The sequence below is a fragment of the Neolamprologus multifasciatus genome, chromosome 15 (genome assembly GCF_963576455.1).
Source record: "Neolamprologus multifasciatus chromosome 15, fNeoMul1.2, whole genome shotgun sequence".
Lineage (NCBI taxonomy): Eukaryota > Metazoa > Chordata > Actinopteri > Cichliformes > Cichlidae > Neolamprologus > Neolamprologus multifasciatus.
Genome location: NC_140453.1, coordinates 36,199,682 through 36,271,770, shown reverse-complemented (window position 1 = coordinate 36,271,770; position 72,089 = coordinate 36,199,682). Strand labels below are relative to the sequence as shown.

The following is a 72,089-nucleotide window of genomic DNA, read 5'->3' as shown; positions in this document are numbered from 1 at the left end:
GTTGAAAGACATCTTTTATTCTGCCACATTCAGCTCCAAACTCCTTTTTTTGTGTGAGTACCATTGTTTCCAAGCTATACATAATAGCAGATGTCTACTGCTGAAATCTAGTAAACCATCTCTTTCGTTCTTGTTGCTACACACACAAATCACTTCTGACACTTGTCTCTATTCGCTCCACGGTGCCTGCACTTTCTTCTTCACCTACTCTCAACTGTATGTTGTTTTCAATGTTGTAACACAAAATGAACCAACGAGTACAACCAAATTTGTGATTAGTAGCGTTATTTTCTGATTCTGCTTTATTCTGTTTTACTAGCATTTAGCAAAAAGTATAGATGAGTTTGTCCTGAAAAAGGCTCTTGCACTTCTCAAATGGTTGAAGTCATGACAGAGAGCATCTTAAGCATGGCCATCAACAGCTGGGAACATCACCTCAAAAATAAGAGCAAGCCTCCAGAGCATGTCTTCTGCAATCGTAAATTCAAGAACTGAATTGTCTGTAACTTTTGGAAACTTGTTATTTTGAAGTGGAAAATAAAACCTTTTTTTTTTTTTTTTTTTTTTTTTTTAAATTTGACACTTTATTTGAACATATATCTATTTGCACTTTAAAAAAAAAAAAAAAAAAAAAACTTAAATACTACTAGCACTTTAATTTGTGTTATCCAATATTTTGTGTGTTGTTGCTGGACAGGTGGTGGACATGCTTCTTTTATGGTCACTCCTGGCTTTTTTTATTCCCCTTTTCAGAACAGCTCAAGCAGCGCTGTACAGAGATCTGCAGCCTGACCTGAAGGCAGCATTGCAGGCTCTGAGAAGTGTGCCTGGTTGGTCATCCAGTCACAATATAGACCTTGATATATAGCCCAGTGCTGATCCTGCAAATGTTTCTAGGTGCTGGTGTTCAGGACAGAGAGGTGGTCAGACTGGCTGAGGGAGGGGTATGGCTCTATATGCATGTTTAATGTTGGAGTAATTATGATCTAAAGTGTTCTCTCCCCTGGTGGGACATTTGACATGCTGATAGAACTTTGGGAATAGAGTCTTTATGTCGGCATTGTTAAAGTCACCTACAACTATGTGAACACCGTGAGGGTGGACTTGCTGCTGTTTCTTAATTGCGTTCAGCAGGATGGAGAGCGTTATGTTTACATTGAAATCAGGTGGAATGTACACAACTGTGATGATCACTACTGTTAGCTCTGAGCCATGAGCAGCTGCAGCAGTTATGTTAGATAGAAAAAAGTGCTGGTGTGAATAAGGAAAAGTGTGTTAAACTGCTTTTGAGTGCTCAGACAGAGTAGAAAATGGTATATAAGAACCAGTCCATTTACCATTAAAAGTCAGTGTTCAGTGTCTTTTGACCTGGCCACATCATGGTAGCTTATGCTGTGTTTTTGAAAAAAAATAATTAACTGAACTTGTAAACTAAACCTGCTAGATAATGGATTCACCTAAAGATTTATCAGTTGCATTTGTAGGCTCTTTAGTGCCAGTAGTTTTCAATCCCAATTAATTTCACTTTGATCTGATGACAAACTACAGCTTTTTGATATTATGGAAGAGTGTCACAAATAAACACTCAGAATCTATCAATTATCAAGCTTAAAATTACAGTTTCTGATGCATAACTAGCACTTCAGAAATAAACTGCATCTAAGAGTGCATCTCATGGTACAATAAATCCATCCATCCATTTTCTACTGCTTATCACAAAGGCATCCTGAGAAATCTAAACCTCACTCTGGTCACACAATTAATTCAGTTTATCCACTGCAACATTCCCAAGTAAACGATAAGATGTAATCACTCCTGGGTCTACCTTAGGTCCTCCTCTCAGTAGGGCAAGCCTGGGACACCTTGCCCAGGAAGCTTAAACCACCTCAGCTGGCTTATTTCACAACCAGATTCCTTTGGTTATTATCATAAGGTTGTAAACATAGGTGAGGATGGGTGTAGCTCAGGAGGTAAATCAGGTCATCTAGTAATTGAAAGGTTCGTGGTCTAATCCCTGGCTTCTCCATTCTGCATGCCAAACATCCTTGGGTAAGATAGTAACTCCAAGTTGCTCTCTGATGCATCCATCAGTGTGACCATGTGTCAGTGTTGGACAAAAAGCACAGAATTAGCCACTGCCTTTAGTTTTCATTATATTTTAGTTTTGTTAAATGGAAGTTCAGTATACAAGGGTAGAAAATAGGAAAAGAGAGAGTTTTCCACATTCTTATATTCTTTGTTCATTCTTTATCTGGTTCAATATCATTAGTAAAACACACTAGAAACTATGAAATTAAAACAATAAAGTTAGATATGAAAAAGTAGAGAGAAGTGAAATACACTATAAGGGTGAGAACTTTGGCAATATAATATGAAGTATTTGCTATATGAGAGGTTGAGCAAGCTTTTCTCTTTTGTTAAACACAGAGAATGGATCCTAAATTTAGAAGGTGAGGGGATGTCCATGCCAGTCTCTTTGACACAGAAGAGACTAAGAAAGTCAAGGTGGAAAAAGGGCCATGGGTCTGAACTTTCTCACTTGAGAAGATAAAAGAGTCAGCGAGGATGGCTTTTCTGAGTCATAGTGGGGACGCTGATAATAAACAACATCTTCTTGGGCAACATCAGCCGCAGACTGGAATCTTCAAGAGCCAGACTTTTCAGTTGTTTGCTGAAAATGCATAGGGTTATGGTGCATATGTGGTTGTATCCATGTCAGATAAGTCTGGAGCCTCTGATTATTGTATTAACATGTGAATAAAAGAGCCTTACAGAAGTACATGTCAGACTATCCTGAGGGTGGCTATACTATTCAGTTCAAGATAGAGGCAAGAGCTTCAAAAAGCCAGAGACAAAGCTGCTTCATTTCAAGCTGCCATTTCCTCACAGCCCTCCACTTCCTAGCAACAACCTTTACTATCTGTGTCTGCATTGTTTGCTAATTAATTAATATTTAATCATCAGCTCTGTCTGCTGAATCCAACTTAGATCTACTTAAACTAGAACTGCTGGCACTGACAGTGGGGTTTTAATTGCTGTACAACAAATCAGGCCGTATGTATTTATATGAAATATTTTTTCTCTTTCACACTCTCTCCTTCTCTCAAAAAACAAAAGTGAAAAAATAGTTGTCCTTTAATTCTCTTTTATCTCTTTAATAGACAGGAAAATTTGCCTTCCTGCTGCCTTTCCTGCATTCACAGACGCCGGCCTGACGCTGAAACACAAGTTTGGAAATGTCCAAAATCTTTATTTTTATATTTTACTGTCTGAGTTTCTTCTTCCTCCAGGGATGGATTTCCAAAGTTTTGTTCCAGTGGTCACTCTTTAAATAACCAGAGCTGGACCACACAAAGGTAGTCAGACTGTGGTGGTATCCGTCATGCCCTTCACTGGCTTCAAGTGCCCTGCCTGCATTGGAGTAGTACTTTGGCCGCCCTCTGTTCCTGTGGGTGCCTAGGAAGCTTTGGCATGTGAGGCTGCACTGTCCAAATCAAGACTGTGAGAAGTCAGATCTTATATCTGACGGACAACACTAGGAGATCAAGAACATAGCTGATGTCAGCAACTCTTATTTTTTAGCTTCAGAATATCTTGCCTGTCGGAGCTGTAAACTAAATATGATCAGCTGGAGCCACACCATCATTTCCCATCTAGATACTGGCCATTGCATCCAGGTCCCGTGCCGCCTGGCATACAAGCTGGGATGTGACATGCAGGATATGTGCCTCATGCATCAGCATGGATTGGGAACGCAGCAGCCAGCTTCATAAGCAACTGGAGGAACGGCATACTGAAAGCTGTCTTGAGAAGCAGATTCTGTAACTTACTGATTACGAAGGAGTTGCTCATGCAAACTCGTCTGGGATCATTTCACTAGTGCCTTTGGAAGACTGCTAAGCTATCCCTGCACTGCCTAATCATCACTGGCTAATGCAGGTATATGTCCAAGATGTCCTCTGCAAACTGAATGAAGTGAACACATCTGTGTTTGGACAGTTTATCAAAATGGACTCCACCAAGAAAACTGTGAGGAAGCTGGCAGGTCAGGTCCAGGTCTACAGCTGCTTGGGCAACAAACTTGAGCATGGCATGTTACCCAAGTCACCCGCTTCATCTTTTTGTGGGATGAGCGTGACCTGCAATGACTCAGGGCAGCCAAGTGTGCATGCATCCTACTGAAGCAGATGTAACACGTCACATCACCAAAGCAGAGCTGATGCTTCACTGTAGAGGGACCGTCCAGGACAGTGAGGAGATGGAAGTCATGTTCAAGCAGTTGATCAAGGCATAAGATAGAAAGAGGGGCTGCAACAAGTTTGGTGTCCATCTGATCCACTCTGGAAGGATGCCAGAATTTTGGAAAGCCCTGTCTTCAGGATCCTCCAGCCTTCCAGCTATGTACACAGACCAGGAGACCTATGAGTGGTCACATGCTCTACTAAAATTCTAAAATTTTAAGTTGCACTTGAACAGATTTATCCCAGGTAAGGATTGGACACTGTGACTTTTCCATATAATTTGTAAGTGAAGAATGTGCATCACATTTTCTAAATATTGTCATGCAAGAAATTACAGTCTACACATTTGCTGCACAGAAACCCTGGCAAGTGACTCCTTTCTTTATCTGGTTGATGGTATTGCAAGGTGCAGTGAGGACAGGAAAGCAGAAAGGAGAGAAGGGACACACTCATATAGTGGCTTTCTTGGGCATGCTGTGAAATAGTGGAATACACAGTGCCATGGAAATACAACAGTATGCATGTTGCTTAGGAGGAGCTTTGTTTGGAGCCACTTCATGTGGAGAATCCAGCTGTTCAGTTTAATGCAGTTCAGTTTTATTTATGCAGTGCCAAATCACAACAACAGTCACCTCAAGGAAATTTATATTGTAAGGTAGACCCTACAATAACACATGCAGAGAAAAACCCAGCAATCATATGACCCCTTATAAGCAAGCACCTTGGCCACACTGGGAAGGAAAAGGGGGAAGGAACTCCGTTTTAACAGAAAGAAACCTCCGGCAAAACTAGGCTCAGGGAGGGGTGGCCATCTGCTGTGAGTGAGAGAAGGAAGACAGGATGTCATGGTCTGAGTGAGCAGCTGGAAATTTCACTCAGTGCCTAAGCATCCTCGGATCCGCCCGTGGGCAGGGCTACCTCAGCTTCACGCATCTGGAGCTAATTGGGGCAATCAGGCCAAAGGGGATTTAAGCTCTGCGCTGTCATCTCCTCCCGGCCAGTTCATCAGCTACCTGATGTTGGTAACTGGCTCTCACACACGCACTTTCATGGTTCTGTTCTCAAGTAGATTGACTCACATTGTTTCTTGTGCTTCAAGACTTTTCTCCAGTGTCGACTGCTGCTCACCACTTGGATATTAGTTTGTTTCCACACACTGGGAAATATCTCCAAACCTCACCTGCCTGCCCTCCTGCTCACTCACCACTTTGGATCCAACGATTCCCAGGTCAGCCGTTTCACATTTTCCAAACTCTGAGGAATTACATCACCTCCCCCTCAATACCACACCTCCACCTCCTGCAAGTAAGCTGGAAAGACTGTTATACTCACCCTCTCTGGTAATCCACTTTAACCCAGCTCTAACTCTGCTCTCCTCTCTCCCAAGTGTGACCATTACTTACCTGCCCAGATCCAGGTGTCCTTACGTTCATGCCACTCTAATAGTTTCACAGCTACGCTTCCAAGCCACAGTTTGCCACGTCCCTGTGTTTTCACCTGTATTGTACATTCACCAATAAATTGTGTTAAAACGCGCCCTTGCCTCTGCTCTGGGTGTCTGCGCTCGGGTTCTGTTCAAGTTGCTGGCCTCCGTCCAGTGTGACACAGGATAAAAGACATGCTGTGGAAGAGAGCCAGAGATTAATAACAAGTATGATTCAGTGCAGAGAGGTCTATTAACCCAAAGTGAGGGAGAAAGGTGACTGAAGAAGAAATACTCAATGCATCATGGGAATCCCCATTTAAGGTCATTACGATAAGATGGGGCCTGATTATTTAAGACCTTGTACGTGAGGAGCAGGATTTTTTATGCAATTCTGGATTTAACAGGGAGCCAATGAAGGGAAGGCAATGCAGGAGAAATCTGCTCTCTCTCTCTCTTTCTAGTCCCTGTCAGTACTCTCACTGCCACATTTTGGATTAACTGAAGGCTACAGGGAGTTTTTGGACATCCTGATAATATTGAATTACAGTAGTCCAGCCTAGAAGTAATAAATGCATCAACTCGCTTTTCAGTGTCACTCTGAGATAGGATATTTCTTATTTTAGAGATATTGTGCAAATGAAAGAAAGCAGTCCTACATATATCTTAAATATGCGCATTGAAGGACATATCCTGGTCGAAAATCACTCCAAAGTGCCTCACAGTGTTACTGGAGGCCAAGGTAATGCCATCCAGAGTAAGAATCTGGTTAGAAACTATATTTCTAAGATTTTCAGGGCCGAGTACAATAACCTCAGTTTTATCTGAATTAAGAAGCAGAAAATTAGCGGCCATCCAGGTCTTTAAGACATTCCTGCAGTTTAACTAATTGATGTGTGTTATCTGGCTTCATGGATAGATACAGCTGTGTGTCATCTGCGTAGCAGTGAACATGTATGCCATGTCTTCTGATGATGCCTAAGGGAAGCATGTATAATGTAAACAGAATTGATCCTAGCACTGAATCCTGTGAACCTCCATAATTAACCTCAGTGTGTGAAGAGGACTCTCCATTTACATGAACAAATTGGAGTCTACTAGATAGATATGATACAAACCACTGCAGCGCAGTACCTGTAATACCTACAGCATGCTCTAATCGCTCTAAGAAAATATTATGGTCAGCAGTATCAAACGCTGCACTGAGTGTACCAGGACAAGCACAGAGATGAGTCCACTGTCAGAGGCCATAAGAAGATCATTTGTAACCTTCACTAAAGCTATTTCTGTGCCGTGATGAGCTCTGAAACCTGACTGAAACTCTTCAAATAAGCCATTCCTCTGCAGATGATCTGTTAGCTGTTTGACAACTACTCTTTCAAGAATTTTTGATATGAAAGGAAGGTTAGAGATTGGCCTATAATTAGCTAAGACGGCTGGGTCTAGAGATGCTTTCTAAGTAACTCTTTAACTACTGCCAGCTTGAAGGCCTGTGGTACATAGCCAATTATTAGAGATAGGTTGATCATATTTAAGACTGAAGCATTAATTAATGGCAGGACATCTTTGAGCAGAATCCACTATGTAATTGTGTGACTTTATTAGCAGCATCCTGCTAATAATCATAATAATTGAGAGTAACATATGTTACTATTCTATTGTTTTTCTTTTGCTGCTCTTAACTTTGTACTGTGCACTTTATACCACAACCAAACAAATTTCACACTTGTGGGACTAATAAAAGTTTATCTTATTTCATCCTATCCTATCTTATCATAATAATAATAATAACCAATCTTTTTTGTTTGTTTGTTTTGCAGTGGTGCAGTGTTAGTAATGATTGTTTCATATGTTACATAGTTTTTTTCTTGTTCTTTGCAAATGAGGGCCCCAGAGTATTTTGTTTTTGTGAGAAGATTATTATAGCCCTCTAATGTCTTTGACTAAAGTAAGCAGTGCTTAACACAGCAATTGGTGGAATGAGAAACAGAGCTAAAAATGAACAGATGGAATTAAAACAAGGTAGAGTAGAGCTTCTAAAAGGGAACTCCATTGCTAAAATAGCTTCAAATGGTCTGGCTCAGTTTTTACTCCAAAGCACAAAACACACACACATACATGCACACACACAGTCAGCAGTGGAGGAATGAGAGCAGTAGCACCAAGCTAAGAGAGAGGGCAAAAACAGAACTATACTTGTAACACAAGTTTTGTGTTAAATCACTCATTCTGTACAAAGACCCGTTTAATGATGAGCCATTAGAATTTTACGTAAGTAAGAAAATGACAGATGGAGGCAAGAGTATTTCCTTTTGTAATCCATTGAAAAGAAAAAGAGTCACTTATTTGAAATTGTTCTGTATGAGTTAGTTGATTCTGTATGAGAGAAACTTTCACTGAACATCCTTTAACTAAATTTGTGCCTGTTTCCATTTTCTGCTCCTTTACAACAGTGGTCTTGTGTTTGGACTTAAATGTCATGTGGTTCCTCCTAATGCACTTAAAGCCCTTTTCAGTGCTTTGACACAGATGGATTGTTTGTTGTTACTGTCACTCTACGGGTGACAGTGACAATTTTCTGTCGCCCATCAATCATCTACCAGTTAGTTCAGGAGGTAGAGACAGGTCATCTGCGAATCGGAAGGTTGGTCGTTCAATGCCTGGCAGCTCTAGTCTGCAAGCCAAGTATTCTTCTTCAAGATGTTAACACCGTGTTACAGCCTTTAGAGCACAGGTGTCGGACTCCAGGCCTTGAGGACCAGTGTCCTGCAGGTTTTAGATGTGTCCTTGATTTAACACAGCTGATTCAAATGGCTAAATTACCTCCTCAACATGTCCTGAAGTTCTCCAGAGACCTGGTAATGAACTAATCATTTGATTCAGGTGTGTTGACCCAGGGTGAGATCTAAAACCTGCAGGACACTGGCCCTCGAGGCCTGGAGTTTGACACCCCTGCTTTAGACTGTGAATGTTAGAAAGTAATCAGAAAACAAGGGTTTGTATGCATTTATGCAAATGAGTGAATGAGGTGTCTTTAAAGTGCTTTTTTGAGTCCTCAGAGTAGACAAGTGCTAAGTTTGCAGCACTTCGTTGCCCCAAACCTTAGCACCTGGGTTTGTTGCCAAGATTCCAGCTCAATTTACCATTATCCAGTTTTGATCCTCTTCCATAACCATAAAAACATGGTCAGTTCAAAGTGAAATTATTTGTGATCAAATATAATTGGCAATAAAGAGCCTACAAACTGATAAATATATTTAATCTGTAATCTACAGTAAAAGGATTAGGGAATCCATGATCTAGGACCAAGCAAAAAAGTGATACATCTCAACAGGTTGCATACATAATGTATTGCTTTTGTAGAAGACCTTTTGCAATTTATATACTATAAGTATATAAAGAATCGCCGGGGATTCCCATGATGCATTGAGTTTTTCCTTTCCAGTCACCTTTCTCACTCACTATGTATTAATAGACCTCTCTGCATTGAATCATATCTGTTATTAATCTCTGTCTCTATTCCACAGCATGTCTTTATCCTGTCTTCCTTCTCTCACCCCAACCGGTCACAGCAGATGGCCGCCCCTCCCTGAGCCTGGTTCTGCCGGAGGTTTCTTCCTGTTAAAAGGGAGTTTTTCCTTCCCACTGTCGCCAAAGTGCTTGCTCATAGGGGGTCATATGATTGTTGGGTTTTTCTCTGTATCTATGAAGCGCCTTGAGGCAACTTTTGTTGTGATTTGGCGCTATATAAATACAATTAAATTGAATTGAAGTAGAGTAAAAGAACTGTTAAAAATGCAGTGCTTGAAAAGGATTTTTAACTGAAAATCAAGATTATGTTCACTGACCATTGAGCACATAACACAATTGTGACCACAATTTCCTGACCATGTAACATAATTATGTTAAGTGCTTAGCATAAGTTACCATGATGATATTTCCCTCTTTTCTCCTCCTGTCTACTAGCAGATCAGGTTTTTCTTGCTTAACTGTCCGGATGTAGTCTGTGTTCTGCGGGCTTCAGTTGTCACACTTGTCTCCAACTCCAATCATCAACCTTTCAGTATTTAACTACCTACAGATGGTCTTCTTTGCTTGCAGATTCTTGTCACCTTTAAGGTGGTTTTAGAGTCCATGGCAACTAAGACTAATTTTTATAATCTTTGCAAAAAACAAGCCTTGTCCATTTCTCTGCACCACCCTTGCAATTGTGAAATCAGTGATTCTCCGGCCAGCTAAAGTCTACAACCTCCCACATCCCAATAGAGAAGGAATGGAAAAGTATATCAAAGAGTCACTGGCAGCAAGAATAATCCAATTATCTCCTTAAATAACTGGATTAAGAATGTGCTGTTTTTTTCACTGTTAAAGTGTGCTGGGATTTTTTTCTTTGTGAAGAATTAAGAATAAGCCACTCAGGCCATGTGCAGACTACTGAAAACTGAATCATATCACTGTTAAAAACAAATACCCATTTCTTCAGCTTTTTGAAGAAGATGTGTAATGCATATCACCTAGTGTGGATAAGGGCAGACTGCTTTCATGACCCCTCTTGGACACTCTGAATATTTATCAATGCCCTTTGGCCTCACCATTGCTCCTGCAGTCTTCCAAGACCTTGTGAATGCCATTTTGATAGATTTTCTTAAAGTTGTACTAAAACAACTTTACTGAAGATTTTTCTGAGTGCCTTTCCTGCTGGGCAAAAAATAATCGGTTATGGCCTTTAAGGACTGCAGCAGAGACACAAGCCACACCCTACCACAAGTAGATTTAGACAACAAGATAATCCAAAACCTGACTGACATGAATTATTTAAAGTTTGAAAATTCTCCATTTTGCTTATTATGAAAGAGTTGCAAAGTCTGCTATATTACAGAAGTGGACTGTTTTCTGGAATAGGAACCTGGATGTGTTGACCCTGTCTACTGATGATGATCAGTGTTGTCATAATGGTAGTAAGCAATAGTTAACAGAGGAGCTAGAGTTGCTATTGGCTCTTGTACACTAGGAGATCCTAGAAGGAGGATCAGGAGGACCAGAAACCCCTCCCAAGAGAAATGTAATCAGATCTATTAAAGATCAGGCACCACAGCACCCAAGGAATTGTAGTTCCGTTCCACATTTCAACACGAGTTTTTTAACAAGGAATTATTTGACACAATTGTAAACAAAACTACTGACCTAAGGATAGTCACTCCCTTTAGAGGGAAATTTTGATGCTTTTGGTCATATGGTTGGTCTTGTCAACAGCCTTAATAATGACATGTCACTATAAATGCCATCTGGTTAGGCTTAACCCAGGGGACAGCTAGAACTGTATGAATTATTATTATGGCTTGAATATTTTATACACCACTTAATTTAAACTATGAGGGCCTGAAGGCCTGCCTTCCCATGAGGAAATTATATCTCAGTGGGGGTAGCTTGTTGGTGGTGTACTGCCTTTCTACCTGCCCATCTGTTTTTAGATGGAAGTAGTGTCAAATTTTTGCAAATTTGCCCTCTGTGAATCACTACCTTATTGTGGTGGAGGGGTTTGTGAGTCCCAGGGATCCCAGGGGCTATGTTGTCTGGGGGCTTTTGCCTCCTGGTAAGGTCTCCCATGGCAAATTGGTCCTGGGTGAGGGACCAGACAAAGAGCAATTCAGAAGACCCCTATGAAAAGACCATCAAGGGAACAGTCCACCCTGCCGGGGGTTACCGGGGCCCCGCCCTGGAGCCAGGCCTGGGGAGGGTGCCGGAGGGTGAGCGTCTGGTGGCCGGGCCTTAGTCCATGGGGACCGGCCGGGCACAGCCCGAAAAATGGACATGGGCCCATCTTCCTGCAGGCCCGCCACCCACAGGAGACACCGTAGGGGTGGATGCAATGTGAGTTGGGCGGCAGCCAGGAGCGGAGGCCCTGTCGGACCAATTCCCAGCTACCAAGACTGGCAATTGGGACATGGAATGTCACCTCTCTGGTGGGGAAGGAGCCTGAGCTAGTGCGTGAAGTTGAGAGGTACCGGCTAGATATAGTCGGGCTCACCTCAACGCATGGCCTGGGCTCTGGAACCAGTCTCTTGGAGAGGGGCTGGACTCTGTCTCAGTCTGGAGTTGCCCCTGGTGAGAGGCGTCAGGCTGGGGTGGGTATCTTGTTATCCCCTCGGCTTGCTGCTGGTATGTTGGGGTTTCTCCCAGTGGAGAGGGTTTGTTCCCTTCGCCTTCGGGTCAGGGAACGGGTCCTGACTGTCCGAGCGGCAGTTCAGAGTACCCAGCCTTCTTGGAGTCCCTGAGTGGGGCACTGGAGGGACATGCTATGGGAGTATGGTGTGTCTGGTCTGTTGCTACAGGCCATTCGATCCTTATACAACCATCGCAAGAGCTTAGTCCACATAGCCAGCAATAAATCAGACACATTCCCGATGGACATTGGACTGCCCTTTCTCACTGATTCTGTTCATAATTTTTATGGACAGAGTTTCTAGGTGTAGCCAAGTGGCAGAATGCCTATACTTGGGTGGTCTCAGAATCTTGTCTCTGCTTTTCATGGATAATGTGGTTCTGTTGTTTCCATCAGGGAGTGGCTTCCAGCTTGCACTGGAGTGGTTTGCGACCAAGTGTGAAGCGGTGAGAATGAGAATCAGCACCTCCAAGTCTGACGCAGTAGTTCTCAGCCGGTGCCCACTCCAGCACAGGGGTGAGTAACTGCCCACATGGAGGGCAAAATCTCTGGGTCTTGTTCAGGACTGAGGCTAGAGGGGAGAAGACAATCTACAGATGCATTATTGCAGCTGCAGTAATGCGTTCCATGTACCAGTCCATTGTGGTGCAGAGAGAGCTGAGCTTAGAAGCCAAGCTATCGATTTACCAGCCAGTCTATGTCCCCTACCCTTACCTATGGTCACAAGCTTTGGGTTGTGATCAAAAGATTGCTGATACAAGTGGCGGAAATGAGCTTTCTCCAAAGGGTGGCTGGCCTCTTCCTTAGAGACAGAGCGAAGAGTTCAGCCATCCTCGAGGGACTCAGAGCAGAGCTGCTACTCCTCCACACGGGGTGGCTGTAGCTCAGGTGGCAGAGCAGGTCAGCCACTAACCAGAAGGTCGGTGGTTCGATCCCAGGCTGCTCCAGTCTGCATGCCAAATATCCTTGGGCAAGATACTAACCCCGCGTTGCTCTCCGATGCATCCATCGGAGTGTGAATGTGTATGAATGGTAGATTACTTAGCACTTAGGTCAGATAAAAAGTGCTTGTGTGAATGGGTGTGATTGGGTGAATGAATTAGTTGTATAAAGCGCTTTGAGTGCTCAGACAGAGTAGAAAAGCGCTATATAAGAACAAGTCCATTTACCATTTACCATTTACCACATTAAAATGAGCCAGTTGTGGTAGTTTGTGCATCTGTCAAGGATGCCTCCTGGGCACCTCCTGGGTGAAGTGTTCGAGGACTTCCTATTCTACAGGAGCATGTCCCACTGAGAGGAGATCCTGGGGCAGACCAAGGACACGCTGGAGAGATTTTATTTCTCTGCTGACATAGGAATGCCTTGGTGTCCCCCTAGACCAGCTTGAGGTGTCAGGGGAAAGCAAGGCTGGGTTTCTCTACTTAGGTTGCTGTCCCTGCAACCCAGCCCCCAGATAAGTCAAAGAAGATGGATGACAAATACCTATGGATTTCCATAGGTATTTGTTTACTGACAGCTGGGGTTGTCTATAGGCCAATACAAGGCAATTTTATCATTTTATCCATCTAGGCACTTCAGAGCAGATTCACTTCTATCTCCACCTCTACCTATAGTTTAGCAGTTACTTCCCTGAGCTCACCCCCTCACACCTGAAGGTACTTGTTAATCGTGAGGGTTGGGACATGGCTGTGGTGATCCAAAATCCATCCTGTCTGTTCACAGAACCCCTCTGTTCCTCAGCACAGCCAATAGTTTCTGCCTGCTCAGCTTGCCTTCTTCCCAGCCACACTTTGAACAAAATGTAAATAGAATACAACAGGAATGAATATCAAACAGGAGACATATATATATATATATATATATATATATATATATATATATATATATACACCTAAAACTTGCATTGTGATATCTGAGTCTGCTTTTTAGGTTCACTTACAGTAAAGTTATTACATCCATATTAGTTTTTCTTTATGCCTCCTTCTTTATGCCTCCTTCTGTTATGCCTCCCTGTTAAAACCAGAATTGAATTTAAAATCCTCCTCCTCACAAGGTCTTAATAATCAGGCCCCATCTTATCTTAAAGAGCTATCATATCATTCCAATAGAGCAGTTTGCTCTCAGACTGCAAGCTTACTTGAGATTCCTAGGGTCTTTAAAAGTAGAAAGGGATGCAGATTCTTTAGCTTTGGTAAGCATCTTATATAGCGCTTTTCTACTCTCCCAGAGCACTCAAAGTGTTTTATACAACATGGCACATTTGCTCATTCACACAATTACTTGCTTTATGTTTGCTTACTTGACATGCAGACTGGGGGAGCCAGGGATCAAACTACTAACCTTCCAATCAGTAGATGACCTGCTCTACCTCCTGAGCAACAGCCACCCTTCTAAGCTTTTAAGCCCCACTTCTATGGAACTAGGTCACAGTTCGGATATCAAAATAAGATCAGAATACTTTACTAATCCCATAGGAAATTATGTGGTCACAGTTGCTCCAAGACAGTAAGAACAGTAACTAACTAAACTAAATTACTAAACGAAACGAAACTAAATATCCCAGTATAGGGCAAAATGAAAAGCAATTTGGTTTGGTTCCTGGTACCTTTTATCAGCTTGCTTCTATTTGTGTGAGACTTAATGAACACCACCAAGAACCTCAGCATTTCCCAAGCCTGTCAGTCAAAGTAGGGACCCTGGGGGGTTAAACTCAAGAATGAATCTTCCCTACCTCAGCTAATGAGTCCTGCAACTCATGAATTGAAAATTACTCTATACTTCTACGTGCTTTTAATGATTCTGAGGCAAAACAAAACTTTTTGCATATAAATCTGCCTTAAGAGCTTAACATCCCTCCTACACCTTATGCCTAAGATCTTGCTACAATCAACCATAATACAAAACCCATCTTGCTTCTGCTCTTGGGTAACCATTGTGATTACACAATGAGTTAGGTGAGAGTTAGGTGAGTCGACCCCCTTGTCCCCAGACAAGGGGGTCGACTCACCTAACTCTCGGGGTGAGGTCACTGAGGCAATTGGATGGATGTTGTAGGAATGTCTTGGTTGACACAACTCTACAATGTTGTGTTGAGATCAGAGGCGGTGCCTCTAGATTGGCAGACCGGGGTGGTGGCTCCTATCATAAAGGGGGACCTGGGGGTGTGTTCCAACTATTGGGGAACACACTCCTCAGTCTCCCTGGGAAGGTCTATAGCAGAGTGCTTTAAAGGAGAGTGCATCTGTGAGTCGAACCTCGGATACAGGAGGAACAATGCAGTTTTTGTCCTGGTCATGGAACACTGGATCAGCTCTTTATCATTTCAAGGCTACTTGAAGGTGCATGGGAGTTTGCCAAACCAGACATGTGTATAAGGCATGTGACCGTGTGCCTCAGAGTGTCCTGGGCCCTTGCTACGGGCAAGTCAAACCATATACAACCTTTGCAAGAGCTTGGTCAGCATACCCTGCAATTAGTCAGATTCATTTTCAGTGGGTGATGAACTACGTCAAGGCTGCCATTTGTTCACGATTTTGTTTAGAATTTTTATGGACGGAATTTAGGAGTAGCGAAGTGGTGGAAGGCTTTCACTTGGGTGGTCTCAGAATCTCAGCTCTGCTTTTTACAGATGATGTGGTTCTATTGGCTTCATCTAGTGATGTCCTCCATCTCACACTGGAACAGTTTGCAGCCAAGTGTGAAGCGGTCAGAATGAGAATCAGCACCTCCATGGTCCTCAGCCGCAATCGGATGGAGTGCCCACTCCAGGTCAAGGACGAGTTCCTGCCTTAAATGGAGGAGATTAATTATCTCGGGTTCTTGTTCACGAGTGATGGGAGAAGGGAGCAAAGATCAATAGATCAATAGATGGATTGGGGCTGTGGCCACAGTGATGCAGACGCTGCACCGGTCCGTCGTGGTGAAGAGAGACCTGAGTGTGAGAGCTCTTGATTTTCCAGTCAATTTACATCCCCACCCTCACCTGTGGTCACAAGGTGTGGGTCGTGACTGAAAGAACAAGATTGCAGATGCAAGCTGCGGAAATGAGCCTCCTCCAAAGGGTGGCTGGCCTCTCCCTTAGAAACAAGGTGAGGAGTCCGGTCACCCAGGAGGGGCTCAGAGCAGAGTTGCTGCTCCTCCACATCGAAAGGAGCCAGTTGAGGTGGTTTGGGCATCTGTCAAGGATGTCTCCTGGGTGCCTCCTGGGTGAGGTGAGGAGGACTCAGGGCAGACCCAGGACACGCTGTAAGGACTATATCTCTCTGCTGGCATGGGAACACATGGGAGGTCATCATCGGTGTCTGTAATAAAGCAACAACACATGTACCGAGCTGAGTATCTAATAAAGTGGCAACATGAGTATCTAAACAGATATGATTACGATTAAGTGCACTGCATTCTGTGTTGTGGCTATGGGTTGTTTATAACTCCTGAAGGCCTGTCTAATAATTTGACAATATATTTTAAGTATGCTGGTATTAGATTTGTTGAAACTGACTGTGTGATTTGCTGTTATTTGCCTATTTCTGAGGCAGGATTGACGGACTGGTGATAGGGAAAGTGATTTTTTAGAGCATAATATATTATTTCGGGGATTCCCTTCTATTACATAATGAACCTTATAGAATAATGTTGTTGTATTATGGGAGTTGGGCATTTGGCATTTGTAGTGAGACTAGTTCTTAAACAGCACTTTTCTACTTCACCTAAGCACTTACATGCCTCATTCACACAAGCACTTTTTCCAAAGCCTTCCAGCAAACATTCTCTCTGATGTTAAAACTGAGAGTGGACCACTATTATACCATTAGTCTTTTTGTTAACTTTGATGTGTGTGTGTTTTTTTTAAGGTGTAACCTACTGACAAGACTGTGAGAAATTTTGTGGAGGCACCCAGTGAAAAGTTTTTAGATAAGTATACTCAAGACTATCTGTTAAACAACTGCTGAGAATTATAAAATAGGTGTTGGGAATAAAGTCTTAAAAGAATGTGTGAAAGTACATTGTAAACGTATTTTAATAATAATTAAATGTGTTGTGTGAGGCTTTAGATATTGCTTCTTCCTCAAGGACACTGAGGACTTACCATCGTAAAGCCCTGGAGTTTTGTTTTGTGACTTTTTTGAAGAAGCTGGAATTGGAAAAAATAAAAGAAGCTTTGGAAAAGGAAAATCTAAAACCAGTAAAAACCAGAGGTGGAGTTTAGTTAAAGACGGCATGCTGAATGATGGTGTTGTGCACATGGATGTTGGGCATTAAGTGTCTGGTATCTGATTTTCTGCATAACTTGTAGTTGTTCCCTAAATTTAATAAGAGCGATTCAGAGAGTTTTTTTCAGTGTTTGAATGTTTGGCTGTGGTTTTTACCAGCAATACACAAGGAGGTTATTCTTCTTTGAGCAACACAGATTGTTTTAATCTGCTGTTCTGAAGTAGTACTAGATGAAAGAGGCCATGTGACAGATTTTCAGGTGAGACAGAATCGGCTGTAGCAGAGGAATGGTCAGATTTTGCTCAGTTCAGGTAAAATTTGTACATTTTGTCAAAAGTGAAGAAGAATGGTTCTTGCTCAGAAGGCTAAAGGAAAGAATAAAAAGTTCAGCATACCACTGACCCCATCACAAGACACACACACACACACACACACTTCTTTGCCTTTTTAACTTGAGTCACATGTGGTCTTCAAGCTGCACCTTAGCTCTCTGCACACATGTGGTTTGATTTAGTGCTGTGGAAAGATTAAATGGGAAAGTTGGAAATGTGAAAAAGAGCCATGTCCTTCCTATTATGAAATTTAACTCAATTTGTCAGAAACCAAAGGTACCCTTTAAGAATAATTACCTCTGGAGCCAAACAACTCTCATGGATCTGGATTATGACTTGGTTTAAGAGGTGATCAGAAAGTGTTGAAAGCATTAACTGTAGAGTATTCTACAAATGCCATAACAGTGACGTTATAAAACATCTAATCTTAAAATTGAAAATGTATGACTGTTTATATTTGGTAGTGCAAGTCACATGTCACATTCTTTGTAATCTTGCCTCTGTACACCACAATAGTGGATTGTAAATGAAACAGTCAAGATGTAGGTGAAGTGAAGATTTTGATCTATAATTCAAGGAGTTAAATTTTTATGCATAGTAATACATTTTAGCAATATATAATTCACCAAACAAGTGAAACAAACTACAAAAAACATAAGCATATATCCATCCATCCATCCATTCGCTTCTGCTTATCCTTTTCAGGGTCGCGGGAGGCGCTGGAGCCTATCTCAGCTGTCAGCTAAGGCAGGGCACATTTTTTTTATTCAAAAAATAATAATTCAAGAACTGTAGCTAAGGAAAAAAATTAATTTTACTTGGCAAACCTTTTGACAGCTCTAGCAATAAGAGCTGTCAAAAATATAAATCAGTCACACTGTCTGACAATTGACCTGCTCATCTCCAGCTACATGCAGGACTTGTAATTGGTTCAGACATAAATAACAAGTGTTATTTCTCTTTAAGCTTGTAAAACAAAAAATAAAGATAGCAAAAACTGAAACCTAACTGACCATAAGAAGTAAACTGTAATGACATGTTATACAATAAAGGGCTATTCTATTTTATTCTATTCTATTCTATTTTAAACATGTCTAAATATGTCTGTTCTAAAAATGTTAAAGATGAAAAATATTTTTTGTAGAATAAACCTCAACTAACATAACATTAATCAAGCCCAAATATTGTATGTGAGGTATATAAGTATTTTTGAAAACATCTTAACATAGATGACATAATGTACTTTAACAGTTCTTTATTGGCAGGTGTTTAGTTCTAACAACAGCAATGGCTAATAATGGCCACATATTAAATAAAAATCAATCACTGCTTAAGAAAGAAAAATGTTTATTGGTTAAAGAAGTATTTAAAATGTTTTATTTTACCGTCATATACTTACACTTTACAGCAGTGGATCCCACACATGAGCATTGTCTGAATACTTGCAAGCAGTAATTATTGCTTCTCTTCTGTCAGTGAACAACATTACTGTACCTCACCGAGATATTTGGTGATTAAAAGTCTGATGTTATTGATTATAATAATGTCTGTGTTATAAAATAAATTAGTAACATGTTCATCATGTCATCAGAAAACCACATACTATGTGTATCATAATGCTTCTCAATCTCCCATGTCTCAGTGCAACTCCTATTGTAGCCAAAATATCAGTTACATATGCAAATACTCCAAAACAATGACCAACTGGCAATTGAAGTAAAATCGCAATAAAAGACATTCAAATTGAGATTTATCTTAGTGTTTGGTAGTTGTGGAGCTACACTGGCATATCTTTATTAGAAATGACTAAATATTAGTCCGCATCTATAAGCAGTCTTCTACAAACTCACATTTTGATTGCGACACAGTTAGCTTGATTTACATTCCTAAATATCTACTTCTCAAGCAGCAAATTAAATTGAGCTACACTAAGTTTGAAAAACAAAAAAAATCTAATATGTAAAATGCGGAAAATCATTCGAGTGTCTTTGTTTCTCACAATAGGTTAAAAAAAAGAACACATTTCAGCAAATGACTGACAGTAATAAAGCCTTTCTTAATAGAACAAACATATTTCGCTGAGAGACAGCAGCTTGCTACCATCATCCCTGCCACCCCTGTGCACACTTCAAAACATGATAAAAGCACTAAAACCTTACACTACACAAATTCAAAGTTTATCAGATAATAAACAATATTATCTGACATATTACCTGATAATAAACGGCAATAAACAGTTTGTGGGGGACTTGTTTGCTTTACTGAGTAGTAGTCAATTTTCTGTCTTAGTGGTAGTTCTCCTAAAGATCCTGGCAATAAATATTAATTTACAAAACATATAAACCCTTTACTGTTAGTCACTGTCAAAGAATTAACCAAGTTATTTATACAACAGCATTGAGCAATAACTTTGTGTTGTGACTAGGGCAACTGACAAATTAGAAGAAATCAACACATCTTTGGGTGAATAAAAATGAGAATGAAAGTAAAGAAACTGAACCAAACTGCACTGATTGGTTGTGATACCACACTTCATAACTGCACTACAAAACTCAATTTTAAACAGTGTGTTCTTGTTATCCCAAATTCTCTATTGCATGACATTTATATCACTTGACAACATTAGGAAATTTAGATGCACAAGTATGAAGATTTGTGGCTCGCTGTCGTTTATCAGACAAATACAGTGTTCACTGATCTCGACTAAACATAAATGAAACTGAGTGTGTAGTAGCCACTTTACAAAACATTAACGCTGCAAAGCTACTAATGCTTCATACCATCGTATTTCATGAAAAAGGACATCATCAACTGGAAAAACATGAGGAACATTGAAAGAAACAAAAACAGTAAATCTTTTATGTAATATCAGTAAATTAAAACCAAAGCTGTCAACTTATGGGGCTGTGTTCTTGAACAGATTATTAATGTTGGTTGTGTTATACTCTTTCAAATCCCAATTCGTGTGGCTACAATATTCTCTTGAGGCTGGGTTAAAAGCACTAAAAAGTAAAACTCAGTCAGAAAATACTTGTACCTTTGATATTATTACATAATGGTTTTAATGTTTCTTGAACTGACTAAAAGTCTCTATATTGAAGACGGTGATTGAGATTAGTCACACCTCTCAAATAAACCTATGTGATAAAGTGTTTCCTGATGTTTCTGGCTTCAACCAGAAATTCTGTCAGCCAGAGAGAGGTGGAAAGAGACGAAACCGTGTTTTAAACATCCAGGTCATCTGGCCTGGCTCGGCTGCTCATTCTGCTGCTGGCCCTGCTACAAGGCCTGGCATCCATCAACCCTATCGGCTGCAGCTCGTGTCCTGCTGAGGAAGACAGTTTCTTATGCTCGTGGGTATCATCGGGGAAATCAAAGGCTTGTGCGTGGGAGTTTGAAATAGTGCTTCCTCCACCAGTCTGTCCAAGACGGTTCTGTTCTGTAGAGTAGTTAGCCCAGTTCTGCTCGTTGGCCTGCTTATTATAATTACGGCACGAGCCAGTTCCCCGCTCCCCTGTAGCAAGCTTGTAGCCAGGGGGGGACATTGGTGAGAGTGGGGCAGTTGGGGATGAGCAGCCATTATAGTAGGCATACTTTGTAGTAGAGAGTTCTTTAGGGGTAGGGCTTAAGGTGCCTCCGCTGGGGTAGAGTGTGGGTTGTTGTTTGCCTTTTACACGATCTTTGATCCTCTTAAAGAACACATAGAAAAGTTCAATGACATTGAGCAGCAATGACACCAGTGAGACCACCAACATGAAAATAATGAATACGGTCTTCTCTGTGGGACGAGACAAGAAACAGTCCACTCGGTGTGGACATGGGTTCCTCTCACAGGTGTAGACTGCACTCAGACTGAACCCATATATGTACCACTGAATAACTAGGAAGCCCACTTCAAACATAGACTTGAAAAAAATGCTCACTATATAGGTTCTAAGGAGGGCTCCTTTCATCTTGACTTTGCCATGTTCCTCAATACCATACTTTAGCTTTTTCATCTCAATTTTCTTTAAAGGTATGTCGACGTCACCTCCGTCATTTTGCACAGCTTTGAGATCTTCTTCTTTCCTGTTGAGTTTCTGCTCTTTCCTGTTCAGATAGAAGACATGAGCCAGGTAGAGAAGTGTAGGTGTCGACACAAAAATAATCTGGAGAACCCAGAAGCGAACGTGGGAAATGGGGAAGGATTTATCGTAACAGACATTTTCACACCCAGGCTGCTGGGTGTTACACTTGAAGGCTGACTGCTCATCTCCCCAGGCTGATTCGACTGCAGTACCGAGCACCAGGATCCTGAATATGAAGAGCACCGATAGCCAGACCTTCCCACCAGCAGTAGAGTAAGCCTGAACTTTGTCCAGCAGACGACCCAGAGCACTCCAGTCACCCATGTTCAGGGAGTATTAGCTAGTGGGGAAAAAGAACAATGTTGAAGTGGTTGTAGTGTACAACTGTGTTACACAAACAGTGGATCAAAGTTAGGAGCAGGAACTGTGTTTTTAGGAAAGATTCCTAAGATTCTTGCCATTAGCTTTATTTTGGGTTATTTTTTCCACAACTATCCAAAAAACCTAATTGCGCTGAATAATACAAAGTCTGATGTCTCATCAGTACTCAAAATAATTTGGTATATTCAGTTTAATGTCGCCTTTAAAAGAGGTCATACTATTTTAAGATGTTACAGAATCGTTTTCAGCAGGCACACCAAAAAGCAGCTGACTGTACTGTTAATTTTACTATCGAATGATAAATCACATGCTTGTAACACATAATACACACACATTAAGACATTTTACTTCAGAGGGCAATGGCAGCATTGGATATATGTTTGTAAGGCAACTTTTGCGGGGAAGTGTGAAACAGCAGTCTAATCCCCATGATGCCAAAGTAACTGCATGTGATCTCACTTATACATGTAAATGGTAAACGCACTGGTGCTTTCTATCTAATATTACACACATTCACACTCCAGTGGATATGTCTCACGCAGACTAGTGCAGCCAGGAGTTGAACCACCAGTCTTCAAATTAGTAGATGACCTGTTCTGTCTCCTTAGCTGACAAGTTATACACAGTGCAATGTATTTCTGTGAACATTAATTGGAAATGTTAAAATTAACTTTAGCTTGGGAGTGTTCAGCCTTTACATTTAAATAAAAGAAGTGCAAAATTTGAGCTACTAAGAATTTAAGGTAAATTAAGCTTTCACTGGTATTAGATAGGGAACACATCCCGCCACTTTCTACATGAATGAGTTTGTTTAATGGAAATGATCAAGACAAAGCAGAACAATGGACTCCAACACAATGACCTACTCAGCAAACCACTCAAAAGTACTAAGAGTACTATGGTTTTCATTGAAAAGAAACAATGTTCAAGGGAAAAAAGAGTGAGCCCTAACTCTGAGTTTCCTGACTTCAGTGGCTTTTAAGCAAAGCAATAAATAAGAGAGGCAGAGAATTTGAAATATAAAAAGAACTTTCATTAAATTAAAATCGAAAAGAGGTCATTGGCCCACTACATAAATTAAAAATCGAGATAGTAAAAACACACAAATAAATAAATAAATCTGGCTTTTATCAGCCATTGCTCCTTGTAGATGTAAACCAGGTTGTAGGTTTGATTTCTACAAAAACGAAAAAAGCTGACAAAGCATTCACCTTGGAGAAAGGGATACTCAAAGTTTCTAAGACAAGGCGCATGTGGTCTAGAGCGCACCGGAGTTTATCCGAATATTTCTAAGAGCAACAGGCGGACAGCGTTTTCCTTCGGACGCGTTTTTTTTTTAAAGCCAAACTTTCTTTTACTTACCTGGAAAGTTACAGAGACAAAAAAGGTGGCCCGTTCCCCGCCACTTGGCAAAGTTAAAATCCAAGTTTGGCATCAGTAGGAAAACTGAGTCGAACTTGTCAAACTTCCCTTATAACGGTGCCGTCAGAGAAGTTACAGTCACCTGATCTCTACGTCAAGACCGAAGCCCCTGCTGCTGGGAGGGCAAAGAAAAAAAGACTCCTACAGAAACAGCCAATGTGTGGTGTTTCAGGCTTTATTGCTTCATAAGCACATGAGAACACGTACCATCACGTGGAACTAATGTTAAAACGCAGGGTTACAAATACAAAATACCTCGAACCAACAGATATATCTCCTGTGTTCAAACTACTTTGACATGTATTTGCGTCAGTACATCAGCAGGAGAATGTAACTATGTAGCTACAATTCTTCTTCACATTTCTCTGGCAGCTCGGAATACTTGCTACTGTGCAGATGATAGTTAAATCAAGGTAAAGAAGCCCATGTGAAAAAGACAATAGGTGACGTACACACCTGCCTATCAGTTCAAAAAAACACAAACACTTTAAAAGAGGCCCTTCTACTACTTATATACTTAAATATACTTGGGCGGTTTCTGTTTCACTGTGTATAATATAGTGCTCATATTGCCAATAAAGCCCGTTTTTTAGGCCTTACACAGGGTCCTGGTTATGCTTCACCAAGCACTCAAACTGAAATTCCTCATTTAATTTTTAGTAACTTTCCATTAAACCATTCTGGGCTCCCATAACACACTTGATTGGTACACAGCACCATCTAGTGATGAAAATAAAACAATGCAGGTGTTATATCAAATAGAATAGAACAGACAACCCTTTATTGTCATTGTACACGTGCAACGAAATTTCGGGTGCTCCACACCAATTGTGCAAGAACAAAATATAAATAGAATACAACCGAATATATATATATATATATATATATATATATATATATATATATACACACAAAAACAATAGAAGGTCACACATTAGAGAACAAGTTGCAAAGTGCTTGGAAGTACTGCAAAGAAAAAGATTTGGTCTGAAGAGAGTCTGTGGGGGTTACTCATTACATTACACTCAGATAGGTCTGCAGTATATCATGCTATTAAATAGAGTATAGATATTCTTGGTATATATCAAGTTCATTGGCCTAATATTTTTTTCACATTTGCACTCTACTATAAGTCAGCAGGTTTTATCAGTACATAATTTCCTGGTATGATTCAGCAGTATAATCTTACATTACACTATATATAATGTAGTAATACAAAGCATGACTATTAAATATGTAAATATTAAAGCAAGTCAAATTTGGATGATGCTCACTCTGTCTTACTAATGTTTCCAGGGTGCTGGTTTAACTCAGTGCGTTGAGCAGGTGACCATGTACCATGGGCCCAGGTTCAAGTCTGACCTGCGGCCCTTTCCCAAATGTCTTCCCACTTTCCTGTCCTTTCATCATTGTGTCTATCAAAATAAAAAGCTGAAAAAGGCTAAATCAATATATATTACTAATATTTCCAAAGCCTTGTGTTGGAACTCTGAAATACATTTCAGACAGAACGAATTTATGCATGTTGTCACCAATCATTTCAGATCAGTCAAGTCGTGTCGGTCATTTCGTGATATTTGTGGCAACTCTTTGTAATAATGTGGAAAGTAACTTGTGGCAAGTGTAAGTGTTGGCAGTGGAACGGACAGTACTAACAGTTTTCTGTTCTTAACTTTGCAAATTATTAGTCATTCATCATGATACTGTTAAGAAAACAAATAAGTAGATAGTGAACATGGCTGCTGCCATCTATTCATGATTTACATTAAAGCTACACATTTATCTGGAAAAATGCAATTCACTATGAATAATGAAATGTATGGAAATGTGTGCCTAAACATTTATTGCAGAACAATAGATCATATAAATATTAATATTTCCTGTCAACATGTAAGACTTCTTACAGTTACATAAAGTTAATGATAGATTGAATGAACATATGTGACTCAGTGTAACTGCTATTAAGGATATTTGAAGACATAACATTTGGCAATTCTAGACTCAAAACTGATATGTTTAATTCTTCCCCTACTCCTTGCCGATGCACTTGTCATCCAGTGTCTGTCAGAGCTCACACCAGCTGGCAGAGATAAAAATGAGGCACTTCCATACTTGCTCTTTTGGGTTCACCAAACTGGGCTGGATGATTATTTTTGTGAACCGAACACAAACTGTTCATCTAGATATTGTTTCATTTATTGTTTTTGCTTTTCTTCACATCCTGCAGCTGCCCCATCACTATATTTTCTTCATACTAAAGGAACTTGTAGCACACATTTTTGGGTCCCGTTCGATCCCTACCCGCAGCTGTTGTGTTGGGTGTTTCAGATACCATGGCATACATCCCAACCAACTTGGAGCAAAACTTTTTTCCTCAAACATCTCCTATGGTAGTTTGCACTCAGGTACTCCCTTTGCAGCAGGTGAAATCACTTTAGCACAGTCTAATTAGTCCAGTCTGGCCCTACTAATGATGTCATCTGCTTACTAATGCTAGCCCTAATCGATCTCTACTCATCTCTGTGAGATGTCAGACGGATCAGCTGCTAACTGAGATTTTCTCTGCTTATTTTTGCCATGTTAGATTCAAGAGGATTTGGATTTCTACTGTTTTTCTATGGATTATAACTTTGAGAAGATTTGGATTTCCTCTGTATTCTTGCTGGATTGAATCCACTGGACTATTATTATCAACATGAACCAGAGATAAGTGCATCTTCAGGCCTGGATAGATTGTTCTCTCCTCAACCTCTCTCATCTCAAGGACCACAACAAATTAGAATGGAGAATTCAAGTGCTTTGATTATTTTATTATTTTTGATTTGGCTTTTGCTTTTCTCCTACTTAATTGCTCTAATAAAACAATCCTGCATTCAACAAGTCTAAATTGTGGACATTCCTATTTTAAACTCTTGTGATTCAGTAACAGTAAAAACCTGCATATTATAAGATCACTCAAAGGGATTCTTACAGGTTACAAGATCCTTGGGGTCTACCATTAATTTAGTGTCCAGGCCACTAAGTTAAACCCAGTTAGTTACCAAGTACACATATTTAGAGGAGAGCTGCTGATAACGGGTGTGGCTAAAGATTTTCTACACCAGTCTTTGACTGGGTTATGTTGTTGAACCAAAGGAAAGTGTGGGGAATCAAAAAGAAATAGTGATGTACTCACAGTGGTTTCCTGAGAGATGAAGTGAGATGGGTTTGATGTTGGTGAGATCTTGGCCGTTCAGAGTCTCGGGGAGAGAAACCAAGGGTGTGCCTAATTGCTTAGCTAGATTAGAATCCAAAAAAACATTGCTCTGCCCTGGAGTTGACTAATGTCTGAAGTTAATATTTTACAACGGATCGTAACAGGAATCAATAATCAAGGTAGAGATGAGTTCATTTATAACAGTCACCCTATTTCCAGCCACTATCCTCCTGCTCTGCTCCTCAAGTGTCAAATGAAACACTTTAAAGAGCAGCACTGCTCAACACTTCATTTGAAACAGTTATCCATTCCAGTGAGAGATATCTCATTGGAATTAATAAATGCCTGTGCCCACTGCAGCGCTCTGCCTCCCATGCAAAATCAGAGGCACAAGTTTTGCAAAGCCATTCAAAGATCATCATACACAAAGTTATGAAACCCAGTTTGTTTTCTCCACCTCACCAGAGAAAGTTTCGAGTTATGTCAGAACTTTCTCAGTGGGCTCTGGCAGAGAAAACTGAGGTGGAGAAGTAGTTGAATTAGACAGAGCTGACTCCACCCCAAGTCACAGCAGCTTTGATTGGCAGGTGCAGTCTGCTGTGAATTGCAGAGAGAGTAGGAACGCTGAGAGGAAGTCCACCATTTACTTTCTAAAAGCAAAGAGTGACTGTTTCAAACTGACAGCTGGACTAACCAGCTGGCATTTTTTTTCAGTAAGTGAAATTTGTGTTTTCAAGGCTAATTTATGTCCTTAGCTAGGTAGCTAAAATGAGCCATTGGCTGATGGAAAAAGTTTGTGTTCGTTAGCCAGTCCATGATATGAATGAAGCTGCCCTTACTAAAGAAATCACTCTGTTGACCTTAAATGTTAATAAAGTCATGGGTTAGATATTAAAGCAGCAATAAGTTTAGAGACCTGCAGCAGGCAGCTGAAGATGAGGCAGAAACAGAAAAGTCACTGGAACTGTTCAGTGTCCAACTAACTTTACTGTAATAGTAATAATTATTTAGCTGAACTTTACTTCAGCCTTCTGCGTAGAGCTGATCATTACATATGTGCAAACAGAAGCGTGTTTCTGTCTCTCTCCACACAAGCATTAACACCAACACTAACATTTATAAAATGGTGCACTACGATCTCTTGTTAACGGCCGATGTAATGCAGCTTTAATGGAAAATTAATTACTGAATGGACTGAAAATGTTCTCACTGTATTCTTCACTCAAAAACTGCCCGTAGTATCAGATCCAGTTTACTAAAATCTCAGTTTGCTGATAACTCACAAAGTAAAAGAAACAGGATTCATGAAAACATATTGCAAAACTAATATTTATGTGCTGTAACCAAATGGTGACATTCGGCACGATAAAGCAAAAGTTATGTTTAAGTTTTCCAGTTTGTTTCAATTATTGAGGCTAAAAACCAGGTTAAATTATTTTTAATGAGGTATTGTTAAAATACCTCACACAGCACAGTAAGCACAGCTTACATCCTTTTAGCGAAATAATATGAATATGATACATTACCATGTTGTTAATAATTATAATTGCTGTTGGTTAGCCACTCCAAACTGGATGAAAATGGTGAAGCTGTCCCTGTCATTATAATTGGGTGACAGTAGTGACATCAGTAAAGAGTGTGGGTGGGACAGTCAGACAGAACAGGGAGGAATCTGATGATTTAGCAAGATTAGCCTGAATTATAACAAGGAAGTGAGAATAATCTGAGTTACAACCCAAGAACTGACTGGACTGGAGAGGACTCTTAGCAAGGTAGGAAAGTTTTCAAAACAAGAAAAGTCAATTTTGTATAAATGAAACTTAATCTTAGTTTGTATTATGAAAACAGAATTTAATTCTCTGATTATATTTGATAGTGTTCAGGAATTTAATTTTAACCGGATTTCACACATACACACGATCGGATACTGTCGATGTAATTCAGAATCGAAAACCTTTATAACATCCTTCTTTACTCCTTTACATTAGTTTGGTTACTATCAGCAAAGAAATATCTGCGGCAGTAAATGACATTTCACTGTCTCTTGGTGGATCAGGAGAAAGCCTATGATTGGGTGCCAAAAGAGGAACATGACATGAGGAAGTCAGGAGTAGCAGAGAAGCATGTGATAGTGCTACAGGATATGTATGAAGAGTGGGGTTGGATTACATCTGGGATTGGCTCTAAGCCCTTTTTTTCTGCAGCGATAAAGGACAGATTAACTGATGAGGTGTGGTAGGAGTCTCTGTGAACTATACAGGTAACAGACATCATTATGAGGGTAGGGAGCAGGTGGAAAAGAGCCTGGAGGAGTGGTGGTATGCTCTGGGAGAGAGGACGAATGAAATTCAGTAGAAACAAGACAGAATATATGTATGTAAATGAGAGGACGAAAGGTGAACATGTAAGGAGGAGAAATAGTGTGGGTAGATGAATTTACATGCCTGGGTTCAGCCGTCCAAACAAAAGACAGTGAGCAAGAGAGGAAGCCAGGCAGGCTAGAGTGGGTCGAGTCAAGTGTCAGGGGTGATTTGTGACAGGAGGATGGTTTTGAGATCTGCCGTGATGTACGGTTTGGAGATGGAAGCACTAACAAAAAGAGAGGAGACAAAACTGGAGGTGGCAGAGTTGAAGATGTTAGGGTTTTAAATGGTTGTGATCTGGATGGAAAAGATTAGAAAATAGTATATTGCGGGACAGCTGAGTTGCCAGGCACGGGGGGAAAAAAAGAGTAAACTCACAAAGAAGATTCATGGATGTAGTGAAGGAGGACATGCAGAGAGGATCCTAGGCTATCACATTCTTTACTGCATAATAATTGTAGTGCTTAATTGCTTATGTTGTCAGTATATTTATTTAAAATATCAAGGCATGCACATCCACAATACAAAGTGTTCACCTCATCATGCATACAGAGTGGAGACAGCGCTGTTTCCCAGCAACTTAGCATAACACAACAAGAGCGATGGCGAGTAAGGAAAGAGCCATGGACATAAAGTTGTAGTCAGTCAGAACTCCCTTTTACTTCAAAAAGTGTCAGTCTTCTCCATTCTGCCTATTTGACAGTTTCAAAATTTGTAATTTGTTTCAGTTTTTGTGATTACAGGTGGAGCTAGCTTCCAACAGGAGGACTTTGGCTTTAGGACAACCTTGAAGGCAGCATATTCTTTTCATTTGAATTGCACAAAAAGTAATCATTTATTTAAAAATTATATTTAAGTTTTACAAATTATATGTTTATATACAGAGACACATGTATATATAAATATTGTATTATATATGTAATATTATATGTTTAATTAAAGCATGCCAATTACTCCCTTGTTCAAGTTTTAGCTAATGAGAATTGAGAAGCCTAAATTCAGAAAAATATACGTGGTAATGTAGAAGTCATGGGTTGTATTATAAAGTGGAGGTTGAATGATCAATAAGCAGTATTCATAATTGTATTAGTATAATAATAAATGTAACTCCTGAATGAGCCATCATTGTTCAGCATAAATTTGATTGAAATTTGTATGACTGTATCACCTTAAATAATCCACCCAGTTTCAAATATGACTATATATTGCTCGTCTTTTTCTCAAGATGGACTTTTGTCACACAACTGCATATTCATTGTTGTGTTTTGTTTTCTCTCTTAAAGGCTGCCATTATGGGGGAGTGGTCCTTTCTGTCTGATTTGTTAGACAAGGTGCAGTTTCACTCCACCTTCTTGGGAAAGGTCTGGATGAGTGTTCTTTTTCTCTTCAGGATCTTCATTCTGGCAGCTGGTGTCGATAAAATATGGGGAGACGAACAATCAAACATGAAGTGTAACATCCTAACGCCTGGATGCAAGAATTCTTGCTATGATCACACCTTTCCTTTGTCTCATACACGCTTCTGGGTGCTCCAGATTCTCACTGTCTCCACGCCAACGCTCATCTATCTGGGCCACGTCTTACTAGTGATTCGTAAAGATAACAAACGGAGAAGACGCCTGGAGGAAAAAAGGAAAAAACAGGAGATGATTAAAGCCCCCAAGTATTCAAATGAACATGGCAAAGTGCACCTCAAAGGCGCCTTGCTGGTCAGCTACACGTTTCAATTGTTGTTCAAGATTTTGCTTGAAGTAGCATTCATTGTAGGACAGTACTACCTTTATGGCTTCATACTTATGCCAAATAAGGTTTCTTGTTTCAAGGACCCATGTAAGACAGAGGTACACTGCTTCATTAGTCGCTCCACAGAGAAAAGCATCTTTATTATCTTCATGTTAGCAATGGCTGTGTTTTCTGTCATTTTAAACATTGTGGAGATATTTTACCTGATGATCTCAAAGATAAAGGAGAGGAAAAGAAGGACCAGCAGCTCCATTCCACCAGGGGGATTCAATCTCAACAACCCAAACCCCAATTCAACTGAGAGAGTTACATGGTGTTGAAAGACAGTGAGCTGGCGTAAACATTGACATAGGTCACTATCGTTAGTTACAACATCACTCAACATCTTCATTTGAATTTTACATCTTATTTCAGGTTTAAAATAAATCAACCCCATTGGTCAAATTGTACATAGACAGCCAACGATGTTAAATGCAGAAACTACTGAAAATGAGATGTGCTCATATTCAAAGTTATAAACTGCCAGTATTAAACACTCACATACTGATCCATCTATCTTTAAAAGTAGGAGTAGTTACTAGTAGTTAGGGGTTATCATGGCTAAGCAAGCACACACCTGACATGTACACTACATTCCCATGTTGCGCATCAATTTTCAACCGGAAAACCAGAAACGTAACCTTCTCTTGAATATGATCTACAAATGTCATTTGCAAAAATGTTGGGATTCTAAAATCTGTTATTTGGTCATTTACTTCATATGTCTGTGAAGGTTCTCAGTCATCCAGGTCATTGTAGTCAAAGGAACTTGCAAAGAAAAGCATCTGGACTTCTTTAAGTTGCTTGAAGACGTTTCACCTCTCATCCGAGAAGCTTCTTCAGTTCTAAGGTCAAATGGTGTGGAGTCCCAGATTTAAACCTAGTGGGAGTGTCCCCCCACGGAGGGACAAAAGGACCCCCTGATGATCCTCTAATCGCCTGAGCCAAGGTGCGAAACTGGGTGTGGGTCCCAATCAGCCAGGGTTTTGGGTGAGCAGGGTTTTGAGGTTCTAGATTATAATTCTCTCTGGATTTTGTGTTGTTCTCTAATTCTCCCGTATTTAACTTGTTGTGTAGAGGTACGGGGAAATAATTATAAAAATACACTAAATTTGCTTTTCATATTACAAAAAAAGGACAATTGGTATTACACATAAAGTTCAATATCCTCTTCATACAAACTTCTTATTTTTACAGTCAAAGTTATTAAAAGTTCATGACAGGGATGAGAGGGGTCATTAAATGACAAGAGGTGTTTTCAATGTGACAAGTCATCACTGTTATATATTTTTGTTAATGTGTATTACATATACTCAGGAAGCAGCTACATAACTACATGACTGAGCTATAAATATGTGAAGGGGTGGGAGTAAATGCTCCATTTTGTATATATGTATGCATGTGCATAAATAAATAAACCATCAATCAATCAAACACTGAAATGCTATGTGTCAAGTTGGTCCTGGTATTGGAAATGGTGCACATTTTAAAAATACAAGTCAGAAAAGTTCAGGAGCAGCATACTGATAGCCAGTTCTGAATCTTGGCTCCCGTGTATGAGCACTGACCCATGTAGTAAGCCTTAATTATACAGTGTTGATGGGATAGTTAAAGGGCACAATGGCAGAGTAGTCATTCCTCTTATATTTCTTTGAAGTATGCTTGATGATTGGTGTCTGGGTCGCTTACACAGTTTGTCCTTTGTAATATAACGTCTCTATGGACCAGTCTGCGTAGTCACATAAACTCAATGCTCATTGTGTGATGATAAATTTTTTGCAGACGTGAACCCAAGTTGATCCTAGCTAACTTGCAGAAAGTATAATCAAGGCCTTATCTCTTGTTGCAGGTGCTAGTTAAACATGACTAAATATGCTCTGAATAAGATTTTTTTTTTTAAATTGATTGCAGTTTACATTATATGTTTGAAAATATGTGTTCAAGAACACATATTTTCACATAATAGGCTAAAACAATGCTAACAAAAAGCTGAAAAAATATATACATAATTTTTTAGGTTCACTTAAAACTGATTATTTATAAATAAAGGCCTTTAAGAAAAATATTAACAAAACACATGGATGTGTCTCACATTATATTTATTTTATTTGCTGTACAAAAAGATCTTGGCGAGCAACTCACTTAAAAAAAAAAAAGTTGTATTGAGCACTATTATGAACACAGTAGTTTTTCATTGTACAGGAGTAGAGAAAAAATAAAAATCCCACTGCAGATAGCTGGTGAAAACTCTGTGTGACTAGACACTATGCTAAAGAGCTTAACTCAACTTTATATCCCAGGAAACTTTTCTGTCAAACTTATTCATTTCCTACAACTAGATTATGTTTTCTTCAGGAAAAAAGTTCTTTATCCACAAACGGTGTGATTTCAGACTTTGGCTTTTTTCAAAACCTCTTGGTCCCAGTCAGTGTCAAGAACATCATTATTTAACTCAGCAGACTCAAACAGAGATAATCCTGAGAATAGGCCTTTGGAACCATTACTATTACCATCCTGAGGACTCATAAAACACTTTCTCTTTAGACTGGCAGTCCTTTGACAGTTAACTGAATCCCTAGTTACCATTTTTACAGTGTTGTTTTCAGTATGACTGAATTTGGTCTGTTTTACTTTGCACTCGGACATTGTTGTACTTGTTGACTCCATCCCTAGTTCATATTTCTTTGCTGGTGTGTAATCTGTTGCTGGGGGTATTGTTTGGCACTTCTTGCCTATGTGGTTGGCGATGTTTAGAATTTTGTGGACTTTTGAATTAGCTCTCAAACAATCAGCATCACCTTTTTTAAGCGTACCATTTTCCATTTTTGTTTGAGCTGTTGTGGGTTCACTTGTCCAGATAGACGAGAATCCTGAGAGTTTAATTTCTGAGCTTGAGGATGTTATACTGGTCTTCATCTGTTCTGATTGTAATGTAGTTTGATTAGTGATGCAAGTACTTGATTTTGAAAGTGGGGTGGAAGTAAATATATCTCTGTCATCACCAGTGCTGACTCTGGTTCTCTGACACAGGTGTGCGTCATTATGACTAATTGGTTTCTTTGTGTTAACGCTCACTGTCATTTGCTTTTCTGGACTGGCATTATTGTTATGGTTGTCAACTGAAGTTCTCATCTTATTTGGTTTGAACATGAATCTTGACAACTTTCCACGCAAGTCTATGTGTGTTTCAGCTTCGACTGCCATTTTCTCCCTTGGAACAGCGCTGCTCTTCCTACTTTCAGTCAGGTGCAATTTGTCCTCCTTTACATAGCTGTCTTTGTCAGTGGACAGGTTTGTCTCTAGTACATTTTCACTTTCATCCCCAAACACCAGCCTTTCTTGGTGTCCTTTTCCAACCTCTTTGTGAAATCGCTGATGTTTCAGGTCCAGTTGACCAAAGCCTTTATCTCCCATATTTTTAGAGTCCATTGTGCTTCTAGAAACCTTTTGAAAATGATTTCCCAATGGCTCTGGATGTGCTTCATGCTTCTGTCTCTCATATTTCAGTATCTCCTCTTGGCTTTTAGAGATTTCATCTGTAATGTTTTCATTTTTCTCACCTTGTATGTTTTGTTCTGAAACAGAGGTAATATTTCCAAAAACAACTGGAGCAACAGTCCTTCTCGAAGTCAACTTTTCAGATTGACAGCTTGATTGTCTGGTTACTTTAGACACGTCTGTTCCACTTGAAATAGTTTTTGTATTTTCTTGAGGTGTAGTTATGGGTGAGGTCCTATCATTTGGGGACAGTGACAGAGAGGTGTGGAACCAGTTCGAGTCACTCCTCACTGTATTACCACTTTCCAAATTGCTAGTGTGTGTTTTGGAGTTTGCGTCACTGAGTAGATGCTTCAGTTTAGTAGTTGATGAATCACATTCAGGAGCCTCTGATGTCTGGCTTTTTGACCTTAAGAGAAAAACAACCTGCAGTTAAAATGATGATAGCTCCAAACACTCATGTGCACAAAGTTGAATCCATAAATAACAAACATTTCAAATCTGCTCCCAATTTGAACTCCACTGGCTACATTCATCACAAAGAATCATGTCATTAAGTGTCAAAGAATAATTATTATGCGTTTTTGTATACGTTTTATCCAAGTACAGACAGAAAATGGGGCCTAAAAGACTATAAATTATCAGTGGACATCAAATCATTAGGTCATGATTTTGATGTCATGGGGGATTTCTTGTCAGAAAAGAGACAGTTACTAGCAGCACTGCTTAGGCACTCAAATGTTGTGTAGCAGGAGGTAATAATCTAACATTGGGATTATCTTTGAAAGTTAACAAATTAAAAAAACAACAACAAAAAACAAAACAAAACACCAATTTACTCACCTGGATAGTCTGTCTCTCTCCTTCTTAAGGAACAGTGGGAGGTTCAGTCCTTCAAGCAGTATCTGACACTGAGTTTGATACTGCTCAACAGGGTCAGCAGGAAATGAGGTGAATAAAGTATTCACATTTCCCTGCAGAGCGCCACCCTAAAAGAAGAACATAATATGCAGTTACAGACTGACACAGCAGCATGATGACAAGACATCACAAAGTGAATGATATTTGGTGAGTTCAAGTGACGATTGCAATCAACCGGCTGGAAAACTAAGGAGACTAGGAGTGAGAATGTCATCTGTAAACTCATTTTACATCGTGGACCACACACAGCCCACTTTACTTTTACGTGGGCCAGAATGCTGAAAATTAGTATATCAAAAAGAAGTGTGACTTCATCACTCATTTACAACAAGTGAATGCTGCTGTAACTTATGAAAGCTCTTTGGGCTTAAGTTGTAAAAAATAAATGACAGAAAAAGATCTGTTATCTCATTAGCCAGACTGTCCTGTAATTATAAAACAATATAAAGTTTGTCTTATCATACAAAAAATGTCCTCATTTATTTATTCATAGTAGATAGTGATAACTTTTCACTCGTTTAATTGTTTATCCATTTCTTGATTACTTTGGTGTAGTATGAATAGCTGTGAGAGAAGTCTTTATAAGCAGTTCACCAAAATTTATGGAAATACAATTCAAAGTTTATATCCTCCTCTACATTTTCAGAGATGTCCAGTGGGCCAGATTGGAGTCTTGCCAGACCAATGCTGGCCCCCGGGGTCACCTAGGCAACCAGAGCCTTGAATATCTGCAATTAAAGTGGGAGCTTCAACACAATATACAACGAACAGATTGCTTGCAGTATTGTATACAACTTTAGGCTAAAGTCTCAGTCTCAGTCTCAAGTCTCAGCTTCAATGTGAGTAGATTTTCAGCAAGTAAAACTGTTTTAGACACGGTTATGTTAAGATTCTGTTTCAGTAAAGGCAATGAAAACCAAAAAATTAGGCAAGAAATGATCAGATGTGGAATTTATTTTTTCAAACTTAACAGCTGGTTTCATTCAAAAAAAATTGCACAGACTTTAGTATCCTACCTTTAGTAAACACCGCTGCTAATTATTTTAATATAATGATCATAGTACATACAAGTGGTGTGAAAACGTGTTTGCCCTGACTGAGCATAAATGCCAGGATCAGTACTACAGTCAACCGATAACAATTTTTTTCTGGCAAAACTTCTCCTATTTCTCGTAACAAGTATAAAAGAGGGCTTTGCTATCCGACTCTAGAAAACCACCAAGTCATTGGTCCAGGTATGTGGATGACACCTGGGTGAAAACCAAATTTCAGGATGTGCCACAATTCACGGATCACTCGCTGGAAAACCACATCAAATTCACCAGGGAGGATATGAAAAGTTGCTGGTTAGCCTTCTTAGACTGTGAGATCTCCATCAGTAATGGGGGACATTTAAAAGTTGATGTGTGCTGTAAACATACGCATACGGATAGGGCTGTGCGATATGACCAAAATCTCATATCCCAATATAAGACATCTACTGTCTGATAACAATATAAATCACAAAAAATTTACATTTTCTGTAAATTCTGTGAATCTCGGGCAGCTCGACTTGCGTGAAGTGTTTCCAGCTGGGTGTCGTGTGCCTGGAGTCAAGTGTTTAACCGATGATTCTGTGATTCCGTTTATTTTGAAAAGTCTCAACAGCATCTTCAGCTTTATTGTGAAACGTTTATGTGGAAAATAAACAAGTGGACACGCGATGGTTTTACCGTCTTTGTTGTTAACGACAATGCATAAAAACAGGTGCGTATCCGTCTGTAGTGTGGTTATATTCAATATAAGAGAAAGAGAACTTTAAGAAATTAATATAGCCACTACAGTGACCATCAAAACAATGAAAAAAATATTGCGATAAACAGTTTATTTTGCGACACCACGAAACAAATGATTGCGTAAAATGAAACGATAGACATTTTTATATCGTCATCTGATATATATCGTTATATCGAACAGCCCTACATACAGATTAGTATTTAAGGTTTGACTCTCATCTTCCACTGGAGCATAAACTTGGAGTCATCAGGACGCTACAACACAGAGCGAACGCCATCCCCACTGACACAACGGCCAGGGAAACAGAAGAACATCACATCAAGAAGGCCCTGAGTAAATGTGGTTATCCTAGCTGGACTTTTGTCAAAGCTGGGAAGGCACCTAAAGAAAGCTTCAGCCGATCCAGGAGAGAAGGACAACCGCTGCCTAAGTGAAAACCCGCAGTGATCCCTTCTGTGTCAGGAGTATCGAAACAGTTGAGATGCATTTTTTTCTAAACACCGAATCTCCGTGGCTTTTAAACCCCAATACACGCTGCGCCAAAAATTGGACTATCCCAAGGATCGGGGACACTCCAGTGGACACTCTTTCAATGATGAGGATGTACACATCCTGTACAGGGAGCAGGGAGTCAAGGAGGCCTTTTACGTGAAAAGGGAAAGACCATCTCTGAATTGAGGAGGGGGCCAAAGGGTACAATTTTCATCAGTGGGCTGGTTTCAGTCATTGTGCAAATGTACTGTTTATAAGGTTGGGGAAACCTGCAGTTAGCTAAGACTGAAGAAGTCACTCGAAAGAGTGAAGAAATGTTTTTCCCATTGAAAACGCTATGTCCAGATGAACAGAATCAACCTTTTGGGATTTCCTGCTAAAATAAATACAATGAATACAAAACCCTTTAAATCGAAAGAGACTCATAAACAGGTTTTAATTTTCAAAGTAACAAATAAAAGCCTTACCTGCATGGAGCACTCCATAACAGAAACAGCAATGACAGCGTCTTCTATGGTAACTGTCTCTCTGTACATGAGCTTGGCATGGGCTGTAAAATTAACAAAAAACTTTCTGCCACTGCTGCCGTTCCACTTTTTTCAGATTTGTATATGCAACAAGCTTTCATTGTTATTACATATCATCAGCAACTTGACAGTTAACAAAACTTTAGTTTAAAATCATTTTGCTTTTAAATCATCATATGATGAATGTTTAGTTAGGGCTGCTCAATTAATCGAATTTTAATCACGATTACGATCTGGGCTTTCAACGATCATTAAAAATGACTGAGCCGATTATTAGCCCCTCCCTCGTGCTTTACTCTCGCTCTGCTCCGTGTGGCAAATCGAGCGCACCTCTCTGCATTTCGAACACGTGTCACAACAATTAAGAGGACCCGAGGGAAGCTCGGAAAGCCAAGCAGAAGTTATTTGGAGAGGAGAGTGACTGCCGTTGGTTGAAAAGAGAGGTAAAAAAAACTTCAGTGGTGTGGAAACATTATGGGTTCGCGGAGTCAGACGTGGATCAAGTAGACATAGTGTGTGAACTTTGCTACGGTGTCGTAGCTGCACCACAGAGCAACACTGCAAAGTTTACTAAACATAGATGTTTACATTTTTCATTTATTTTTTATATTGCAAACATTTGCACTGTTATCTACGGAAGCGTAGAGCTCCCACACAATATAAATATTATATTGTACGAACGTGATAATTATGTATATTGTAATAACGTGATATTATGTTGTTCAAACGTGAAAGGTATATTGTACAAACATGATAGTATATTGTACAAACAGGAAAAGTATCTTGTTAGAACAATAAACTTTTCACGTTATAACGTGATACACTTGTATTTTTCTTTTGCCTGGGTGGCAGCTCTACGCTTCCGTAGTTATCAGTATTTGCACACTATTTTATATTATTTTTTGACAATCTTTAAAGTCATTATTCAACACATTGTTATTGTTAAATAAATATCGTCAAATAATCGAGATCTCAATTTCAGTGAAAATAATCGTGATTATCATTTTTGCCATAATCGAGCAGCCCTATGTTTAGTAACTAATTACAATATTTGATTAAAAAAATAAATAAATCTCCACTCGCTCCTGTGAATGGTCTTTAACCTTCAAGATCTAGTCCTCTAACTGAATCTAATCGATTTTAGAAATCAGTGAAAATACCCAGCCCTAAGGCAAAGCATGCTGTGCAAAGACAACCCTGAGACAATCAAGCACATAACAGCAGGGTGCAAGATTCTAGAAGACAGGGCATACATGGAACGCCATAACAAAGAACATGAACACCTGTGCAGAGTTTGAGAAGTCAGAAGGCCAAAATGGGATACAGTTCCTAGGGTGGTTGAGAAAGGCCAAGCTAAGTCGTGTGGACTTCCACATACAAATGGACGGCTAACAAACCAAACATACTAGTGATGGACAAGCAGAGGAAGGAGGCTACAGGGATAGATATAGTTTATACTAAAGTGGCAGCAACAACAGGAAGAAAGAACACAAAAACAAAAAACATCTTGTATGCCTTTCGGTGCTGCAAGAGCAGCGTGTAAAATATTATCAGAAGACTCGTTTTAGACCTGACCACAATCAATGACTGGGCTTAGACTCAATTTATGAATAAATATGACCAAACTAGTCTGAAGTCAAACTTCTCATCTTACCTTCAGCCAGCCTGCTCAGACTCTCCAATGTGCGAATAGTTGTGCGGGCAGCACTACTGCCGTCACTCCGTCTTTGTAACTGGTAGTAGCGTGTCAGTATACAGTTGGCATCTTCTGACATCGCTGGTTTTAAATGTTTAATCAGGCTGAAATAAGCTTTCATTTTCTCCATAGACCACAGACTCGAACACTGATCGGGTAGTCCTTAAGAAAAAAAGAGAAGGGGCATTTTTACCACGTTCTCCCCATTGAAGGGTATGTGAGAGAACAATAATAAGCAATTATTTATAACAGACTTTATTGTTTTAGTCATATTTCACTTCCAAACTCAAAAACATGTCTTCTACCTCTGTCCTCCATAATGAAAGAGGAGATGATGTGGTCCCACTCTGCATTTCTGGTATCCAGCAGAACTAAAACCAGGTCAAAACGACTTAGCAAAGGACTGGCCAGAGCTACGTTCACAGACAGTGGCTCGTTGGGATCATACTGGCCTTTAGGGTTGGTAGCTGCCAGAATGGTAGTTCTGGTATTCAGTTTACACACCATGCTGCAGAAAGAGAGAGAAGTGGATCACACAGAAAAACAAAACAAAACAGATGAGTAAATACTTTTTTTTTTTTTTACTTAAAATGATCCATTTAAATAATCCAGTATGTGGATTAGGAGATTTCTTAGTTTATCCAAGTTCATTTTGTATTAGATTCCCCTTGTGTTTTCTACCCCTGTGTTAAGTTTCCCTTGTCCTTTATGCGTTTCATGTCTGCATGTCTTTTGTCATCAAGTTCATGTTGTCATGTCTGTGTTTCCTTATGTTTCCTGATTTATTTTGAAGAGGTCCTGTGCTCTACGTTCAATGTGTTTAATTTTACTCCTCCCCTCATTATGTTCATGTGTGTCAGCTGTTTCCTCATGTGTTCCCACTTCCCTCATAGCTGTGTGTTATTCTCCCTGTCTTCCATGAGTTTATTCTTGTTAGTTTCCCAGTTTAGTTTTGTTCTTTGTTTCACCTCCACACCTGCAATGAAGCTGTGTTTTTGAGTTCACGTTTGTCTCGGTGAGGTTTGCGTTTGGGTCGTTTTCCTGCCTGCACACAGCCGTTTTGTGACAATATGTATTAAAAAAATGCTGTATAATATTACTGTCAGAGTTTGAGTACAGTATTGTTGTGTGAAATAACTGTAAATAAAAAAGGAGGGGAAAGGGAAGAGTTGTTAAGATCTCAGTGCTACTTAGGAGATGTTTACAAACTTACAAGGTGAGTAAATGTTTAAACGATAGGAAGGAGGGGAATGTAGAAGACTGTAAATGAGACCCATGAGCTGAGCTGTTGTTTAGGAAAGTGGAGTGAGTTGGTCCTGAGGCCCCGTTGATGAGAACCAGAAAAAACAAACCAAACAAAAAAACTGTCGGCTGGATTAAATGATGTTCTATCCAACTGGCAGCTCACATGTAGCTCTTCAGCAAAATGAGCCAATAGGATAAAGAAAAGAGAAGATTCTGCTGAATACCAATGAGCATGCCTTTAGTAGACTAGGTCATAAACAAGGTTTTAACAAAATGAGCCACTTGGCACAAGTAGAACAAGAAAAAAAAAGAAAACCCTGTTAAACACCCATGAGTGGACGAGGTCATAAACACAAAACGAGCCACTGATAACCGTGACTAGATGCCAGAACCTTATGAACATACTTAAAAGTGGACATTGTTAAGGAGAGTTTGCATAGATATTATAATGACTAAAATTACTTCAGTAGGAGAATTAATTAGTGCCCAATGCAGGTTATATTTGCTAGTAGTGTAGAATATTTGACAACAGAAAAATGTGGTCATTTTTTATAAATTGTTAAAATAAACAATACTGAACAAAAAAAAGTTTTAACAATAGCAACATCAAGACAATAAGACTCCAATGATAATAAACGACATTACCAAAAGTAAGTAAATATTAATAAGGCAGAGGTCTACAACTGAAACGTCATATTTGGTCAGTCTTAACCTGCTGGTCAGCAATTTTGAATTTAGAGTGTATTCCCCCAAAACCTCCATCTCCTTAGAGACTGTGTCTGCCCCCAAACCAACAAAAAACACTTTGAGAGTATTTTACTGATATATGGCATTGAAAACAAAATGTCATTTTAAGAGTATTCCCTGAAACCCTTCTTAGCTGACACTTTGAGTAACCTTTGAGTTGTTTTTGACCAGGATATGGCCTTCAATGTGCATATTAAATGCTTTCATCTACTTTCACAATATCTCTAAAATTAGAAACATCCCATCTCAAAGTGATGCTGAAAAACTGGTTCATGCATTTATTATTTTTAGGTAGGACTAATGCATTTTGTTATTAAGATGTCCCAAAACTCTACAACTAAAAACCATCAGTTGATCCAAAATTCAATTTATTTTAAATCAATTCAATGTTGTCTGTGAAGGTTCTCAGTCATCCAGGTCATTGTAGTCAAAGGAGCTTGCAAAGAAAAGCGTCTGGACTTCTTTAAGTTGCTTGAAGACGTTTCACCTCTCATCCGAGAAGCTTCTTCAGTTCTAAGGTCAAATGGTGGAGAGTCCCAGATATAAACCTAGTGGGAGTATCCCCCCACAGAGGGACAGAAGGACCCCCTGATGATCCTCTAATCGCCTGAGCCAAGGTGTGGAACTGGGTGTGGGTCCCAATCAGCCAGAGTTTCGGGTGAGTTCATTGTGAAACCTGGCCCCACCTTATCATGCGAATTCCTGAGGTCAGATGGCCCAGGATGTGAGTGGGCGTTAAGGCGTCTGGGAAGGGAACTCAAAACTGGATTATAGATGGCAGAGAGTTGGTGTCGTAAACCACCGCCTCTGTTCAAAGATGGTTGCTCACAGTGGACATAGATGGCTTCTTTCACTCCTCTTTCAAACCATCTGTCCTCTCTGTCCAAAATGTGAACATTGGCATCCTCGAAAGAGTGTCCTTTATCCTTAAGATACAGGTGGACCTAAGAACTGAAGAAGCTTCTCGGATGAGAGGTGAAACGTCTTCAAGCAACTTAAAGAACTCCAGACGCTTTTCTTTGCAAGCTCCTTTGACTACAATGACCTGGATGACTGAGAACCTTCACAGACATATTGCCGTACATTTTGGGAGGAACACCCTTCAACTGGTGCGGGAGTATGAAAGGGAATCAGGGAATCTAGCGGATTATAGGAACCATCTCCGTTTCAACCTAAGATGTATACAAAGCAGAATCGTTCCTAAGAGCCTGCGCCGTGGATCCACTGTCAGGGGATACAGAGCAGACTTGATTCTACAGAGAGCACAAAATCACCTTTTAAGTGAAAGGATAAGACAGGTCCATTTCACTATAGATGCCCTCCAGATCAAGATCAGCCAGACTCTACAGGAACTGGAAACCCTTCTACCCTCTCCAATCTTAGAAGAGGTTTACAAGTTTGTGGACAAGGCTCAGTGGGCCCAACACTCGAAAGGAAAAGAAAGACAATGCAGGAAATTTCACACCTTGCTTTCAAAAACACACACTCCTCATTCTGAACCTACACAACCCAGAGAAGAAAACACACCTGAAGACAGTCAAGAGAAATGGGTAAAGAACTTTTCAGACAGGAATCTCACTGAACCTGAAAAGAGTATTAGCCAAAGGACTCAATTTTGCCATTTCTCCACAACAGTTGCCCATAGTGGACCTCATCACAGCCACAGAATCGGCCATACGGATTAATAAATTATCACAGACAGAAGCAGAGCAAATCAGGATGAAAGTCTCAGCCACCCTCTCCAGTGCCAAAGTCCCTCCGTCCAACCTCACAATACAGGAAAAGAAGGCCGTCGCTTCCCTGAGCAAAGACCACAACATCACTGTTTTACCAGCTGATAAGGGAAGATGCACCGTGGTCCTAAACACTACAGATTACCACACAAAGATCACTACTCTCCTCAGTGACAACACTACCTACAAAGCCTTAAAGAGAGACCCCACCAGCAGCTACAAAAAGAAAGTTATAGCTTGCCTTCAAGACTTTGAAAAGGACAAAATCATTGACCGCTTTACATATCACCGCCTTTACCCAGGGGATGCCATTCCCTGCATTTACGGACTTCCTAAAATCCACAAGGAAGCTGTCCCACTCAGACCCATAGTCAGTAGCATAAACTCAGCCACTTATAACATTGCAAAACACCTTGCTACCATCCTTGCTCCTCTCGTGGGGAACAACCCACACCACATCAAGAACTCCACCGACTTCACTGACAAGGTCCAGAAACTTACCCTGGATCCAGATGAAACCATAGTGTCCTTTGATGTAGTCTCTCTCTTCACTTGCATACCCACCACGGAGGCAGTGGAGACTGTCAGAAAACGACTACAAGAAGACAACTCCTTGGAAGACAGGACCAACTTCACACCCGATCAGATTTGCATGCTGTTAGACCTCTGCCTCACCACTACATATTTCAAATACAACGAAGGTTTCTACAGACAAAAACATGGCTGTGCCATGGGCTCCCCCATGTCACCTATTGTAGCCAACCTTTACATGGAGGAAGTGGAAAGGAAGGCTCTTGGCTCTTTCAAAGGAAGAGTACCCAGCCACTGGTACAGATACGTAGACGACACCTGGGTCAAAATCAAGACACAAGAAGTGGAATCCTTCACTGAGCACATTAACGCTGTGGATAAAAACATCAAGTTCACCAGGGAAGACACAAAGGACGACTGTTTGCCTTTCCTGGACTGCGCTGTGCACATTGAAGAGAATGGCAACCTCAACATCGAAGTTTACCGGAAGCCCACACACACGGACCAGTACCTCCTCTTTGACTCCCATCACCCTCTGGAACACAAACTTGGAGTAATTAGGACCCTACACCACCGGGCAGAACATGTTCCCTCTAAGCCTGAAGGAAAAAAGAAGGAACACACACATGTAAAGGAAGCACTCAAAACGTGCGGCTATCCTAAATGGGCATTCTTAAAGTCAGCAAAGAGGCACAGAAAAGAAGATCAGACACCAGCGAGGGAGGATAAGAAGGACAGACGCAACAACATTGTCATCCCCTATGTAGCCGGTGTATCAGAAAAACTCAGGAGAGTTTTCTCCAAGCATGACATCCCGGTGCATTTCAGACCCAGAAACACACTCAGACAAAAACTGGTTCACCCGAAAGACAAAACTCCAAAACACAGACTTAACAATGTGGTGTATGCTGTACAGTGCAGCGAGGAATGCCCAGACCTCTACATTGGAGAGACCAAACAGCCACTTCACAAGCGCATGGCACAACACAGAAGAGCCACCTCCACAGGACAAGACTCAGCAGTCCATCTGCATCTAAAGGATAAAGGACACTCTTTCGAGGATGCCAATGTTCACATTTTGGACAGAGAGGACAGATGGTTTGAAAGAGGAGTGAAAGAAGTCATCTATGTCCACTGTGAGCAACCATCTTTGAACAGAGGCGGTGGTTTACGACACCAACTCTCTGCCATCTATAATCCAGTTTTGAGTTCCCTTCCCAGACGCCTTAACGCCCACTCACACCCTGGGCCATCTGACCTCAGGAATTCGCATGATAAGGTGGGGCCAGGTTTCACAATGAACTCACCCGAAACTCTGGCTGATTGGGACCCACACCCAGTTCCACACCTTGGCTCAGGCGATTAGAGGATCATCAGGGGGTCCTTCTGTCCCTCTGTGGGGGGATACTCCCACTAGGTTTATATCTGGGACTCTCCACCATTTGACCTTAGAACTGAAGAAGCTTCTCGGATGAGAGGTGAAACGTCTTCAAGCAACTTAAAGAAGTCCAGATGCTTTTCTTTGCAAGCTCCTTTGACCTCAATTCAATGTTATTTATATAGCCCTAAATCACAACTCAAGGCATTTTAAATTGTAAGGTAGATCCTAGAATAAGAATGCTGCAGCGAGAGTACTGACAGGGACTGGAAAGAGAGAGAAGATTTCTCCTATATTGGCTTCCCTTCATTGGCTACCTGTTAAATCCAGAATTGAATTTGAAATCCTGCTCCTCACATACAAGGACTTAAATAATCAGGCCTCATCTTATCTCAATGACCTGATAGTACCATATCACCCCATTAGAGCACTTTGCTCTCACACTGCAGGCTTACTTGTTGTTCCTAGAGTATTTAAAAGTAGAATGGGAGGCAGAGCCTTTAGTTTTCAGGCCTCTCTTCTATGAAACCAGCTCCCAGTTTGGATTCAGCTAGGGTTAGGGAGAACCTAAACAGGCTCTCTTCCTCCACGCACTCCTCATTCATAAAGTGCTTTACAAAACCAAACATTACAGCTAACAGGTGGATTTATCCTGTTTGAGTGCAGCTAGCCAAACAGCGTAGAGCCACTTGCTGCTAAAGAGACAAAGAATGAAAGTGGACACTCTATCCTTGGTTTCTTAACATAAAACTCATTGTTGCTGTCAAGGGCAGTGCTGGAGTGAGCCCTTTAATCTGATTTTTAGTTTTAGTGTCCTTATTTTCCTTTGAGTTATCATTTCTGTCACTAGTTAACTAACATAAACTAATGTGTGTCAATTAGCCTCAACCAACTAACCAACCAACCACATGTTCGGTACTGACAGAAGCTGGCGCTAAACATGTTTTTAAAACCTTAAGCACTTATTTCCTAAATCAAGCTTAACAGACAGGGCTATATTTCCATTATGTAAATTAGCCTTTGATTAGTTTTTCATGTTCTCTTTAATTCATGATTTAACAGTTATTTTTCCCCACAGGGCCAGGCAGGTCCCTGTAATAAATGAAATCATTATTTAAGTTATGTTTATCTAGTATTAAAATTTGTTTGATGATTGGAAACATTCAAGTGTGACAAAGATGAAAAAACAAAAACAAACAAAGAAAACCAGGAGGGGGGCAAAGAGTTTTCCACAGCACTGTATACGATCGTGGTCATTCTGTGTTTGAAATTCCTAACTTCTGGTGATGTGAATTTATATGTAAATGCATGAGAGTCCTACCCAGCTTTAGCAACACTAATAGATTGTTGCTCCATAGCTTCATGGATGCTGATGCGATCCTGCTCCTTGATGCTGTTGAATTCATCAATGCAGCACAAACCACCATCTGCCAAGACCAGGGCTCCTGCTTCCAGGTGCCAGTCACCTCCATCCTTCACAGCTGCTACTGTCAGTCCTTTGGAAACACATTCACTTTATGAAGTAATACATTGGTATTATATGTGAAAATATATAGTTAATCACATGTCCGAGTCACCCTTCATTTCTTGACATTGCTTCCAACAAGGCAGATTTTATTGTAATTTTTTTTTTTAAATCATCATGAGCGATACTTCTCGGGCCTTTCAAAGTTTTGGGGTAAATTGGATGTGTTTTAGCTCATTTTCAGTCCAGTCCATGTATCAGAGGAATATTTTATTGTTTGTTAAGCCACTTAACACAAAAACATGTAAAGTAATGAATCACTGTTGTGTCTTCTCAAACAAACAGCACAGTTTGAAAATGACACCTTTGTATAGGCCATCAGTTGAGACAGAGCCAGATAATATTAACTCACAAGTGTTAAGTGACAGGATTGTTTTCTAATCTGACAGATTTTAGCTGGTGCCGTGTCTTTCCATTCCTTTTTGCACCTATTTTTCTTCATGTGCTCAATACTTTTCCCCACCTTTCATTTTTTGTTAATACACAATGGTTATGTACCCAATAATTTTATATAACTGGAATTGGAATATGTTTCAGTAAACAAAAAAAACAAAACAAAACTTGTCTCAGTGTCCAAATATATATAGACCTAACTAATCCTAACAAGGATATGAATACACATGGGTGTATTCATATCCTTGTGGGGACATCTCATTGACATAGTGCTTTCCCTAGCCGCTTAACCTAACCCTGACCATCAAAAGGCTAAAGGTCAAAGAAAAGAGACACACAGTGTGTCAAAGAAAAGTGAGACACAGTGTGAAATCCCAGTAACTCTAGGCTCCCTCCACAGAATTGCATGGCAGCATTTGTTTGAACAAACAGATTTAAATACTAACAGTATGTTGTCATATTGTTATTTATTAACCGCATGAGTGTGGAAATTATGTTTTTTATTATAAAAAAGAAAAACCAAAATGATAAAACTTTATCTTTGCAGGCTGAATCCCGTCCAGAGGGTGTTGGGAGACCTATGTGGGTGAGACTGGAGGGTGTACTTTACCATACTTTGATGGATATCACAGTGTTTCGAGAGGATTAAAGAAATGGCAGTGATGGACAAGGTTAACAATACATGAGAAGGTATGCACAGGAGGATGGCGACAGAAAGAAGAGGAACCAAGGGGAAACAGGATGGTACAGCCGATCCCTAGGACCGTGCACCGAAGTTTCAAAGAAAAACAAACTAAGCCAGAACTTCTAAATACCCTAACCAGCTGTGCCAGGGGTCTGTGTCTGACATACTCCCTGAAATGAACTGAAAAGACATTTTTAATAAAAAGAATGGTTTCCTTCAAGGTCATATTGTGCCCCTCCTCAGGTTACACAAACTGTTTGGGTGATATTGAATGAATAGATTGAAGCCATTTGCTTTCTTTTTTAATAGTGGTTAGGATGAGAGAATTGCGGGAAATAATGACCCGACCCAGAGAATATAACCCAAACTAAAACTTTAAACTTTTTTGGGAGGGCTGGGAACGGTCCATGGGGGAACCTCAAGGATGAAGTCCCATTCTGGGACGTATAAAGACCTACACCTAACCTCTTTGTTTAAAAGAACCCTCAGAGTCTGTGAGATTTTTAGAAGATAACCCTACTCAGGCTGTATGACCCTAAGCCTAACCTTTTCGGGGACCTGATAAAGTTTATGACAAACCCTGAGGAGAAATATGCCTGCTCTGGGATGTTTAAAATCTAAAATTTAACATCTTTATTTAGACAACCCTCAGGCTTTAAAAGACATTTGTGAGACCCCTAGAGGAAGTAACCCTTATTGGGCCACATTAAAACTCTAGGAGATATTGTATTCCCCTAATTTGGTGGGACAGAGGAGAAAAGGAGAAGCTTAGGGATCATAAAGCCTAGTTAAATAAGAGAAACTATAAATGGCACATAAGCAATCTGCTTTCCTTGTTTTTGGGCCTTCCACTGACCGACAGGGCCAGACTCATGGTTTTATTAGGGTGAGTGTCTTCCCCCAACCATTTCCTTATGACTGAGATCGCTGTCAATATGTAGGGTCCGCGACAGTCCTAAGACTCCCTCACGGACCCCACTCCCCTACCCAGTGACTAATTAGTGTCTCGATTTTAGTTTTAGTTCTTTTTATTCCCCCCCACTTTATTTTCTTTTTTTTATATATTTATTTTGATATTTTGATTAGTTTTGTTACTGAACAGTCTCATTTTATTCACACAGATGAGATATCTAAGTAACACCCAGAGTAGAATGCATGACAAGGTAGGAGTGACACCACACAGTTTTAGGATTTTTGTTTTTGGTACCTGAGGAGCACATTGGGCGCTCCCATGTGACTTAATGGTAACCTATCCTGGGAGAGGCCCACAGGATTGGGCGTCTCTCAGGAAATGATTTAATCCCTCGTTCTCTCCTGGCCCTAGTAGCGTGTATCCCTCTGAGGAAGCAGGAGATCCGCGAAATGTCAGGAACGCGAGGCCAGACCAGTGGGAGAATTTTTTTTTTTTTTTTTACAGCTCTCCCAAGGACGGCAGCGAAGGTGACGGGTTTGCTGACTATTTTAAAGCTGTAGGGCCAAAAATGCGAGCGATCGAGCACCTCCAGGTAGATTCGACACAGGACGAGATGATGTCGGAGCGGGTAATGGCGGGGTCGCGTGGCACACACCTACATACCATCGGGCACGAGCAAGCCTCAAGTTACAGGACTGGAAAATTAAAGCAAACAAGCCTATGGTGTTTGGGGAGAAACTCCACTCCCCCGCCAGATTTAACTTGGTCTTCCTCTTCTAATATTTTAAATTTATCAAGACTCTTTACTCTGTCTGCAGCACAAATAAGCTTATTAGAAAAGGGCCTGACTTTCATTCCAGCGCCATAAAAATTTTCACGTGAGGAGTTTCGGCGGGACCTACATTGGTACCATAGAAGACCGAAACTACAAGAGTATTTTGAAACCGACAACTTCCTCAGGGATCCCTTCGTCCTACCATCTGTGTGGGAACTGGAGTGGGGGGCATTGAGCGAGTCGCTCAAAGAGCTAATAAAAAGAGATATTCGGTTGTTCCACTCGTTAAGGCCGCAGGTGGGGAGAGAGGGCAGTCTTACGGTGGAGGAAGAACGGGTGCTTAGAGAATTAAAAGTTAATCAGAACATCGTGATTAAGCTGGCGGATAAAGGCTCAAAAATTGTAATTATGGACAAGCAGCAGTACAGACTGGAAGCCCAGAGACAACTGGGAAATGAGAAATATTACAAATGCATTTCAAATTCAATCCAGCCCGAGGTCCAGCAGCAAATTAGGAGGATTGTCCACTCACTACATCACAAGAGTTATTTCCAAAAAAACAGCACGACTATTTCTTAGGTCCTGATGATCCCTGCCCACGCTTATCCTATTCTGAGATCCCACCTGGAAGACCTATAGTCTCCGATTGCAGTGGTGCAATATATAACATCTCTTAGTACACTGAGAGCCCTCTCTAATAAACATCCAAGTTATCTTAAGGACACGTATCATTTTTTTTTTCACAATAGATATAGACAGTCTGTACACTAATATCAATACATAGACGGGACAGAGTCATAAGTAACATCTTTCAGCGGTACCCGGATGCTGCGCGCCCTGACGCGGCAATTCTCTGGCTTTTGGAGATTTGTCTCGTCAGTAATGATTTCCTATTCGACAATAGGTTTCATTTGCAGATGGAAGGAACGGCTATGGGCCAGAGATATGCACTCTTACGCAAACATATATATGAGCGACTGGGAGACAGAGAGGCGCTGGCCAAGTGCTCATTACAACCGGTGTTTTATTTGTACTTTATAGATGACATCATAGGCGCATGGGGACATGGGAAGGATACGTTCCAACAGTCCGTACACATCTTGAAAACACATCACCCGTCTATAAAACTTAAGCAGGAGCACAGCAACTCTGAAATCAATTTCTTGGACACCACGGTCTTTTTTGAGGATGAGAAGGATGGCAAGAGGTTGCATGCAAAAGTTTATTTAAAACCCACCGACACGCATGCGCTCCTCCATAAATTATCACCCACCACACACATTTCGGGAAATAGTGAAATCCCAAATATTGAGATTTTACAGAATATGCAGTAAGGAGGTGGATTTTCACAATGCTACTTCCATATTGTTTAGGAGTTTGAGGAAGAGGGGGAACTCACGCTCTTTTTTTGAGGAAGATACACGGGGAGACGCTCTCGGGACTTTGTACGCCTAATGCATGAACACAGGGTGATTTTCGGGAGGGGCGGGGTGGCGCAGGAGAGCGAGTTGATGCTCGGCGGATGGATACTGAACTTGGGACTCCTTTTAATTAAAACATCATCGAGGACATAACGGGAGGGAAAACGGACTGAAGGCCTACTGTTTCGGTGCCACAGGAGCAGAGACGAGGAGATGTGAAAAACCACCACAAGTGCTTCATGTGAGAAAGTGAAATAAACACCAAGAGAGCCCTGAACAGACTCATTTTATGTGTATGAATCTACCAAAAAAAAAAAAAATTAAAAGGTTAAGGATGTGAGAGCTGTTGGGAGAAATCCTAGTAAACACATGCTCCCTCCACAGAAACTGCATGGCACTTGGCTGACAAATAGAGTTTAAATACTAACAGTATGTTGTTATATTTGGTGATTTACTAATCACATGAGTTTGGAAATTGCAATTTTTAATGAAAAAGAAAAAAAACTAAAATCAAAAAGTTCAAGAAATCTGTGGCTGAATCTCCTCCAGAGAGTGTTGGGAGACCTGTGCTACAAAGAGAAACGAGTAAAATTAGGAATATGAGTGAGATTTGATTGTGTACTCTGCCATACTTTGATTCAAGATCACAGCAGGTCTTTGAGGATTTAAAAAAAAAAAAAATGGGGGGGGGTGAACAATATCAGTAATACACAAGAATGGTATGCACAAAAGATGACGAAGAAGAGTAGGAGAATGGTGGCAGAAGGAAGAAGAGGAACCAAGGGGTAACAGGATGCTACAGCCAAACCCTTAGACCGTGCACCGAAGTTTTAAAGAAAAACAAACTGAGCCACAATTTCTAAACACCTAACCATAACCTAACTGTAACCCTGACACTAAAACCACATTTTGAGTCTCAAAGTATAAACAGGTACAAACACACACGCACACACAAAAGAATTATTTTTTTCACCTGTTTACTGAAACATTCCAATTATAGTTATAATGGACATGGGCAGTGTAGACTCTCAGCTTTCATTTGAGGGTATCCACATTCAAATTGGATTGATCATTTAGGAGTTTCTGCTCCTTAACATGTGCCACCTTCTTTTTATAAGTGATCACAAGTAAGTGGACACTGGACTCAAAAACAATTCCCTTCTTTCATGAGAAAGAAAGAAAGCCCTGGTGAACTTCAGTAACGCAAAAAGACCTGGATGTCCACGGAAGACACAACAGTGGTGGAGGATCGTAGAAACAATTCCATGGTGAAGAGAAAACAAAGTTGAGGCAGCGTGATGGCTTGCATGGCTGGCAATGTCACAGGGACACTAGTGTTTATTGATGATGCTGACCCCGTGACTGTGTGAAAAATTGATGACACCCTAAACCTAATACCTGGTTGGGCCACCCTTAGCAACAACACATTTTTAATGATTATTATTAAAAATAATAATAATTTTAAAAAAAAAAAAAAAAAAAAAACAGCCCTGTGGAGGAATTTTGGCACACTCGTCTTTGCAGAATTCAGCCACATTGGAGGGTTTTCGCACATGAACCACCTTTTTAAGATCACGCCACAGGATCTCAGTCGGATTCAGGTCAGGACGTTGACTAGGCCACTCCAAAGTCTTCATTTTGTTGTTTTTAAACCATTCAGAGGTGAACTTGTTAGTGTGTTTTGGATCATTCCATTTGTGGATAATGGCTCTCACTCTGGTTCGCTGGAGTCCCTCAGCTTTAGACATGGCTTTATAACTTTTTCCAGACAGAGAAATCTCAGTTACTTCATTTCTCACTTATTCCTGAGTTTCCTTGGATCGCGACATGATGTCTGGCTTTTGAGGATATTTTGACCTACTCCACTTTGTCAGGCAGGTTCTATTTAAGTGATTTCTTGATTGAGAACAGGTGTGGCAGTAATCAGGCCTGGGTGTGGCTAGAGAAACTGAACTCAGTTTTCCGAGATGTGATACAATATTCACACAGGGCCGTGTAGGTTTGGATTTTTTCCCCCTTAATAATAAGCAGTTGCATTTTGTGTCTCCTTTGTGTGTGTATATATAGTTTTTTTGTTTGTTTGGTTTTTTTAAAAAAAAAAAAAAAAAGGAAAAGCAGGACCTACCTGCACTTGTTGAGCCAATTCCAGCTGTGAGTACAGAACGACACATAATCTTGGCAGCATATTTCAGGAACTGAGACTTCCCTGTGCCTGGGTCACCAACCAGCAACATATGACACTCGCCTAGAAGGAGCAAATCATGAATACAAATTTCACAGGGGCCATTTGTAAAACACAAAAAACAACATAGAGGCACTGATTTGTCAGAGTTTACATTCTGTCACAAGACAGTCACAATTTTAATTTTCATGAAGCTATTTAAAGGGCCCAAAAAAGCAACATGGATCTGTCCTCCTGTGGGCTGACCATCTCTGTGGCCCCTCCTGTGGGTGGTGAGCCCACAGGTGGCCTCAAATTCTCATCATTGCTTTTTGAGGATGATGTGATTCTCTTGACTTCATCAGGTGAGGAACTTCAAGCTCACACTGGAGCAGTATGCAGCCAAGTGTGAAGCAGCGAGAATGAGAGTTAGCAACTCCAAGTCTAAGACCATTGTTCTCAGTCGGCAAAGGGTGGAGTGCCGATTCCAGGACACGGATGAGTTATTGCCCCAAGTGGAGGAGTTCAAGTATCTGTTGTTCACGAGTGAGAGGACAGGGGAGTGCGAGACTGACAGACTGATTGGAGAGGTGTCTGCAGTGATACGGATGCTATACCAATCGGTTGTAGACAAGAGAGACCTGAGCATAAAACAAAAGTGGTCCATTTACCAGTCAACCTATGTTCCTACACTCTTGTCGCGAGCTCTGGGGAGTGACCAAAAGAATGAGGTTCCAGACACAAGCAGTAGAAATGAGTTCACTGCTAAGCGTAGCGGGGCTCTCCCCTGGAGATAGGGTGAGGAGCTCGGTCATTCGAGAGGGACTCAAAAGGAGGTGGTTCTTCTGACATCTGACTAGGATACCTCATGGACTTCTCCTAGGTGAAGTATTCCGGTTGTCTTACCAGGAGAAGGCCCAGAGTTTGGAATGTCTCAGTGTCCCCTCAGATGAGAGGAGGTGGCTGGGGTAAGGGAAGTTTCAGTTTTTCTGCTCCAGCCACGACCAGAACCCAGATGAGCAGCAGAAATTTGATTGATGATTGGTTCAAAAGAAAATGAACTGCAAAGGGCCAAATTCCACTTCAAAGGCACAGCTTAGAAATGTTTAAAGTTTATTTACTGGTTTGTAGGAGTCATTCTTTGCAGATACTTAAGAATATTAATATGTATTATTTAAAATTTTAAAAAAGAGAAAAATCGCATACCCCTAATTTTGGTCCCAGAAGAATCTATTCTCTGAACTCCCCCAGCCAAGACCATGGCCACTGCCAGTTTAATTACATACATGCCAAAAACCTGTGGACACAGGCTCATTAAGATATGGTTCCTACCTACAAATAAGAGAGAGGGAAACAAAATAAATGGATATAGAGCAAGATACACAAATATAATAGTCTTACACAGTAAATTATACATACCAGCTATAGGATTATGTTTGTAGCTATTCCAGAATTCTTCAAATTCTTCCTGAGCATCCTTTACAAGCTGCCCAGCAGCAGCCTGCTGGTTGTTTACCTCTATGTTGTTAGCTTTGAGGACCAACTCCACATCACAAAGTGCACCATCATAAAAGGGTTTCCAGCGCAGACACATCACTCCATAAACAGTGACATCATCTCCTGGGAGCATACAGTCCAAAATCCAATACATGAGATTAATTATTTAAATTTTATTTTCAGTTCTGATTTTGGCAAAGTAATCATAATACAACTACCTTTGTTGCATCATTTTTCACTAAAAAAATCTATTAAGAGTTAGAAAACATACATTTCCAGCACTGATGTGGATTTCCAGTGACAAACTTATGTTTGCTTTGCTACTCATTTTAAACTCAACTTGCCTTCAGCCACAAACTGTAAGATATCAGGAGAAGCGCATCTGGACAGTTCTTAAACAGTAATGTTTCTTACCAGATTTACAACTGTCGACGAGGTCATTCTCCAGAACTACCAGTAAAGAACGAGGAATACTGCCCACTGAAAGTTTCTGCACCTGTCGTAAGTTGGGTACAATTCGATAAAAATGACATATTTTACGCACTCAGCAAGTGAAGTTTTAACAACATAACTTAACGCTTTAACTATGTTTAGAAATTTTTAAAATCAATACATAAATTAATTAAATAAAATCAAGAAGCTCATGTTTAAAAGCCTAACCTGCTCTTGAATTTTGATCTCCTGGTAATCCCTGCAAGCAGCAGGTTCAGATCCTTCAGACAGACAAGTGAATTTATATGAGTTACAGCTATCAGGGTTAGGGCAGGCTACAGGTGGGACAAACGTGTAGAATTGCTCAAATTCTGCCTGCACTGTGAAAACATGACGACACTTTGTGCACATGTAATCACGCTCATATTCCAGAACCTACGAGAGGAGGAAAAAGACACAGCTGTCAGTAAAACTCAAAGAAACCAAAGTGGATCTGCGTAAGGCTCTGCTCCTTGTCCAAACACCACCTCAAAGTTTACAAAGTGACTTTTTGTGTCTCGTTGAATTTTTAACTTGCATTCAATTTTTCAATCGAATAACAGTTTCAACAGTCAAGCTTAACTGTAGAAGGCTTGTTAGACATTAAGAAACATTTCTCGCTCTCTGGATGTTACACATAACTAATAATGGCCATGAATAAGAATAAAAACTGGAAGTTGTCTGTGGGGAGGTGTGGTTTTGGCTAAGCTGCAGAGGAGGGATGGAGCAGTGGGTGTGACGTTAGGGGAGGCTAACCCACACAACTGTTCTCAATCACCTGGTCATGCCTTCCCCATTTCAGTAGGATGCCGGGACCTGACGGGAAGACGGCTGGGAAGTTGTACAAACCAAAAAGTGTGCTGTATGTATAATATCAATCAACTTGCAATGCTGTGTGCTTCGGGTCTTTTTGTCACAATGATGCCGAAACCCAGTCACGGGATGATGGACCGCAACCTATTCGGCTGGTGGAAGTGCTGGCAAAGATGGTGGTGGAGCTAGCCGCTATGCATCAGTAGCAGGCTGCAGTGCATCATCTGCAGAGCAGCACCTGATGGTTCTTCTAACCCTTTTCCCCTCTACAGACACCATCCTCCACTCACCGGGAGCCGCTGGGGAAGGAGTGTTGAGTGCGGGGGGGCCAGGACACATCTGCTGGGACCCCCTGTTAGGGCAGAGTGTGGGGATGCATTCACAACCAAGTAATGGTGTGTAGTGTCTGCACTGCACTAAGCGGTGACGTGGGGTCATCGAACGCTGACTCTGGCCTGGAGACGGCAGGGCCTTCTTGTGATGCCTCATCAGCTAAAGAAATTCCCTCCATGGAAGATTTCCCACTAAAGCAGTCTTATGATGACACTATATGCTAGGTCTTGGTCTTTGACCAAGTGATAAAAAATGATGGTCACATGTTGCACCCTGACCTACCTAAAAAAGACGGGTTGTATCAACTGGGTCCTTTCACAAATATTTAATTCAAATATTGACACGATGTGTGGGCGTCTAAATCACTACTCCACTATTAACTGGTGGCTTATATGTATGCTGCTCATGTTTTTTGCAGTGTTGGAAGCAGCATTCAGTTTAATTGAATAGCACATGTACATATATGAAATGCTGTTACCTTGGCAATACTGGTACGTATTACAGTACCAGTTACAGACAAAAAGTGTCCTACATCTCTAGTCCTAGGAATTGTATCTCTTGTCAGCTCTGGGCACACTGGCAGACCTGGACACAGGAGAAAAAAAAGTTATGTGAAGTGACTCGAACAAGCAACAGTGACAAGCAGCAATGCTCGAAAACCCTCAAATATGGCTGTATTACAACAATTCTGCAAAGATGAGTGGGCCAAAATTCATCTACAGTGGTGTAAAAGGCTCATTACCAGTCGACACAAATGCCTGATTGTAGTTATTGTTGCTAAGGGGGGCCCAACAAGTTATTAGGTTTAGGGAGCAATAACTTTCTCAAACAGGGCCCTTAATGATAAACACCGTCATTTAGAAACGTCACTTTTACATTTGTTTGATGATCTGAAACATTTAAGTGTGACAAACATACAAAAAAATAGCATATCAGTCAAGGCATGTAATACTCTCTACTTTTAAGATTAAGCTCTGTCAAAAAAGGAAAGCCTAAAGTCAGGCCTTTATCGAGTGACTTTGGAGCTACTCTTAGTTATGCTGCAATAGGCTTAGGCTCCTGGGGCTTCCCATGATGCACTGAGCATTTCTCCTTCTCACACCCATTTTCACTACTGTGACCCCAAAACGGTCACAGTAGATGGCTGTGTCTCCCTGAGCCTGGTTCCACAGACAAGGGGCCTGAAAGCTGAAGGCTCTAACTCCCATACTGCTTTTAAACTGGACATGAAACGCTACAAGTATAAAGGGTAATTTACACCCTGGAGCCCTGCACTGAAAAACTGATACTGATGTAACACTGTCTGTGAAGCTGGATTTAAGAGAGAAATGCTGATAGAACATGTTTAGTGCCATCTTGTGTCAGTACAAAACATGACGTGACCGCCTTGGTTGGTTGTGGTCAATAGACTTTAGTCTAACATTCCTTTATGTTAGCTAACTAGTGACAGAGCCAATAACTCAGGTGGCTCCTTATTTGTAGTCTTATTTTCTACTAAGAGGGGGTCAATTTTGTACTGCCCTTGGCTGTAGCAATGAGTTTTATCTTAGGAAACCAAGGATCTACTGTCCACTTTTACTGCTTGTCTCTTAAGCAGTCAATAGTTCTTTGTTGTTTGGCTAGCTGCACTAAAATGGGAAAATATAGCTGTTAGCCGTAATGTTCAGATTTATAAAACTCGGTACACCATATAGGAGATGTAAATACTAAGTGCAAGCACATAAATGCTAGATCAGGCGTCTCCAACTCCAGTCCTCAAGAGATACTGGCCGGCAGCTTTTATATGCATCCTTGTTCCGACACACCTGAATCAAATGAATGGCTCGTTACCAAGCCTTTACCAAACTTGATGGCATGCTGAAGAGGTAATTCAGCCATTTGATCGATTCAGCTGTGTTGGAGTAGGGATGCATCTAAAAGCTGCAGACAGTAGCTCTCAAGGACTGGAGTTAGACACCCCTGCATTAGATATACACATATAATACAAATACATAATTCCAGTTTTGGTTATTTGGACAGTTATACTGACATAACTGTGGGGACTTGGACTTTGAGCTTAAGGCAACAACTAACACACAGCTGCATGCTGAAATCTGGGAACTAAGGTTAAAAACATTTTGAGTGTCATTCTCTGATATATTTTTCTATGTGATGGCATAACCATGTTTCCAATAGTTGGAATTCTGTTTCCAAGTTGGGATTCTGTGTAAAATTTTGATCTCTGCCAAGAAGGTTATATTTTCAGTACCATTTGCTCCATGTGTGCCTCTGTGAACACAATAGCTCAAAAGGTTTTGAATGAATTCGAATAAAACTTTGCAGGAGTACAGCGTGGGGTCATTGCGTTAAAATGTAGCTTGCATTTACCAGCGTCTTCAAGGTCAATTATTAGTCGAAAAAGTACTGTGCCGAATAATGATTTCAGATAACTGACCTCTCCTTCACAGTCAAACTGATCTAAATGTCAAAGTAATAATAAGCCTATATTGGACTCTCAGATTCTTACTGCCACTGTTTGCATTGACAACATATAAACAATTAGAAAATGATATTTGGGGATTCAAGGTCAAATAGGGTCAAACTGGCAATATTTAGAAAATCATATTAGTATATGAGGATTCTAAATATCACATTATAGTTTGCAACCAAATACATCACATTTGACCTCACCTTTACATTTCAGAAAACAAAAGGAACATATACAAACTAAAATTGGAAGTTAATACTCCCCAGAGAGATTGAGCTACCAAGGCGGAGGTTTGTACTCAGAGTGCTTCTTGTTTTTAATATAACATTAACATGAAATATTTTATATTAATATAAACTTTAATTTAATTTGAATGCACCTACTAAACTATCAAACTGGGAAATTGTATTATTATCTTTATTAAAATATACACGTCTGATTAAGCACTCAAACTCTTTATGCAGACAAAGAAAGGCAACTATTCCTAGTTAATTAAAATAACAGTTTATCCAGTTAAATATTTTAAAAATCAGACTGATATAAAGGCTTTTTCTTAGCTTCCTGAAAAATACAATAACAAACTTGGTCACCATCTTTAAAAAAAAAAAAAAACAACAAAAAAAAAAACTGCTTTTGAAACTATGTGCTGCTTTCGTAGAGAGTGACCGGATCTATAGCATAGATTTATAACTCAGTATATTTAGGCTTGACGGCATTTTGGTTGACATAGACACACAATCCAAATTGAGAGCTGTAACTAGTATAACTGCATGACTAACCTGTGATGCGAGCATGAAGAGTGTGGGACAATCTCTGGTCTTGTTTTCTTTGCCCTTCATTATGTTTGAGTGAGCCGTCGTCTGTTACTACTTTGGCTTTTCTGTTTAATACTTTATCAAATATAGCCAGGACGTCAGTGGGATATGCATTGAAATAGTCCCCAATCTGTGGGAAGACAGTACAATAACCATGACATTAGTGCAGATCCACATTAAATAATGAAGTGTAAGTATGTCAAAATAATAAATGGAGTGATTGGATAAGAAATACTTAGAGGCTAAATATTCAAGAAAGAAAAACAATGTTTCAAAATGAACTGCTCACTGGATTCCAATTTAGAAAATTCCTTTTTTAATAGTTTAACTGCATCTGTTAAAAATAAATAAATAAACATTTTAAGAAAATATTTTTTCTTAAATGCAAAAATAAAAATACCCAAGTACAGACATGTCAGCTAAGCCATAAAATAAGATACTGTTTGTCTTTTTACCAAATGGAGCATCATTGTTGAGAAACAAATCTGATCATGTGGGCCTGATCATTTTGTTAACATATTATTGTTCGTTCTATTAAAGACGAAAGAATGAGATCGCAGGTACGAGTGGCGTAAATGAGATTTCTCTGACGGTTGGCTGGATCCTTTACCGATACGGTGAGGAGTTCAGTCATTGGGGAGGGGCTCAGAGTACAGCCACTGCTCCTCCACATTAAAAGGAGCCACATGAGGCAGTTGCCTCCTGGGTAAAATGTTCCAGCTGGACATGTCCTACCAGAGGAAGGTAGGACAGGAAGGTTTGGGCTTCCCTGTTTGGCCTGCTGACTTCAAATAAGCAGAAGAAAATGAATAGATGATTCATTTCAGTTTTGTTACTCAAGCTGTCTGCCCTAATCTTAGTATATCACTTTTGCAATTTATTTTAATAATCTGGTGCCAAAAAAGCAGCACTCCCCGCCACCCCAAAATACGTTTTTCTTTTGTTTTGTTTTTTAAACTATGCTATCAGTTTTCAATTGATTGCAATGTCCTCTAACTATACATAGTTGAATATCTTTGTATAGTCAATTGAAAATTAATTAATTTTAACATATTTAATTTCACTTTGATCCACTGTAAAACCATATCTCCTTTATTAAGATATGGGATAGTAGCATTTAATGTTTACATTTATCCAGTTTAAACAGCAATATAATAATTAACTAATAAGTAACCACTCTGTGCCCTAAGTCCCAAAAGGATTAATCTCTTGTCTCATGTTCGACGGTGTTCCTAGGGATGATTTTTGTGTATAAGAAGATTAATGAACTGAAGAAGACCCCTTTTATATGAGCGTTCACAGAGGCTAACCCAGAAAGCCCAGCTTAACAGAAAAAAAAAAAAGTATCCCCACAGTCGATATACCCTAAATAAGACAAATAAAATCTGACCATGTCAAACTTTGATGTGAAACATTTAAAAGTGACATATATGCAGAAAAAGAAGAAGAAGGAATCAGGATGCAAATAGTTTTTCCACATGCCATTTGTTGATGGCATGATGAACTGTACTCACAAATAGTGTTTTCTGGCAGTGTTCCTAAGCACATGCTGACAGTGCAGGGCCACCTGATGGCCTAAAGATCACAAGCTTCCAGACTTGTCACACAAAGACTTCTCCTGCTCTTCAGAATTATTTGATATTATGTACTGTATATCAGGAGATGTAGACATAGTGTTTGGCGGATGAATGGTGAAACCCTGCCCATGTTTATTTCTGAGAAACATTAGCTCTCCAAGATCTTTTCAAACCTAATCATGTTACTGACCTGTTGCCAATGAATCAAATTAGTTGCAAAATGTTTCTATGATTGCTTCACTTTAGTATCATTTACTTTTCCAGCCTTTTCTTCTATAGTTCCCAACTTAAAATTTGGTCAGTTTAAACATTTGATATGTTTTTGAGGTGCTTTTGTGAATAAATGTGGGTTTGAGATTTAGAAATCATTGCCTTCTGTGTTATTTAAACTTTACACTCCAATGCCCATCATTTTAGGAACCGGGATTATAATAATACTATTCTGAGTTTAACCATGACACATGACTTTTTCTTTTCTTTAAACAGACATACAAATCTGAAGGGGCTTACTTTATCTATATCCCAAACACAGAAACTTGTGTTAACATTACCTCCATATTGGCCTCAAACAATGTCATGGCATTAACCACTAGAGGGCGATGAGTGTCTTCATTATCTTCAGTCTCTTCAATAAGTTGGAGAATGTCATTGTGATGATGATCTGTCAGATAGGTTTCAAACACCCGATCAATCAGTGCCTCCTGTTCCGGGCTTATCAACATGATGCAACAATTTGAATCCCTGCAAGAACATAAACAATGAAACTGACGTTTATAAAGACTAATGTTACACACACGTTGTATGCTGGACTTAAACATCATTTTAAATATTGCATATCCATGTTCATTGACAGTTAAAGATCTCTCTTTCTGCGTGCTCAGCAGTCAAAAATTTAAGTTAAGCTGCTGGCTAGCTGCACACAAAAGACATGGAACAGGTCTATTGGCATCAGAGTGGCCCACTCTCAATATTAATATTAATATTAAAAACTCGTAACATTAGAAAATATGATTAGGTTAAACACATAATTGCAACACAGCTATTGCACATTTAAAGAAGCCGTGTGGGAGAGAGGAAACAAATACAATTCAAATGCAATACTGCTCTATTAGAAGTTCTCAACTTTGTTCTAACTGCCTAAAACTGCGCGACAAAGCAACAAATAATGTTCCCATGTGTTCCCGGTGCTCATCAGGAAAAGAGAGATTTTAACTATAGACACTCCTACTGTCTACCCGAGAGTTACAAAAGGCACTTCTCCGTAATTCTTATGAACACTTACGAGCTGTTGATATGTGTTTGGATTAGTACACATCAGTCACATTGATTTCAAACAAAAATACCACTTTGCATGCTATCTATCAGCGTAAACACCCTGCATACTAAAAGTTGTATAACAAGTTTCTCCCGCAGATAATTACGTTCATATCCTGTCTCGCTGTAATAATGTAAAGGCTCACATACCGTTTGTAAGACACACGAACATTTTTTAATAAGAAACCCACTTGTACAGCCACAGCGACTTGTGTTGCGCGGGCTTACAGCTGTCTTCTTCTACGTCTAAACTGGCTTCTATTTCTTCTTCTTGTTTGTAAACGGTTGGCAAACAACGAAAGAGTTTGTCATTGCCGCCAACTGGTATGGAGTGTGTATCGGCATATTCTCATGCAGGAGCTTGGAACGGTGTATGGAGGGCTACAAGTGCCAAAAAGATATAAATAAATAATTACACAGTTAATTTAATATTTCATTTATTAATAATGAAGGTAGAAAATAATAATTCATTAAATATTGATTTATTTAATTTGAAACATTAAATAAATTATGTATTTACTTCTAATTTTCATAAAATATTGACATATTTAGTTTATACATTTTGACACTCCTGGCGCTGCTGCGGTGTTCATGAATTTCAACCTTGCCCATCAAAGTAACAAGGCGGGGTCAATGCCGATTTGTTTAGTGGGCATTTCTCAATACCCACAGCTCATTTGGACTTAATGGAACCCAGACTGTGAGTAATCTTTTGAAATACTACTGTACTACAGAAATACTACTTTTGAAATACTTCTGATATTTTTTTCTAGGCAACAATTTTGTGATGTAAACTTCAACCATCTGGGCAATCAGTCAAAATGAACCCTATATGCAAACGTGCTTTGATGTTTTCGGAGATGTTGTTCCCGATGTTTGTTCCCACTAGTCTAACAGCCAGCTTTATGGTTGGAGCAGACAACACCCAGGTACCTGCACACAAACCCTTGCTGACCCTCACCTCTTGAAGAATAAACAGGGATTACAAGGAACTCAGAAAAATAGAAAGACTGCTAATGAACCTTAAATTGTGATCATAATGCATAACAATCACAAAAACACAAGAAACTCAAAATGCTGCGACCAAGACAAAGAACCATGACAAAGTGTGTGACATATTGAGAGATGTTCTGCTTGTTCCTAAATTAAAATCAGAATAAGAATAACCTAATGTGTTAGGTTTGTATTTTACTTTTTCATAATCTACCCCCAAGTCAAAAACATACAGAAAAGTACACTTTACATAGAAGTTATAATGTGTTATATACATAATTGTACCCGTCCAGTGGTTAATTTCATAACCACGTGGCAGCAGGGATCTCACAGCACAAGCCTAACCCCATGACTCTCTAATTCCCTCCCTGGTCACCCCTACATCACAGCCTAATGTGAGTAAGAATGATCAGAGTGCTAAAACAGAGCTTTTCTTTATTTCCTCATAATAAAGCATTTTTATTCAGAAACAAAGATAAATTAAAATAAGTTTGATCAATATATAAATGAGAAATTTAGGTTGAGTAGTGAAAATGATTGTCTGTAAAAACTAATATCTAAGCAATGAGTTTATCATACACATAAGATTAGAGAAATAATGTTAACTGTTACACAGCACCTGGTGTAGCCCCATTTTTCTTGTAGTAAAGAAAGATGGGTTTTGTTAGGATTAAATAAAGCCGTTTTTAATAATTTTTATACATTGCTATGTGCTCATTAAAGGGTTGGCACTCCATGAAATGAGGGTCGAAAGCTTCATTCAGCGCTATGACTGAATTGAATTATCATGACTGTCATGTAGAAGTGCAGAGGGTTTTGCAAAACATTATCACAGACAGCCCGGGGGCCAGCACGAGAGGTTCGGATCCAAAAGCAGACACCATGAGCTCAGCTGCATTTTACACAAGTGATTTATTAAAGGGTGACAGTGAAAAACAAAACACCCTAATGTCAAAGGAGCTTGCAAAGAAAAGCATCTGGACTTCTTTAAGTTGCTTGAAGACATTTCACCTCTCATCCGAGAAGCTTCTTCAGTTCTAAGGTCAAATGGTGGAGAGTCCCAGATTTAAACCTAGTGGGAGTATCCCCCCGCAGAGGGACAAAAGAACCGCCTGATGATCCTCTAATCGCCTGAGCCAAGGTGTGAAACTGGGTGTGGGTCGCAATCAGCCAGGGTTTCGGGTGAGCTCATTGTGAAACCTGGCCCCACCTTATCATGCGAATTCCTGAGGTCAGATGGCCCAGGATGTGAGTGGGCGTTAAGGCGTCTGGGGAGGGAACTCAAAACTGGATAATAAATGGCAGACAGTTGGCCTCTGTTCAAAGATGGTCGCTCACAGTGGACATAGATGGCTTCTTTCACTCCTCTTTCAAACCATCTGTCCTCTCTGTCCAAAATGTGAACATTGGCATCCTTTTGTGACCTTTATCCTTAAGATGCAGATGGACTGCTGAGTCTTGTCCTGTGGAGGTGGCTCTTCGATGTTGTGCCATGCGCTTGTGAAGTGGCTGTTTGGTCTCTCCGATGTAGAGGTCTGGGCATTCCTCGCTGCACTGTACAGCATACACCACATTGTTAAGTCTGTGTTTTGGAGTTTTGTCTTTCGGGTGAACCAGTTTTTGTCTGAGTGTGTTGCTGGGTCTGAAATGCACCGGGATGTCATGCTTGGAGAAAACTCTCCTGAGTTTTTCTGATACACCGGCTACATAGGGGATGACAATGTTGTTGCGTCTGCCCTTCTTATCCTCCCTCGCTGGTGTCTGATCTTCTTTTCTGTGCCTCTTTGCTGACTTAAAGAACGCCCATTTAGGATAACCACACGTTTTGAGTGCTTCCTTTACATGCGTGTGTTCCTTCTTTTTCCCTTCAGGCTTAGGGAAGGAACACAGTCTTTCCCTTGTGTTCACATGTTGTGAACACATGCATGTAAAGGAAGCACTCAAATCCATTTCTCTTCCTATGAACACCCTGGTAGAACAGCTTGAATCCACCTCCAATGCTCCTGGCCTTGCTTCCCTTGCACCTGGTCTCCTTTAATCTACCTTCCTTCTTTCCATCATGACTGCCAGCTCTGTCCCTTTACCAATTATAGTCCTTAGAGTCCGTACTCCCACCCCCCTGTGGCGGAGTTGTACTACATCTTCTAATAATGTACTTTAGACAAAATGGTGTAATGCTGAAATATTTCCTTTTTTCCTGTCATGGTAAAGATTATTTCTGGCTTCAGCTGCAGTGTCTGTCTTAGCTTTGTAAGACTTTTTCCAGGTTCTAACAAAGAAAATAAATACACTGCAGTGGTTTGAGCTGAAGGAGAGGAGGTTGTCTGATATGTGTACTTATTGATTTAGGTATATTACATCTTGCAGTAGTATAGCTTAGATGTGCTACACTGAGTCACACAGAAAATGATTTTCATATGCTACAGTATGATTTTATTGCTTCACTTGCTTAGGTTGAGGAAGGTGATCATAGCAGTGTATTGTGGTGACAGCTTGTCAGACTGCTGATAATAAAATCTGCGGTTAAGAATGGTGCTTTATGTACAGTGCAGAAGCACAAGGAGAAAGTAGTATTATGATAACTCAACATGCTAAACAGTGTAATACTCAGAAAGGTCTTTCCACCCTGCTGGAAAGTGTGAGTCTTTCACAATGACAAAAACAAACAAACCCTTGTTTAGAGTTTATATCTTATCTGAAATTGACAACAATTGTGATATTGCTAGAGCAACTGCTGCAAAAATGCATTAACACACATATTTACAAATCTGTGTTGTAGCAATAATTATTCTGTAATTTATATTAATCTGTAATTGTTATTTGTATCTTTTTCTGTTTACTTTTCAGATGGAACAGCAGTTGTCCAGTGACAGCGACAGTACCATTATCATTAAACCCACTTCAGCTGATTCTGACATGGATACAAGTGTACCTGAGCTCAGGAGGAAAGAGTGTTATTGTAAGTTTATTCGTACAACTCCACTACAGATCTCAGATTTTTGTGCACAAAGTGAATAGACGGTAACAGTCAAATTTAAAACTAACAACTAAGTGTTGTGAAAAAATATAATTACAATAACTATCCTGTACAATCACGTCACCTTCTTGGATTAAGAGCAAGCCTTGATAGAACGACTGTAAGCTTGAGACAAGGGGTTTCTCATTTATCAATATTGTCAGGGACACTGATGTATAATCTGTCTTTTCTAGTGTCTGAAGTTCAGAGGTTTTAGTGCTTCAAGTTCACAAAGGTGTTCAAGGTGTTACAGTTACAGTAATAACAGTAGCTTAAATTCAATTAGCATTGCATTTGCATAGGTAGTAATGTATGATTGCATTTAGTTTGCAATAAAAGATTTTAAGGAATAGCTTAAAGTACGTAATGACTTTTGTTATCAACTGTATATTCTGTATCAGAATCAGAATCAGAATACTTTATTAATCCCGAAGGAAATTAGGGTTACAGCAGGCAGCACGCTAGTGGCGTATGCGCACTTACAAAGGAACCTTCTGACCAACTTTACACAAACATCAAATTGGGGAGACATGTCAGAAAGGTAGGCTGATAGGGAAAAAAAACACGAAAATACATAACATGAGGTAAGAGGAGGAGAAAAAAAAACTCCACTCGGACTGAGCTCCTAGTGGGAGAACAGTTTGATAACAGAAAAAACACCTCAGCACAAAAAGCACATGACTATCAATACATCATAGAAACACAAGACAAGCAACAGGGGCGGGTAAAGGGTAAGAGAGAGCCGGTGTAGACAGCGCATCCGGTCCTGCAGCACGTCTGCGCTGGTCCAGTCGACTGCCATCTTCCCCGGTAGGGCACAAGCATCGAAGGCGTTTGGAAAGGGAGGGGGGATCAGTGTGTGCATATCAGTGTATGTGTGTGTCTCCAGAGTTCAGCTGAGACAGTGTCCTTCGCCCTGCCAGGCTAAGTAAACAGTCTTCCAGCCAACCCAGGTGGCCTTGCATGGAATGGGGGGAACAGTCTAAACACAGTCGTTATCAGGGTGTTTTGTTCAGCTCCAGCCTTGAGACCGCAGCTGGCGCCGAAAGGGTTTCCGCATGAATTGATGGTGTTTCTTACTTTAGTGCGAACAACTCATATGAATCTCAAAGCTGTTCTAACAGTCCAACACTGGTCTCTCAATCTCCCGTTGGAGAGCCGTGAGCTTTCTATGATGTTATCCGAACTTACGTTCCGTGATGTTGTCATTCTTTTTGCTCAAAGAGCAGGTTCTGAGAACTCACGACCGCAGTGCACTTCCCAAGATTTATGTTCCCAGAAAAGGTGATACATGTTATTTTTAAGCCTACTTATATTTTATCTGTGACACATTTTCAAGTCTCTTTTGTGTAGTGAGGCAACAGGATTCTTCATTGTGATAGGATCGTTTGGATCATTATTTCTTGTGAGGTGGTTCCAAAATGCCCATTTTATTGTTTATGCGCTATGACTAAAATTTATTTCTTTGAATTTGACAAAAGGAGCTCAACAACTGACTGTCATGCTTTTGTCGCCTACTAATTAAGCATTTGTCAGTCTCATCCCCTGACAATCCTAAAATGCAATGCACTACTAAAATCTTCAGTTTACCTGGAACACAGTTGATACTCGAGTAGATACTATTCTACCTTACAAACATAAAAAATGTTCTTCAAAGGTAATTGATCCAGGTAAAAATTATATCATATATTTAAATAAAGAAAATCAATTTCTATAAACATTAGTGTATATATACAAAAAGAAAACAAAGTTCAGCAATTTCCTAGAAACAGTGTTAGCTTAGAGATTACATTGTCCCAGACCATTGTCCCAACCTAAGTGACTGTTAATGAGTGTGACATCACAGCTGTATTGACAGTCTTTGGGTAATGACAGCATATCCAGACAAAGCCACCCAGGGTTGTTTGGTAAATGTGATGCAGCAGAGGAAAGATTACTTAATATGACTAGTTCAAATTAAGTTGTGACATGTGTGGTACGGTAAATGGTATTAATACCACTGTCAATACCAGTACAGCTGTTACAACTACTACTGTACTACCTCTGGTCTTTAAATGCTTGTGTGAGTGGAAAAATTTAACTATTTTCTTTCTTTCTTTCTTTCTTTTTTTTTAGCTTACCAGACAAACGCTTGGATGCCCATCTATATCAAGTCCTGACATCAGTGAGGAAGAATATGCTCCTCAAACTGCTGAAGAAAGTGACAGTTCTGCAGACACAAAAGTAAGAAGAAAAAAGCACGGAAAACTACTTCAGGTAAATCTCAGGAAGATGTCCGACAACTGAAGAGAAGGTGTACCCTAACTCAATGCAATTCCTCAAATTCAAATGCTAAAGAATCCTCTTCACTTGATGCAGAAGACACAAACACATCTGCTTCATTTGATGACACCAGAGAGTCCTCTTCACCTGATTGTTCTGATGTGACGGTTATGACACTAAGGAAGAAGAAACATGGTGGCAGATTGTACAACAAAAAGTTCTACTGTAAACCTTTCAGCAAGATGGCACGCCATTTGCAATCAAAACACAAAGATAAACCAGAAGTGGCAAAAGCAATTGCTTTCCCAGTAGGGTCTAAAGAGCGGAAAATACAGTTGAGTAAAGGACAAGGAATGGTGATACCTCGTCAACAATCCAGTACCTGTGAAAGCCAGTGATTACTTGCACTGTATTAATTGTCAGGGTTACTTCAAGAGAAGGTCACTATGGAGGCACATGCAGAGATGTCATCTCAGCAGGAAGGTCACAGGTTTAAGGCCAGGAACATCTAGAGTCCAGGCTCCGTGTAAATATGCAGAGCCAGTCCCAGACAGTGTTAATGCACAATTTTGGAAATTGGTACAAGTCATGCATGATGATGAGATAACAAATGTTGTCCGCAAAGAGAGTTGCATACTGAAATTTGGGGAGCATCTTTTTAATAAGCATGGACATGATGTCACTAAACATGACTATATCAGACAGAAGATGCGTGAGACAGGGCGACTGGTGCTCCAAGGACAGAAAAATGGCAAGTTGAAAATGGTGTCTGATTTCTTTGTACCAGGTAATTTCCCTCATGTTATTGCAGCAGTGAAAAATGTTGCTGGCTTGAATGAGGAAACAAACACATACAAAACACCATCTTTGGCACTGAAGTTAGGCCACAATCTCAAGAAAATAGCAGATGTTCTTGAATGTGAAGCAATGATCGCTGGTGATGAGAATACTATTCACAATGTAAAGGTGTTCAAGCAAATCTGTGACACTAAATGGAGTGAGTGCATATCTTCAAAGGCTCTCAGAAATGAGGCAAAATGGAATACTCCACAACTTCTTCCCTTTACTGAAGATGTGAAGAAGATGCACCAGTATCTCAACATACGACGGACGGAGTGTCATACAAAGCTCAAAGAAGAACCAAATAAGAAGCACTGGGCAGAACTTGCAAAAATCACATTGTGTGAAGTGATTATCTTCAACCGTAGAAGAGAAGGAGAGGTTTCCAAAATTATTCTTAATATGTTCACATTGAGAGACACTTCATTGACTCATCCAGATGTTGAATTGGCTTTAACTGACCTGGAAAATAAGCTTTTTAGGCACTTCCAACGAATAGAGATAAAAGGCAAAAGTCCCCATACTCCTCACACCTGATATGATGACATCAATGGATTTGCTCGTTAACACTTGCCGAAATTGTGAAGTATTAGATGAAAATCCTTTCATGTTTGCGAGACCGAAAGCACTTACTCACATCAGAGGGTCAGATGTTGTTCGACAGATCGCGCAGAGCTGTGGAGCAAAACAACCAGAAGCGTTGTCCTCTACTAAATTAAGGAAGCACATGGCCACCATGTCCAAGATTAACTTAAAAGACAATGAAATGGATAATCTGGCAGACTTCCTTGGCCATGATATTCGAGTGCATCACGAATATTACCGACTGCCTGAAGGGACATTACAGCTGGCCAAGATAAGCAAAGTCCTTATGGCCATGGAACGAGGGCAGCTGTCAGATTTCAAAGGAAGAAATCTTGACGAAATAAACATTGATCCACAAGGTAAAAAATGTGTTAATAAATTGCGTATTTAAAATCGAAGTATTTAAAAAATCATGCAGTATTATGCAGATGGCCCATGAGGGATGAGAGCTCCCATTGGTGTAGAGTAGCTAAGACTGTGCATCCATAAGCACGGTGGATGATAAGTTCTGTTCTTCTACACTGTCTACAAATGTTTTATTACTCATGAAAGGAGCTTCTTTCTGAGGAAAATTGGTAGGAGGCCTCAAAGGCCTCAAGGTCAGGTGTGAAATGAAACCCACCTGGTGGATACATTTGTGTTCTACCAACTTTCTGCAGACTGAAGAAACTCTCTGGCAGAGTAATAAAACACTTTAACCTAACAAGAAGTCCAATTGATGCAGTTTCTAGAAAACTTTATCTGGATGACTGACAACCTTCAGACAAATATGTATACATGTATACAGAGCTTTAACTACAGCTATCCTCCTCTCCCTATACCCTATTGTGTGATACTTCTTAACATTGCTTAAGAGCAGTCTTAATGTTTTTTTTTCCCAAATGGTTGCTGTGTTTCCCAGAGAACGTAGCTGTTGACAGTGATGCATCAAACAGTGAAGATGAGGATAACACGAGTGTGACAAATGCTGCGTCATCTGCTGCACTCTCATCTGCTTCACTCTTATCGACAAAATCTTCAGGTATGTTGCTAACTTGTAGATTACTTTGCTGTTGCTAAAGTATTACCATTAACATAAGGGCTATTGCAGGTTAAGAACAAGAAAAAGATACCAGATGTAGGTTGCAGTCATATCATGGATTCACGCTATAACTTGTCAGTCTCTGTCACAAATGCAGCTGTGGAGGTAATGTCAGAGGTGAAGCTTTTATCACCTCCTTTAAAAAATGTAAGTAGTTAAAAAAATGTGAGTTTACTTTAGATATCCAAAGAACTTATTTGATGTATATTTAATATCTCTGGTCCCTTATGTAGGTAATGACATGTATAGCAGAATTATGTCACTGAACCGCTGGCTGGCCAGGAATTGAAGGAAGCTGGGATTTCAGTTTGTGGATAACTGGGCTTTTTTCTGGGGCCGCCCTGACATGCTGAAAGCGGACGGTCTGCATCCTACTGGAAAAGCTGCCGCTATTTTATCCAGTAACATAGACAGCGGCTTAAAGCAGGTTTGACATTAGGCAATTAGCATTCGGCAGGTTACAGGTGATTAGAGAGCCTGCTAGGTTTATTGGTAGTGCACTGCCAGAGTCTATTAGCTTAGCTAACATGTCCTGTCAGGGAAATCTTCAAAGTATAGTAAGACTGCAAGAGTAACCAGACCTATAACACTGAGATTGTCTGCCACACAAACTGTGAGTCCTGTGTAGCCTGGAAAGTTTAAGGCCAAAGTTTATTACAACTTAAGCTGTAATGAACTTTATTAGCACTTCAAAAGAGCAGTGAATCTGAAAATACAGTTGTGGTGTTTGTGCAGCAGCCTCTCTTGTGTTCTTTTTGGCTAAAGGCAGAGCTCAGCTCCCTCACACAGAGTACTCTTTCTGTTGAATGCATCATAGATTAAAATATACACCTCAACCAACAGTCAGTACTTTTAATTGATAAAATACATGTATACATAAATAAATACATAATGGTAATAATACATACATAAATACTAAGAAAATATTAATTAGATAAACATGCAGGAGATGTTAAAAACAGTACATTTCAAATTGTAGGTAAATCTCTAAGTGGATGTTTTGGTGTTACTGACACTGTGTAAC

General features: G+C 40.1%; 3 protein-coding genes and 1 long non-coding RNA gene across 7 annotated transcripts; 2 read left to right on the top strand and 2 right to left on the bottom strand.

Moving 5' to 3' along the window:
• Positions 1–18,613: 18,613 nt before the first annotated feature.
• On the bottom strand, positions 18,614–23,323 carry gja1b (gap junction protein alpha 1b). The gene is made up of 2 exons (XM_085133517.1): positions 23,184–23,323; positions 18,614–21,780 (listed from the first exon to the last, which is right to left on the bottom strand). The coding sequence occupies exon 2, from the start codon at positions 21,762–21,764 to the stop codon at positions 20,598–20,600; it is 1,167 nt and encodes a 388-aa protein (XP_084989643.1). The 5' UTR covers positions 21,765–21,780; positions 23,184–23,323; the 3' UTR covers positions 18,614–20,597.
• Positions 23,324–28,024: 4,701 nt separating this feature from the next.
• LOC146502657 (gap junction Cx32.2 protein-like) lies at positions 28,025–32,563 on the top strand. The gene is made up of 3 exons (XM_085133379.1): positions 28,025–28,211; positions 29,546–29,629; positions 30,086–32,563. The coding sequence occupies exon 3, from the start codon at positions 30,095–30,097 to the stop codon at positions 30,863–30,865; it is 771 nt and encodes a 256-aa protein (XP_084989505.1). The 5' UTR covers positions 28,025–28,211; positions 29,546–29,629; positions 30,086–30,094; the 3' UTR covers positions 30,866–32,563.
• A 64-nt stretch (positions 32,564–32,627) lies between these two features.
• Positions 32,628–62,604, bottom strand: mcm9 (minichromosome maintenance 9 homologous recombination repair factor). 4 transcript variants are annotated; one of them, XM_085133377.1, is made up of 15 exons: positions 62,480–62,573; positions 61,526–61,715; positions 59,362–59,527; positions 56,594–56,700; positions 55,159–55,365; positions 54,913–54,994; positions 54,421–54,621; positions 54,208–54,333; positions 52,966–53,085; positions 46,450–46,624; positions 39,800–40,002; positions 39,453–39,656; positions 37,739–37,821; positions 34,926–35,071; positions 32,629–34,491 (listed from the first exon to the last, which is right to left on the bottom strand). In XM_085133377.1, the coding sequence occupies exons 2-15, from the start codon at positions 61,694–61,696 to the stop codon at positions 32,973–32,975; spliced, it is 3,510 nt and encodes a 1,169-aa protein (XP_084989503.1). In that variant the 5' UTR covers positions 61,697–61,715; positions 62,480–62,573; the 3' UTR covers positions 32,629–32,972. The 4 variants fall into 4 exon arrangements, with proteins under 4 accessions (XP_084989502.1, XP_084989504.1, XP_084989503.1 ...); XM_085133375.1 differs by having other exon boundaries at positions 32,630–34,491; positions 62,439–62,604; XM_085133376.1 differs by lacking the exons at positions 61,526–61,715; positions 62,480–62,573 and adding an exon at positions 60,008–60,126 and having other exon boundaries at positions 32,628–34,491.
• LOC146502656 (uncharacterized) lies at positions 35,831–37,061 on the top strand. The gene is made up of 2 exons (XR_014869452.1): positions 35,831–36,401; positions 36,985–37,061. It is a non-coding gene; the product is annotated as an uncharacterized LOC146502656 (long non-coding RNA).
• Positions 62,605–72,089: the final 9,485 nt, after the last annotated feature.

Excerpts from the sequence above, each read along its gene's own strand:
- gja1b (XM_085133517.1), bottom strand. The coding sequence starts at position 21,764 with ATGGGTGACTGGAGTGCTCTGGGTCGTCTGCTGGACAAAGTTCAGGCT.
- LOC146502657 (XM_085133379.1), top strand. The coding sequence starts at position 30,095 with ATGGGGGAGTGGTCCTTTCTGTCTGATTTGTTAGACAAGGTGCAGTTT.
- mcm9 (XM_085133375.1), bottom strand. The coding sequence starts at position 61,696 with ATGTTGATAAGCCCGGAACAGGAGGCACTGATTGATCGGGTGTTTGAA. Across the intron at positions 55,366-56,593 it reads TACGTACCAGTATTGCCAAG|GTTCTGGAATATGAGCGTGA; the intron begins GTAACAGCATTT and ends CTCCTCTCGTAG. Across the intron at positions 54,622-54,912 it reads CGTCGACAGTTGTAAATCTG|GAGATGATGTCACTGTTTAT; the intron begins GTAAGAAACATT and ends GTATGCTCCCAG.